The 72,089-nt window shown below is 37.7% G+C and overlaps 1 long non-coding RNA gene across 2 annotated transcripts; it reads right to left on the reverse strand.

Annotated features, from left to right (window-relative positions):
• Positions 1-20,731: 20,731 nt before the first annotated feature.
• LOC124965599 (uncharacterized) lies at positions 20,732-44,011 on the reverse strand. 2 transcript variants are annotated; one of them, XR_007105206.1, is made up of 3 exons: positions 43,886-44,011; positions 35,168-35,234; positions 20,732-21,804 (listed from the first exon to the last, which is right to left on the reverse strand). It is a non-coding gene; the product is annotated as an uncharacterized LOC124965599 (long non-coding RNA). The 2 variants fall into 2 exon arrangements; XR_007105205.1 differs by having other exon boundaries at positions 20,732-21,826.
• Between the last annotated feature and the right edge of the window lie 28,078 nt (positions 44,012-72,089).

The following is a 72,089-nucleotide window of genomic DNA, read 5'->3' on the forward strand; positions in this document are numbered from 1 at the left end:
TTGAGCAAGATTTGCCTTTGGGAGCCTGGAACAGAACAGAGAGAAGAGTGAGCACTCTAAGGTGGGGGTGCTCACAAAAAGGACCAAGAGAAAATAAGGAAGGGATTGTTAGTGAATGCAGAAAAATGAAAGACAGAAGACTGAGCACTGTTAGGTGAGAGGCGTTCACTCATAGGAACAGAAGAGACTAAGGAGAGGTTAGGCACATTTAGTTGCTTAAAAAATGAAGACTGAACCAAGTTAGAGAAAAGCCTATCACCAACAGCATCCAGTGGAATCAGAGCACTAGTAAATGAGGGGCTCTCACAGGACTCAGAGTACCTTGTGAATATATGGATGAAGGGAAATTTGGGGCAGGACCCAGAGAAGATTGAGCACTACTGTGAGAGGGGCGCTCACCCAGAGGACTCAGAGGACCTTAACAATGGTGCAGGGGTGAAATTAAGACAGGACCAGAGAAGACTGAACACTGGTGGGATAGGAGTGCTCACCCACAGGACTTAGAGTACCCTGAGAAATGTTTGAGTATGTGTGGTGAAGACAGTACCCAGAAAAGGCTGAGCAATGTTAGGCTATCTAGGGTCACAACCATGATCCACAGGAGGTTGAGATAAGATTGCTTACAGAAATTTAGCACATGACAAAGACTGAGCACTGCTGGGTGAGGGGTGCTAAAACACATGTTCCAGAGGATACTGAGCAGTGCTGGATGAGGGGCACTCCCCAGAGGACAGAGAAGACAGAATACTGGAAGGTAAGAGGTACTCCAACAAATAATTCAGGGAAATCTGAGCACCTGTGTTCAAGCGGCCCTCACCAGAGTATTCAGATAAACCTGAAATATGGTGTATGATGGGATAATAAGGACAGGACCCTGAGAAAACTGATCACTGTCAGGTCAGTGGCACTCACCCAGAGGATCCAGAGGAGTCTGAGAAGAATTACCTTGGAGAACCTGGAACAAGAAAGAAGACTGAGCACTGTAAGTTGAAGGGCACTCATCAATAGGATCCAGAAAGGATTGAGCATGGAATGGTTAGGGAACTCAGACAAAGGAAATAGAGAATACTGAGATATGTTATGTGACGGGAGCTCACCCCCAGGACCCAAATAAGACTTAGTAAAACAAATTTGGCAAATGAATCAGCTTAAACAAAGAAGGCAGAGTCATGTTAGGAGGGGCTAGCACCAAGAGTTCCCAGTGGAATCAAAGCACTAAAGGGTGAGGGGTGCTCACCCACAGAACTGAGAGTATCTTGAGCAATGAAGGAAGAAAGAAAATTAGTGCAAGACCAAAGGGAAGCCTGAGCACTGGTAGGAGATGGATGGTCACCCAGAAGATTCAGAAGATGCTAAGCAATGATGATTGAGAGGACGGTTAGGGCAGAACCCAGAGGAGACAGAGCAAAGATAGAATGATGATTGGTGCTTGACTACAGTATCCAGAGGAGATGAAGTTTTTTTGGGAGAGGAGTTCTCACCTACTCAGAGATTTGGAACCTTTTCAAGATTGTCCATCATGCCATTGTATCCGTGGTCTCAGGTATGGTGGTAATGGTCCTATTTCAAAGGTCTTAAAAACTCCTCCATGATGATGGAAAGTTGTTCTTGGTCACATTTTACACTGTCCCTTGAATGTGTGCATTTTTCTTGAGTTGGCATTTCTAGGAGGTTTCCTGTCCTGTCAAACAAGAGTAGCAAGTGACCTATCAGAGAAGATCCCCAAAATAATGAAATATGTGCTTTACATTCACTGCTCAGAGAAATTTTAGAAATCCTGAACATGTTACATCACTCATAAGAGCTTAGCCCCTTGAGTAAAGGTGTGGAGTTGGTGGAATGAGATCCTCAGTACTACTACAATTATTGTCCATAAAAGTTGTCTTGGGTTTTCAAGCTTTCACAAGAATCCTCTCTACATGGAGGCATCAAAGTACTATTGAGGGTCTTGGAAAAAGGATGCACCCTCATCTCTCAAAGTTTCCACAGTCATGTTTTCCTAGATATGCAGGTAATGTCAGAGATGGTGTACTGACATTAGAAGAAAATGGGCTCACCCAGAGAGTTTACTAATGGAACCAGGTTGTGTAGGACTCATTGGAGAGGGAGCACTCCTAGTTGAAATTCGTATACTCATAATACCCAGAGGAAACTGAGAACTGGTGAAAATTGCATGCTCACACACACAACACAGATGACACTGAGCAATGCTGTGTGAAGGGAGATATAAGGACAGGACCCAGAGAATACTGTACACTGTCAAGAGAGTGTCACTCACTCACAGGACCCAGAGTAGAATGAGCAAGGACTGGTTAGAGAATGCAGAAAAAAGAAACAGAAGACTGAACAATAATAGGTGACTTGCACTCACTCAGAAGGTTGAGAATAAACTGAGTAATCACAGGTTAGGTGAACTTAGAGGGTAAAACAAGAGACTGAGCAATGTTAGGAGAGGGGTTATCACCAAGAGGGCCCAGTGGAGTCTGAGCACTCATAGGTAAGGGGCACTCACCCCCAGTACTCAGAGTACCATGAGCAATGATGGGTGAGAGGAGATTTAGGAAAGGACCCAGAGAAGACAGAGCAATGGTGGAAGAGGTGTGCTCAACTCTAAGACAGATAAAACTGAGCAATGGAGGTAGAGGGAAGATTTAGTGCAAGACACACAGAAGCCTGAATACAGTTAGATGAGGTGCGCTTGACCAGAAGTGCCACAGGAGACTGACCTCTGCTGGAAGAGGGTTACTCATCAAGATGACTCACAGCCCTTGAACCCTTTTCAAGAGGAATATTCTCAGTTACTTCAGGGGTTGGGGCGATTCTTCAAAGTTCTGAAGATCTCCTCCCTGATGTTTTGAAAGTTTTTCTTGGCCACATTTCACACTGAAACTTGAAGGTATGCATTGTGCCTGATCCAGATGTCCTAGGATATTTCATCTTTTGTCAAAAGAGAGCATCCAGTGACATATCAGAGGAAATACTTAAATATATGTTTTCCATCCACTGTTCAGAAAGTTGTCATAAATCCTGGACATACGTCACCCATGAGAACTCAGTCACTTGAGCAAAGGTGAGGAAATGATATACAATGAGTGGTGGAACTAGGTCTTTAGTGCTCTAGTAATTGACATCCATTGAAATTATCTTTGATATTTAGGCATTTCTGAGGAGTCTCTCTGCATGGCATCTCTAAAAGCCTTTTGAGATTGTTGGAAATAGGAAGCATCCTCATCTCTGTGTTTCTATAGTCATGTTGACCTGGAAACATAGATAAGACCTGAGATGGTATACTGATATTAGCAGGAAAGGGGTTCAACCAGAGTTCACTAAGGGAAACAGGACTCAGAGGACCCTGTGCAATGGTGGGCAAGGGGAAATTTAGAACAGGACACAGAAAAGGCACAACACTGGTGGGAGAGGGGATCTCTCCCAGAGAACTCTGAAGACCCTGAACAATGGTGGTTGAGAAGAGTTTTATGGTAGACCCAGAGAAGTTTGAGCCAAGTTACATGATGGGTCCTTGAACACAGAATCAAGAGGAGAAAGAGCTCTTTAGGGAGAGAGTTTAACTCCTACAGATGTCAGAATTTTGGAATCCTTTTTGAGAATGGCCCTCTGGGCAGTGTCTCAGTATTATGAGAAATGGTGGAAATGGTGCTATTTAAAATGTCTAAAGAAGTCCTCCATGATGAATGGAAATTGTCTTTGGTGACATTTCACACTTTCCCTTGAGGGTGTGCATTGGGGTTGACACAGAAATCTTAGAAAGGTTTTTCTCTTGTCAAAAGAGAGTAGTCATTGTCATATAAGACAAGATCCTGAAAATACTGAAATATGTTTTGCATTCACTGCCCAGAGTGGTGGCAGAAATACTGGCATGCGTCTTCATTCAAAAGAGATAAGATAGTTTTAAAGAGGTATGGAAATGGTACACTATCTTGTATTTTCAGGCACTGATGAGGAACCTATCTTTATGGCAGCACCAAAGTGGTATTGAGATATTTGGAAAGAGGGAGTAAACACATCTTTCCATATTTCAAATTTATGTTGGCCTGGATTCACAGAAAAGGCCAAAGATGGTGTACTGACATTTGCAGGAAAGGGGTTCACACAGAGAGTTCACTAAAGGAATTAAGTTGACTAGGGTTCATTGGAGAATGAGTACTGGTAGGTAAAGTGTGACCACACACAATACCCAGAGGGGACTGAGCAGCAGTGGAAGAGTGGCACTGACCCACAAGACTCAGAAGACCCTGAGTAATGCTGAGGAAGGGAGATTAAGGACAGGAAACAGAAAAGATTGAACACTGTTGGTACAGGGGCCCTCTCCCAGGGACACAGGAGTTGCTGAACAATAGTGTTTGAGAGGAGCTTAAACACTCCTCCTTAGAATACTGTGAACTTCTAGGTGAAGAGTGCTTAAACAGGGCACAGGAAACTGAGTACTGCTAGCCTGAAGACCTGGCTCACAGAACATTTCATATCCTTAATACTCACATGAATGTAGCAATCACTCTTCTCCTGTTGTTCCTTCTTCTCATGTGAACTTGGTGCTGATCTGTGGCATTGTGAGATCTTCTGTGCCTTTTCTGCTCCCAGTGTTTTTTCTCTATGCTGATCTGGGAACAGTGTCCAGCAGTGTGTATTGCCCTGCCCAGCATTTCTCTTTAACTCCCATATAGTTTGTGATGTCATAATAACATAGGAGGGGCAGGCACACCTGTTTTTGCTACTAAGGCCTTAAGGAGTGTGTGGGGCCCTCAGGACTTCCTGTGTCCACAGTGTAACCTTTCCTTGGACCTAATGACCTCTGCCTCCCTCTCCCTCTCCCTTTTCCTCTCCCTCTTACTCTTCCTCTTCCTCTCCCTCAAGGGCAGACACTCTGTCTTCTGCTTCATAAAATCTCTCATGTGAGTCCCTGCATCCAGAGTGGTTTTCTGGGTGCTTCAGAAACTACTGTTTTCTACAGTACTTAATTTTCTTATATATATATATATATATTTTTATATATATATATATATAACATAATATATGTAATATAATATAATATAATATATATATAAATTTATATATATATATATTTATATATATATATGTAATGAAGTTTGACACAGAAACAACCAAACATCCACAATTTAGAGAATTATTTTTCTCTAAATAATCAAAGCAATTAAGTGTAATTTATCACATTGCTGTCAATTACATTAATATAACTACTAGTTTATGATTGTGTTCTGTTTCTTGTGAATGACTAAAGAATAATATAGTGCACAGAATGATTGACCTCAGAATACATGCTGATAATTAAGCAGGGTATATAAATTAAGGCATAAGGCTATTTCCAAAAATTCTGTACCAACAAGTAGAACTATGATGACAGATTTTAAAACCATGTCTAAAGAAAATGACCTGTGATTTTAAAAACTTAATTCACTGTAGCTCATTTGTAATTTCTATCCCATGCAAATGCAACATACAAATACTTATTTGGAAGAATTAAGTAATGATCCTGATTGAAGAGTTAAACTGTTTTGAACATCAAGAAAGTATCAAAGTCAAATGAACAAATAAGTTGCTTCAAATATCAAAGTGCTATGTTTCTTTACCTTACCAAAAAATAAAAATAAAAAACATTTCATTTGCACAGAATTATTTCTGAATCTTTATCCTATAGTAAGGAATTCTATTGTCATCAGGTGATAGGGGGTAGCAAGCTATTCCCATAGTAGATATTACTGATGATTTTCTCACTACAATTGACTTTTCCTTAACCCATTCTAATGTTCTTCAACTTTAATGTGAGGTCTTTATGGTTCAGAAAAATTTATCATAGTCTGAAACTTGTGCAGTCACTTCAATTCCATTGAAAGATTCAGTGTTGAGCATGATGTCTAATTGAAAAGATCGAATCTCAGAATCTTTATAGTGAATGCATAAAGAAAAGCAAAGAAAACACTATACATTTCTGAACACTAAGGTGTGCATTAACCAAAATCAAACTTGTCCACATATTGGACCTTCTGTTCTAACTCAGTAACTTTATGTTTTAGTAGAAGTAAGTTATTATCTTTCTTATAGGCAAGGGTATTTGGATGCATCCAGGACCAGCCTGGCTGTTTGGTGGTTCCTCTGACCTAAAGGTGCAAGTGACAGAGAACAGAGAGTCCAAGAGATGTGGACACATTAGAAACACAGAGAAAGTGGTTAGAGCCAACAACCAATTGCAACTGCCTATAATTCAAGCCATTGAAGAGGCAGAGGCAGGGGGATCACAAGTTCAAAGTCAGCCTCCATAATTTAGTGAAGCTGTAAGTAAACTAGCACTCTAATTATCTTGGCTCAAAATAGAATATAAAAAGCACTGGGGATGTGGTTCAGTGGATAAGAACCACTGGTTAAATCCCCAGCACTAGTAATAAATAGATAGATGATAGATAGACACATACATACATATATAAAGTGATTTGAATCAAGAGGGAGGGAGGAAACTAGTACAATAAAAGTTTTCAACATAGGCAGAAGGATGTTTATTTCAAAAAATGGGAAGCTGTTTTCTTAGCTAATCCTCAGAAAGGGGGAAAATAAGAAAGTATTAATTTTTCCTTTGAACATATATCAAAAAATTTATCTAGCATTATCACTGATATCATAGATGCTAATAATGTATAACTCAGTGAAATAAAGACTATTTATGGATGGCTTAAGTGATAAGTTGTTCACACACAAATATATATAGACAAGAACCTTCCATTATGTTATTTTTAGAACAAAATTAATGGTTTTGTTCCAAATTTGACTTTAGCAATAGTTTGCATTATATATGTACTTTATGTAAATTCATGAGACTCTCATTTGAGAATATTCCCTACTTCATAATATCTTAAATAATAACTGAAAATTTCTATACATGAGACACATATAGCCTGCATCTGAATATTTCATTGGCAAATTTGTATATGTAAAATTAGACAAAGTTATTTTCAGTTATTTATATAAAGCCAGCTAAAGTATCCACCAGTATTAGAAATAATTATTTCATAAATTAGTTTCAATACAAAAATTCTTATCTCTTATTTTTATTTGTCTTTAATTATCAATAATTTAGAAACTTGTATGATTTATGTTTGTATAGGATCATAATTCCCAATATTACATTAATTAATTGTAAGTCAAAATCAAAGCAACAAATTTTTTCTTTCTTTAGTGCTGAAGATCAAACCCAAGGTCTCATGTGTACTAGGCAAGCACTCTACCACTGAGCTACATTTCCAGACCCAAAGCAAGTTATTGGGAGTTCACATAATATTTTTCATAATGTAGAAGTACCTGGACACTCATTTCAAGTTAGACAAAACTTTAAAGAAGATTATTTAAATTCAGTGGGGGCGGTTAACCAGGAATTGAACTCAAACACAGTTAACTAATGAGGTACATCCCAGCCCTTTCTATTTTTTATTTAGAGACAGGTCTTGCTAAGTGCTTGGGGCTTTGCTAAGTTGCTAATGATGGTCTTGAACTTGCCATCCTCCTGCCTCACCCTCCCAAGACTGGGATAATAGGCAGGCACTAGTACTGCTCCCAGCTTATTTAAATTTTTTAGACTCATTTATTTTTATTTTTTCTTAGATATACATGACAGTAGAGTATATTTTGACATATTATACATATATGTAATATAACTAATTCAAATCCAGTGATTGCACATGATGTGGATTTTTATTGGTGGCACGTTCATGTATAAACATAAGAAAGTCATGTATGATTTATTCTGCTGTCTTGCTTATTCCAGCTTCTTTAATTTTAACCACATGAAATATTTGTGTCAATGTGATAGGCTAATGGATCTAGTTATACCTTTTCACCTATGATTTTTCTATTCTGTACTTTCTAATACTGTAGAAATGAGGTTATTTAAATTTAATTAAAATTGAAATAAAAGATGCAATTCCTCAGTTGCACTATGCCACAACTTAAGTGCTGAGTAGCTAAATTTGATCTGTGAATGCTGTAATCACACATATAGAGAAAGTTTCTTCCATCAATAAACTATAGTGGAGGGTCCTTGTTGAATTATTTGTGCTTGAAATAATACAAGTAGCATTATTTCAAATTATCATCCATTGTTTTCTTTTATTCCAAAACAAAAATGATGTTTAAGGTCCAAATACTTGCTTGATCCTGGAATTAACAAACAAGCACCTTCCATCATGTAGCTTATGTTTACTAGATGAGAAAGAAGTTAGTGAACACACACAAAATATTTTACATTAAGAAGTGCACTGAAAAACTAGATTAGATAAGGTGATAGAAGGGACTTAGAATGGTGTATTAGGCCAGGCTGAAAAATATTAAAAATATCTTGGATAGAGGCCTGAATGAAAGCAAGGAGTACTGTCAATACCAATACCAATACTCGCAATGCTTTGAGAGGATTTTATATAGACAGAGTAATACAAATGTGCTGATAAAAAACAGTCCTTATCTGTGTGTGGTGGCATATGCCTGCAATACCAGCAGCTTGGGAGCTGAGTCAGGAGCATCATAGGTTCAAGACCCTAAGCAAATTAGAAAGAACTTGTCTCAAAATTTTAAAAAGGTGGGATGATTGGAATGTGCCTAAGTGTTTATGGATATGCTTCCTTGGATTTAATCCCTGTTATCAGAGAAATAAATATATAAATAAAAACCAAACACCCTCCTTAGTGTGGAAAAGGGGAGAATCTCAGGGTAACTAGAAGCAAAGAGCAGTAACAGCAGTCAGAATATGTCTATGTCAGTGGATACAAAATGGTGGACTGGAGGGTGACTGAATCACCCATCACTCCAGAACCCAGGATTCAAGAAGGGGAGGCATTGAGAGACTCGGACTAACATAGAGCCATGGGGTGAGTCTCTCCCACCAGGTGAATCTTGGCCCATGTGGCAGATCCAGACAGGGGCAGCTTCTTGGAGCAGGGAAGGGCAGCTACATTCTTCCCCAAGCAGCCCTGCTTTCTCCAGTGGCAGGCTCGATCCAACTTCTTGGAGGAGGCTGCCCAGTGAGAGATTTTCTGCACAGAGCCAACCCCAAGCCCTGGACCCCACAGCAGGCCCAGCCTGCAGGTGGCTTCTGGGACCAGGGCAGGGCAGCCAGAGACTTCCCCAAGAAGCTCTCCTCCCTCCAGTTGCAGGTGGGGTCCACAGCCAGCACTTTGGAGCAGGCCCATCCAGTGAGAGCTTTTCTGCACAGAGCCAACCCAGAGCCCTCAGCGCAGTGGTGGGCTACAGCCCACAGGTGGCTTCTGGAACCTAGGAAGAACAGGGAGAGGCTTTCCCCTAGCAGGCTGGCTCCCTCAGGCAGGGGAAGGTTCTGTCTATAGCCGGCTTCTAGGAACAGGACCGACCAGTGAGAGGATGTCCATGCAGAACCAGCCCCCAGTTCTGGACCCAGTAGCAGACTAGGGGCAACTTTCTTCGGAAGCACTGCATTATCAAGTTCCTCCAAGACCTCAGGCTACTGAAGGCTGGGAGGTGATATACTGGAAATCTACAGGGACACTATAAGCCAAAGAGGAAATATGCAATATATCAGAGTCCCATGGATATCTGACCAATATGAGAAAACAAGGAAAGAAAATGTCCCAAACAAACCTAGATACTATATCAATAAAACCCAATGACAGCACAGCAGAAGAAATGTCAGAAAGGGAGTTCAGAATGTACATAATTAAAACAATCAGGAAAGCAAACAAGGAGATGAAAGAGCAAATGCAGGCATTGAAGGAAGAAATGAAAGAGCAAATGCAGGCATTAAATGATCATACCAATCAACAGTTAAAACAGCAAATACAAGAAGCAAAAGATCATTTTAATAAAGAGTTAGAGATACTAAAAAGAAAACAAACAGAAATCCTTGAAATGAAGGAAACAATAAACCAAGTTGAAAACTCCATAGAAAGCATAACTAATAGGATAGAACACCTGGAAGACAGAACCTCAGACATTGAAGACAAATATTTAATCTTGAAAACAAAGCTGACCAAACAGAGAATATGGTAAGAAATCATGAACAGAATCTACAAGAATTATGGGATATCATGAAAAGGCCAAATTTAAGAATTACTGGGATAGAGGAAGGCACAAAGAAACAAACCAAAGGAATGAACAATCTATTCAATGACATAATAAAAGAAAATGTCCCAAATCTGAAGAATGAAATGGAAAACCAGGTACAAGAGGCTTATAGGACTCCAAATATATAAAATTACAACAGACCCACACTAAGGCACATTATTATGAAAATAACTAACATACAAAATAAAGACAGAAATTTAAAGGCCATGAGAGAAAAGAATCAAATTACATTCAGAGGGAAACCAATAAGAATATAAGCAGATTCTTCAATCCAGACCCTAAAAGCTAGAAGAGCCTGGAACAACATTTACCAAGACCTGAAAGAAAACAGATGCCAACCAAGAATCCTATACCCAGCAAAGCTTACTTTCTGATTTGATGACAAAATAAAATACTTCCATGATAAACAAAAGCTAAAAGAATTTACAAAAAGAAAGCCAGCATTACAGAACATTATCAGCAAAATATTCCATGAGGAACAGATAAAAAACAACGATGTAAATCATCAACAGGAGGAACTAGCCTAAAGGAATAGCCAAATAAAGGAGAAACCAAATCATGTCAAAAAACAAAAATGAATCAAATGACTGGGAATACAAATCATATCACAATAATAACCCTGAATGTTAATGGCCTGAACTCATCAATCAAAAGACATAGACTGGCATATTGGATTAAAAAGAAAAATACAACAATATGCTGCCTGCAAGAGACTCATCTCATAGAAAGAGAGTACCCATAGACTAAAGGTGAAAGGATGGAGAAAAGCATACCATGCACACGGACACAGCAAAAAAGCTGGAGTATCAATTCTTTTTTCAGATAATGTGGACTTCAAGCCAAAACTAGTAAGAAGGGATAAAGAAGGACATTACATACTGCTTAAGGAAAGTATAAATCAGCAAGGCATAACAATCATAAATATCTATTCCTCGAACATTGGCCAATCCATGTATGTCAAACAAATCCTTCTCAATTCCAGAAATCAAATAGACCACAACACAATAATACTAGGCGATTTTAATACACCTCTCTCACTACTGGATAGACCTTCCAATCAAAAATTGAATAAAGAAAACATAGATCTCAATAAAACAATCAACAATTTAGACTTAATGGACATATATAGAATATACCATCCAACAAAGAACGAAAACACTTTCTTCTCAGCAACACATGGATCCTTCTCTAAAATAGACCATATTTTATGCCACAAAACTACTGTTAGCAAATAAAAGAAGATAGAGATATTACCTTGTATTCTATCAGATCATAATGGAGTAAAATTAGGAATAAATGACAGAATAAAAAACAGAAACTTCTCCAGTACCTGGAGATTAAATAATGCACTATTCTATCATGAAGGGATAACAGAAGACATCAGGAGGGAAATAAAAAAAATTCTTAGAAGTAAACGAGAACAAAGACATATCACATCAAAATCTTCTAGGACACTATGAAAGCAGTACTTAGAGGAAGATTTATTTCATGGAGCACATTCAAAAAAAGAAGTAAAAGTCAACAAACAAATGACTTAACACTACAGTTCAAAGGCCTAGAAAAAGAAGAGCAGACCAACACCAAAAGTAGTAGTAGACAGGAAATAGTTAAAATCAGAGCCAAAATCAACAAAATTGAAACAAAAGAACAATCAGAAAAATTAACTAAATAGCTGGTTCTTTGAAAAAATAAACAAAATTGATAAATCCTTAGCCACACTAACAAAGAGAAAGAGAGAGAAAATTCAAATTACTAAAATTCAGAATGAACAAGGAAATATCACAACAGACATGACTGGAATACAAAATATAATTAGAAGCTATTTAGAAAATCTATATTCCAACAAAACAGAAAACCTTGAAGACATCAACAAGATTCTAGAGACACATGAATTACCTAAACTGAACAAGGAGGACATACACAACTTAAATAAATAAATTTGAAGCAATAAAATAGAAGAGGTCATCAAAAGCCTACCAACAAAGAAAAGTCCAGGACCAGATGGGTTCTCTACAAAACCTTTAAAGAAGAGCTCATTCCAATACTACTCAAAGGATTCCATGAAATAGAAGAGGAGGAAACTCTCCCAAACTCATTCTATGAAGCCAATATCACCCTGATACCTAAACCAGACACAGACACATCGAGAAAAGAAAATTTCAGACCAATATCCTTAATGAACATCGACACAAAAATTCTCAACAAAATTTTAGCAAATCACATACAAAAATATATTTAAAAAGATAGTGCACCACGATCAAGTGGGTTTTATCCCAGGGATGCAAGGTTGGTTCAATATCCAGAAATCAAAAAATGTCATTCGCCATATCAACAGACTTAAAGTTAAGAATCACATGATTATTTCCATAGATACAGAAAAAGCATTTGATAAAATACTGCATCCCTTCATGCTCAAAACACTAGAAAAAATAGGGATAGTGGGAAAATTCCTTAACATTGAAAAGGTCATCTACGCTAAGCCCATGGCCAATATCATTCTAAATGGTGAAAAACTGAAAGCATTCCCCCTAAAAACTGGAACAAGGCAGGGATACCCTCTCTAACAACTTCTATTCAACATCATCCTTGAAACTGTAGCCAGAGCAATTAGACAGACCAAGGAAATTAAAGGGAGACAAATAGGGAAAGAAGAACTCAAACTATCCCTGTTCACTGATGACATGATTATATATTTAGAGGAACCCAGAAACTCCACCGGAAAACTTTTAGAACTCATAAGTGAATTCAGCTAAGTAGCAGATTACATGATCAATGCTCATAAATCCAATGCATTTTTATATATAAGTGATGAATCTTCGGAAAGAGAAGTTAGGAAAACTACCCCATTCAAAATAGCATTGAAAAAATTAAAATACTAGGGAATTGATCTAACAAAAGAGGGGAAAGACCTCTACAGTGAGAACTACAGAACACTAAGGAAAGAAATTAAAGAAAGTCTCAGAAGATGGAAAGATCTTCCATGTTCTTGGATAGGCAGAATTAATATTGTCAAAATGGCAAAACTACCAAAAGTACTATACAGATTACATACAATTCCAATTAAAATTCCAATGACCTACCTTACAGAAATAGGGCAAGCAATCATGAAATTCATCTGGAAGAATAAGAAACCCAGGATAGCTAAAGTAATCCGTAGCAGTATGAGCAAAGCAGGGGGTATCACAATACCAGATCTTCAACTCTACTACACAGCAATAGTAACAAAAAGGCATGGTATTGGTACCAAAATAGACAGGTAGATCAATGGTACAGAATAGAGGACATGGACATGAACCCAAATAAATACAATTTTCTCATAATAGACAATGGTGCCAAAAATATGCAATGGAGAAAAGATAGCCTCTTCAACAAATGATGCTGGGAAAACTGGAAATCCATATTCAACAGAATGAAACTAAACCCCTATCTCTCACACTGCACACACACACACACACACACACACACACACACACACACACACACAGATATTCAAAATGGATCAACGACCTTCGAATCAGACCAGGGACCCTTCATTTTATACAAGAAAAAGTAGGTACAAATCTTCAATATGTCGGCTTATGATCAGACTTCCTTAACAGGATTCCCATAGCACAAGAAATAAAAGCAAGAATCAACAACTGGGATAGATTCAAATAAAAAGCTTTCTCTCAGCAAAGGAAACCATCAGCAATGCGAAGGGAGAACATACAGATTGGGAGAAAATCTTTGCCACTCATACTTCAGATAGAGCACTAATTTCCAGAATATATAACGAACTCAAAAAAGTTGACATCAAGACTACAAGTAACCCAATCAACAAATGGGCTAAGAAAGTGAACAGTCACTTCTCAAAAGAAGATATGCAAGCAATCAACAGTTATATGAAAAAATGTTGAACATCTTGAATAATAAGGGAAATGCAAATCAAAACTATCCTAAGATTCCATCTCACCCCATTTAGATTGGCAATTATCAAGAACACAAGCAACGATAGGTGTTGGAGACGATGTGGGAATAAATGTACATTCATACATTGCTGGTGGGGCTGCAAATTAGTGCAGCCACTCCGGAAAGCAGCGTGGAGTTTCCTTAGAAAACTTAGAATGGAATCACCATTTGACCCAGCTATCCCACTCCTTGGCCTGTACCAAAGGACTTAAAATCAGCATACTACAGAGATACAGTCATGAAAATGTTCATAGATGCTCAATTCACAATAGCCAGATTGTGGAACCAACCTAGATGCCCTTCAATTGATGAATGGTTAAAGAAACTGTGGTAGTTATATACAATGGATTATTATTCAGTCATAAAAAATAATAAAATTATGGGATTTGTAGGCAAATGGATGAAATTGGAGAATATCATGCTAAGTGAGATAAGTCAATCTCAAAAAACCAAAGGATGAATGATCTCACTGATAAGCAGATGATGACATATAATGGGGGTTGAGAGGGGGGTAAAAACGGAGGAAGGAGGGACTGTATAGAGAGAAAAGAGAGGTGGGAGTGGTGGGGGGAAGGAAAAATATCAAAATGAAACAAAAACTATTTCCCTAGGTAAATGTATGTTTACACAAATGGTATTCCTCTACTTCATGTACAAACAGAGAAAAAAGATGTATCCCATTTGTTTACAATGAAAATAAATTTAAAGAAGAATGTATACCTGTCATGACAAATTGGAAATCTAATCTATGAACCTTTTTCTGAAGGTAATATTTCAGGTGGATTGATTTACAGAAGATCTTAATTCATAGTTTAAAAAATGTAGTTGATGGTCCTGACCAAAATAATTGTTGAATAGGTCTGCTTTTGTTTATGTGAGGATTACTTATTTCTTTTTTTCTCACTTCTATTTTGAGGGATAAAACCCAGAGAAGCATGGACTGCCTTTTACCTCCAGCTTTTAAGTTTTAAAGACCTATTAAAACCTAAAATTTGTTCATATTTCTGGTAAATTTGAAATTTCTTGTTTGTTCATATTCATTTAAATATTATTGACAAAAGAATTCATCAGTCTCAGCTGAACTCTCACCTCACTGACAAATGCAAATACATGTTGATCACTTTGACTCCCCCATGAAGTTCAAAGAAAATATTCTAGATTGAAATATTCATTAATCATAATATAATATGTTATTCCCAGGGGAAAAATGAGCCTGGTACTTCCTGAATAAATACCATTTCTTTTCTTGTAAAATATATTTTTTACTATTTGTAATGACATATCTATATGGAAAATACAAATGAAATTCAGAAATTCTTTTTACAATAATTTAATCTATCTAGGTGGAAAATAAATTAGTTGAGAAAGAAAAAAATACAAATGTCTATTAATTGGAGTTTGAGTAAGAAGTCATAGTATGTCCATATGGTACACTATTCTTCAGCAATATGAAGGAGTGAATTATTGATTGATTCAAAAGCATGGATGAATTTCAAAAACCCAAAGTATAGTAAAATAATTCAGCATAAACCTCTACTTCCTGGTGCACCTTTCTTTAGAATACAGGCTTTTCTCACACATGTACCCTTCTTGCCATCTTCTGCCTCACTGTGGCAAGTTGCCACTTCCAGAAGCCATATCTGCCATCTGTAAAACACCCTTGTTCCTCTTTCATTTAGGGGCTGGCTCAAGTTTCCATCAAAACTTCTCTTCTAAGGTCTGTGAGGACAACATTATCACAAAATAGAGAGGTCATGTGTTTAGTCCTTAACTTTTTGGCATTTTGCTGTAGAAGACAACTTGAAGTTCTTTCTTTGCTTTGTTCTTCTCTATAATCAACATCCACATATCCAATGATCCTTTCTGTGTTTGGATGTCCTACAGACATCCAAAAAAGTTTAATAGATTCAAAATTGAAGTAGGGTTTTCTGCATGACATCCTTTTATTTCCACTTGTGATCTTTCTGTACAGAAATGAAATGCCTTCTTCTAAGCTGGAAAACAGGATGCACCCTCAACAGCATTCTTTTTTAGTTATGGGTACTATGCTATCCAGATATCCATTGCTTTGGCAAATTACCTGAAGAATCATCTAAAAAGAGGGAAGATTTATTTTGGCTTATGATTTGGTCCATTGCTCTTGGTTTCTAAGAGGCGGAACATCATGGTGTGGAGTATGTAGTGATGCAAATCTGAACACTTCATAGTTGAAAGTAAGGTGAGGGAGAGGGGAGAGATAAATATGGGGAGGGGGGTCAGGTTAAAGCTATAGTACTCAAGGACAGACCTCCAAGGACCTACTGCCTTCTGGCCCCATATCTTTCAGTTTCCAGTTCTCCCAAAATTTTATTCTGCTATGCATCCATCAATGGATTAATCCATTGTTGAGATTACAGCCCTCATAATCCAACCACTTCCTGAAAACCCTACCTCTGAACATTGCTGTACCAGGAAGCTTTGGGAGGTTTTGCAGGACACTGCTGATCCAAATCACACATGTTCTGTCTCCTAAACAGCTCCTTAAGCTTCTGCTTCATTGCTATCCAAGCTGCCAGTATAGTTTCTCCATTGAACTACAGCAGTCACCTCCTAGTAGCTCTTCTGGTTTCTATTCATGCCTAGCCACAACCCAGTACATTGCCTGAATGATGCTTCTAAAGATGTTTTGTATTGGGCAATCCCCTGTTTAAAATCCTTCATGGTACTCTGTTGTTAATGTTCAAATTTAAACTCTGCTTTGCCTATGGCATTTCCTTCACCAGAAACACCCTTTGTTCTGACTGTTGATTCCCTCTTAATTATTCTACAGGCCTCACTTTAGATATTACTTTCCAGGAACATTTTTTCTGGTTCCTCAAGGCTCAACATTTCTCCTCATATGTTCCAGGAGGTATTATTGCTTGTCATAAAATTGCTGTAATTGTTTCTCTCTTGCCTAGCACCAGAGATGGAAAAAAGTGTCTGATAAATACTTCCTGAAAATTTAGAATGAAAGCAATTTCTTTCCACCAATGGTGATCAAATTTGAGTTGCTGAGCAGTCACCTGGAGGACCTATTGAACCATAGCCTGCTGGCTGTACAGGTAGAGTTTCTGTTCAGCAGTTTGGGGTTGTGCTGATGGTAAGGCTGGAATTAGATATTGGCAGGGCTCTGAAAGGAAAACACTGAAGCATCAGGAGGGTAGAGTTCTCATCAGGAGAGGCTCACAGGTCCAGGTGTAAGTACCACCCCTCAGGATGGGGAATGGGGACATTTGTTTGCACATGAAAGATGCACAATATTCCCTTGTGGACACATTCATATTTTAACTTGCCTTTCAATGGTATTAGGAATTATTTTTCTCAGGGAACCTACTGAGAATCTATTAGGGATATTTCTTAATGAGTTAGGAAACACTTGGAGATCTTGTTAAAGTACAGACTTGATTCAGTAGGTCCAGGTCAAGCCTGAGAATGTGCATTCAGTTCTGCTTCCAGGTGAGTTGGATGGTTCATAGACTAAAAAAGGAATACCTGGCCTCTACGTTGTAACTTGTGGGATAATATTAGTGAGTTCAGTGATTATTGTAATTCCATGTTATCATTTATTTGCAATTCTTCTCTCCAAGTTTATTATACTCAACTTATTATTCTGGAAAATAGGAGACTACCACAGCTCATTTTTAAAAGAAGAATGCACCAGTGTTCATGGAGTAACAGCCCTCTATGTCATGGTCTTTTAGAATATATGCCTCCTATTTTTTTGATACTGAGGATTGAGCTGAGGGGTAATCAACCCCTGAGCTACATCTTCAGTCCCTTTTATTATAATTTTGAGATAGTATCAAAGTTTGTTTCATAGGAACTCACTTAGTTGCTGAGGTTGGTCTTGAACTTGCTGTCCTCCAGTCTGAGTCCTTCAAGTCTCTGGGACTACAGGCAGGCAACACTCTGCCTGAAATATGGCCCAGAATTTTTAAAGGTAAATGTACAAATTCAGAATGTTCAATTTTTTGTTTTGTTTTTATTTTTACTTTTACAGACTGCATTTTGATTTGTTGTACACAAGTGGGGTACAACTTTTCATTTCTATTGTACTACACAATGTAGATTCACACCATTTGTGTAATCATATATGTACACAGGGTAAGATGTCTGTCTCAGTTCACTTTCTCTCTTTCACCCACACACTACCATACCATTTTCCTCTACACAATCTAAAGTTTCTCCATTATTCTCTTGCCCCCCAAAACCCCCTTATGTATGATCATCCACTTCTCAGAGAAAATATTCAGTCTTTTTGGGGGGGATAGATTTATTTTTCTTAGCATAATATTCTCCAATTCCATCCTGAAAGTGCCATAATTTTATTCTCCCCTGTAACTAAGTAATATTCTACTGTATATATATATACCACAGTTTGTTTATTCATTAATCTATTGAAGGGCATCTAGGTTGGTTCCACAATCTAGCTATTGTGAATAAAGCAGCTACAAACATTGCTCTGACTGTGCCACTGTAGTTGTTGATCTTAAGTCTTTTGGGCATAAAATGTGGAGTGGGATAGCTGGGTCAAAATATGAGCCCATTCCAAGCTTTCTGGGGAATCTCCATACTACTTTCCAGAGTGAGTGCACCAATTTGCAACTTCACCAGCAGTGTATGAGTGTGCCTTTTTCCCCATGTCCACACCAACACATACTGCTTGTGTTCTTGACAATAGCCATTCTACTTGGAGTGAGATGAAATCATTGCATTTCTCTAATTACTAGAGATGATGAACACTTTTTCATATGTTTGTTAATCACCTGTATATCTTCTTCTGTGAAGTTTCTGTCCTGTTCCTTAACCCAATTATTGATTGAGTTCTTTGTGTTTTCATTGTAAAATATTTTAAGTTCTTCATAAATTTTGGAGATTAGTGCTCTATCTGCAGTGCCTGGGGAAAATATTTTCTTTCATTCCATAGAGTCTCTTTTCCCATTCTTGTTTTTGCTGAGAAAGAGCTTTAGAGTTTAAATCCTTCCCATATATTGATTCTTGCTTTTATTTCTTGCTCTCTGGGAGTCTTGTAGGAATTCTGGTCCGAAGGCAACATGATAGAGATTTGGGTCTACTTTTTCTTCTATTTGGTGCAGGGCCCTAAGGGCTGATCACTGTTAGGTCAGAATTCCTGAAAGCCAGACTAGTCACTTTTTAAAAAAAAAGAATTGAATATATAGAATGAGTAAAATCACAATATGTACAAATTTTTTAAATCTAGCGAATGACTTACATATCACCAAAATCAATATAATGCAGTTTGCATAAGTGCCAGAAAGACCCATAATACTTTTTCTTATAATCTTGAACTATATATATATATATATATATGTATATATATGTGTGTGTGTATATATATATATATATTTTTTTTTACATAAAATGTTCACTTTTTAAAGCAATATACAGCAGGATAAAATTAAGATAAAAGATTTGTCTTTTGGGTAGAAAAAGTTCAGCCCTGGATAACTCCTCTTCCCAGTATTATAAAGCGGTTTCTCTAATATTTTCTTTTCTTTTTTTCTTTCTTTGATAGCAGCTGTAGTCTAAACACTCTGCAAGATAGTAATCTTATGGGTATTGTAAAAGGCAACATAGGAAGGTGGGAGAAATGTCTTAGAAGAGAACACTGGAGATCTGGATTCTTGTTCTGGTTTCAACACAGTTGGTTTGCATATTTTAAAATTTCCTGACCTTGTTTCTTTGAATGAAGAATGGAGACAATAATAGTGCTTTATTTCCCAGGATAATAATGGAATAAAATTTTCCCAGAGGGGCTCCAGACATTCTCTCTAGTGACAGTGACGTCATTGATCTCTTATAACTTGTCATACACTGATGTAGTTTTCCAAATTCCAAACCAGTTGCCTCACAACTTTCTGCTAGCTGTCAGTAACCTGCACTAATTTTGCAATTTGAAAGAACAGAGCCAATTCCTCCAATACCCAATCTGCTCCCCTGGTACTGCTCTTCACACCCCATCTCTGAAAAAAGCAGAAATGCTTAGTGGTACAGAGTACAGGATTTGAGCTCCTGACCTTGGGAAAGACACTTGGGTAGAAGAATTATGGCTCTGGCAAGCTTGTATCTGTAACCCTTAGTGTTTCCATCTGTATCAATGACACTCATCTGTCATCACGGGTAAGGTGGTGTTACTGTGAAAGACTGGGCCACAATGAGTGCTCATTTCTTAGTAGGTATTGCTTATTCCCCCACCCCTAGATTTTTATATAATCTTGCTAGATTGAATAAACCCACACAGCTGGCTACAGAAAATCAAAATAGTCTCTACCCATGTCCAGTCACATTCATATATCCACAGGACACCTGAGTCTTGGAACAGTCACTACTGGACTGTTAGCCAGTGCCCCTTAGGGGCCCGCGATATTTTCTCAAAGAACAGAGCTCCTTTGTGCTGCATTTAACCCTTGTCTCCTTTCTATCAAAGTGAGAGAAGTGGGCAAAGGTGAGAATAGGGTCAGATGTAGTTCCTAATCCATCTACTCAACTTGGCTGCTGTGGTCAAGCCTGTTTCCCCACTTATTCTTTCCTGCTTAGACTTGTGCAGGATGGTATGTAAATGTTAATTGGGGTTCATCTATATGTGTTAAGGGGAGAGCTAATAAAGAGGCAAATACAAAGTGTGGTGAAGAGCAAGAAGTGGCTCTCATGGGAAAGTCAGTCCAGTTTATTATCTATTCCAGGGTCATATCAGGTTACACTAGGATACATAGTACAGTTAACTTTATTTATGTCCAGATTACATAACTTGCTTATCAGAGTCCACTAGGACCAAAGGTTATTATAATAATATAATGTCCCCAGGCTTCATGGACCAAAGGGTTGCAGAGCATTTCTAAGTCATTCAAACAGAGCACCTATTGTGTCCTGAGGCATTTGCTCAACTGAAATGACTTTTGATCCTCTGAACATTGACTGATTTGAAATTCCTACAACTCCCCTATTTTGATTTGTATTGCCTTTAGAATAGACATGACTTGTCTTATGTTCAAGGAAGATGGAGGGAGAAAGCAAGGCAAACATTGGCAAAAACAAGCAGAGTATAATAAGGCAAATATCAATAAACATTCTCCAATGAAAAGCTCCTTGATCTATATAAAATTTGGTAGTCATGAGGTTAACCAATCTAAAAATTCCCATCTTCCATCATCTTCCTGCACCTTCTTTACAAAGTCCTTAAGATGATCCAATTCCCTTTAAATTGGGTTATATTACTAGTTAAATGGAAACAACACACATTATTAAATTCTGGCATTCCTTATGATATAACACCAGCAAATAATCAATAGCCACTGTATTATCAAGAAGAGATTGATGATACCAATTTGAAAAGAATTAACAATTTTTGCTAAGTACTGGGGCACCACCAATAAGGGTACAATAACATAGAAATAACACAATAACAGTCAGCATAGTTGTGGAATTCTGGGTAATTTTCACAAACAGAACTGTAACCAAATTTTCCAAGGTACATTCTAAATCCATCTGGGCTAGCAATTGTTGAGCAGATGTTGTTAAAATCTTTATATCCCCCCAAAGTCACTAGATGGTTAGAAGACTGAGGGTTTCTTGGGTCTCTTGTTCTTACTGGATGTTCCTTCTTTGAATTAGGTTCCTCTTCATCCAGGGTCAAATAGAATTTAGGAATCAATTTGAGAAGTTCTTAATGCCAACGCATGATGATTGATGGATCTCACACATCTGGCAGGAATTCAGACAGGTCCTGTAAGAATAATAACAGCAGCATTTCCCCTTCCCCATATAATTAAAGTTGCAGGGTCCTGCCATATTAAATCTGGTAGAACTTGGTATTTTACCTAAATATGTGATAGGGGTTCCTTAGGGGAAATGTACCTGTTCAAGACAGAGGTAATGCAACGATGTGCATTATCTTCATACTGTATATTAAGAACATTTGTTGTGAACAAGGCAATATGATAGCACTATTAACATGAGCAAGGCTATGTTGTCTTTTCTGTTTTCTTTTAAAAGGCGCGTTTAAGTGTGTGATATGCACGTTCAACTAAAGTAGGATTGTGATGAATTTCACAGGTTAGAATTATATTCCATTGATTACAAAACTTAGTAACGAAACTAGAAGTATAAGTAGAGGCATTCTCATATTTTAAATGTTGAAGTTTGCCCATGGTGGCAGCGCAAATGTCACATGAGAGATACAGGCTGAAACCTTCTCTGAACAAGGTGCACTGACCCATATAAGGCCTGGGTATGTATCTGTGGTAACATGTAAAAAGAAATACTGGTGAAAAGGAGAAAAATGAGTTATATCTATTTACCAAAGGGCATTATAATGTAAACCCTGAAGGTTTACTGTTTCCCAAGTGGGGAAACAAAAGGGTTTGAAATAAGAGCAATTATTAATAATGAAATGGGCCTGTTAAGAGGAAATGGAATAGGTTTTCATTAAATAACAAACATTTTGATGAAAAAATTGTGTGATACCATGACATCTGAAAAGAGAGGATAAAGTGATTTTATAGCAGGATCAGTGTGAACATTTCCTTCAGTGAGTTGTCCAGAAATCTTAGTGTGGCTACATATATGAGAAAGAAATGTGGGAGCTGTATAATCCTGTAAAACAGATTGAAGCCCGCTAGTGAGAGCCTTTCTGAACAGAGCAGGCTCCGAGTCCCGGAGCCACTGCAGTGCAGTGTACTCCTGCAAAGAACCAGCGGAGAGCCTCGATCTGCAATCAGCCTCAGGGATAAGGGCAGGGCAGCCGGAGACCTCTTCAGGCGGCTCTGCCCACTCTGGCTGCGGGCTCTCTTCACGGGGAGATCCAAGATGGCGGCCTAGAGGGAGACTGCACCCCCGGTCGCTCCAGAACCCAGGAGCTAAGAGGGGGAGGCATAGAGAGACTCGGACTAAAATAGAGCCACGGGTGAGTCTGCCCACTGGGTAAAGCTCAGCCCGGGTGGCAGGCCCAGATAGAGGTGGCTTAGCAGAGCCGGGCAGGGCAGCTTGAGTCTTCCCAAGGTAGTCTTCCACACTCCGGCAGTGGGCTCTTCCCACACGGCCAGCTGCACGGTGCAGGCCCACACTGAGAGCATTTCCGCACAGAGCCAGTTCCAAAATGTGGAACCAGTAGGGGGCTAGGGGCAGTATTCTTCGAATGAGCTGCTTTATCAGATTCCTCCAAGACACCAGGCTACTGAAGGCTGGGAGGTGATACACTGGAAATCTACTGGGACACTATAAGCCAATAGTGGAAAACTGCAATATCTCAGGGTCCCACTGACAACTGACCATTATGAGAAAACAAGGGAAGAAAATGTCCCAAACAAACCTAGATACTACATCAATAAAACCCAATTACAGCACAGCAGAAGAAATGTCAGAAAGGGAGTTCAGAATGTACGTAATTAAAACGATCAGGGAAGCTAATGAGGAGATGAAAGAGCAAATGCAGGCATTGAAGGAGGAGATGAAAGAGCAAATGCAGGCATTAAATGATCGCACCAATCAACAGTTAAAAGACCAAATACGGGAAGCAAGAGATCATTTCAATAAAGAGTTAGAGATACTGAAAAAAAACCAAACTGAAATCCTTGAAATGAAGGAAACAATAAACCAAGTTAAAAACTCCATAGAAAGCATAACCAATAGGATAGAACACCTGGAAGACAGAACCTCAGACATTGAAGACAAAATATTTAACCTTGAAAACAAAGTTGAACAAACAGAGAAGATGGTAAGAAATCATGAACAGAATCTCCAAGAACTATGGGATATCATAAAAAGGCCAAATTTGAGAATTATTGGGATTGAGGAAGGCTTAGAGAAACAAACCAAAGGAATGAACAATCTATTCAATGAAATAATAACAGAAAATTTCCCAAATCTGAAGAATGAAATGGAAAACCAAGTACAAGAGGCTTATAGAACTCCAAACATACAAAATTACAACAGACCCACACCAAGGCACATTATTATGAAAATACCTAACATACAAAATACAGACAGAATTTTAAAGGCTGCGAGAGAAAAGAATCAAATTACATTCAGAGGGAAACCAATAAGAATATCAGCAGATTTTTCAATCCAGACCCTAAAAGCTAGAAGGGCCTGGAACAACATATACCAAGCCCTGAAAGAAAATGGATGCCAACCAAGAATCTTATACCCAGCAAAACTTACCTTCAAATTTGACGATGAAATAAGATCCTTCCATGATAAACAAAAGCTAAAGGAATTTACAAAAAGAAAGCCAGCATTACAGAACATTCTCAGCAAAATATTCCATGAGGAAGAGATGAAAAACAACGATGCAAATCAGCAACAGGAGGCGCTAGACTAAAGGAATAGCCAAATAAAGGAGAAACCAAATCATGTCAAAAACAAATATGAGTCAATTGACTGGGAATACAAATCATATCACAATAATAACCCTGAATGTTAATGGCCTGAATTCATCAATCAAAAGACACAGACTGGCAGATTGGATTAAAAAGAAAAATCCAACAATATGCTGCCTGCAAGAGACTCATCTCATAGAAAGAGACACCCATAGACTAAAGGTGAAAGGATGGGGAAAAACATACCATGCACACGGACACAGCAAAAAAGCTGGAGTATCCATCCTCATCTCAGATAATGTGGACTTCAAACCAAAACTAGTCAGAAGGGATAAAGAATGGCATTACATGCTGCTTAAGGGAAGCATAAATCAGCAAGACATAACAATCATAAATATCTATGCCCCGAACATTGGCTCATCCACGTACGTCAAACAAATCCTTCTCAATTCCAGAAATCAAATAGACCACAACACAATAATACTAGGTGATTTTAACACACCTCTCTCACCACTGGATAGATCGTCCAAACAAAAATTGAATAAAGAAACTATAGATCTCAACAACACAATCAGCAATTTAGACTTAACGGACATATATAGAATATACCATCCAACAAAGAATGAATACACTTTCTTCTCAGCAGCACATGGATCCTTCTCTAAAATAGACCATATTTTATGCCACAAAGCTACTGTTAGTAAATACAAGAAGATAGAGATACTACCTTGTACTCTATCAGATCATAATGGATTGAAATTAGAAATAAATGACAGAATAAAAAACAGAAACTTCTCCAATACCTGGAGACTAAATAATACACTATTATATGATGAATGGATAACAGAAGACATCAGGAGGGAAATAAAAAAATTCTTAGAAGTAAACGAGAACAAAGACACATCATATCAAAATCTCTGGGACACTATGAAAGTAGTACTTAGAGGAAGATTTATTTCATGGGGTGCATTCAAAAAAAGAAGTAGAAATCAACAAATAAACGAGTTAACACTACAGCTCAAAGCACTAGAAAAAGAAGAGCAGACCAATACCAAAAGTAGTAGAAGACAGGAAATAGTTAAAATCAGAGCCGAAATCAACGAAATCGAAACAAAAGAAACAATCGGAAAAATTAATAAAATAAATAGTTGGTTCTTTGAAAAAATAAATAAAATTGATAAACCCTTAGCCACACTAACAAAGAGAAAGAGGGAGAAAACTCAAATTACTAAAATTCAGAATGAACTAGGAAATATCACAACAGACACGAGTGAAATACAAAACATAATTAGAAGCTATTTCGAAAATCTATACTCCAACAAAACAGAAAACCTTGAAGACATCAACAAATTTCTAGAGACATATGAACTACCTAAACTGAACGAGGAGGACATACACAACTTAAATAAACCAATTTCAAGCAATGAAATAGAAGAGGTCATCAAAAGCCTACCAACAAAGAAAAGTCCAGGACCAGATGGGTTCACAGCCGAGTTCTACAAAACCTTTAAAGAAGAGCTCATTCCAATACTCCTCAAACTATTCCATGAAATAGAAGAGGAGGAAACCCTACCAAACTCGTTCTATGAAGCCAATATCACCCTGATACCTAAACCAGACAGAGACACATCAAGGAAAGAAAATTTCAGACCAATATCCTTAATGAACATCGATGCAAAAATTCTCAACAAAATTTTAGCAAATCGCATACAAATATATATTAAAAAGATAGTGCACCACGATCAAGTGGGTTTTATCCCAGGGATGCAAGGTTGGTTCAACATTCGGAAATCAATAAATGTCATTCACCATATCAACAGACTTAAAGTTAAGAATCACATGATTATTTCAATAGATGCAGAAAAAGCATTTGATAAAATACAGCATCCCTTCATGCTCAAAACACTAGAAAAAATTGGGGTAATGGGAACATTCCTAAACATTATAAAGGCCATCTATGCTAAGCCCATGGCTAATATCATTCTAAATGGTGAAAAACTGAAAGCGTTCCCCCTAAAAACTGGAACAAGGCAGGGATGCCCTCTTTCACCGCTTCTATTCAACATCGTCCTTGAGACTCTAGCCAGAGCAATCAGACAAACCAAAGAAATTAAAGGGATACGAATAGGAAAAGAAGAACTCAAACTATCCCTGTTCACTGATGACATGATTATATATTTAGAGGAACCTGGAAATTCCACCAGAAAACTTTTAGAACTCATAAGTGAATTCAGTAAAGTAGCAGGTTAAAAGATCAATGCTCATAAATCGAATGCATTTTTATACATAAGTGATGAATCTTCAGAAAGAGAAATTAGGAAAACTATCCCATTCACAATAGCATCGAAAAAAATAAAATACTTGGGAATCAATCTCACAAAAGAGGTGAAAGACCTCTACAATGAGAACTACAGAACACTAAAGAAAGAAATTCAAGAAAACCTTAGAAGATGGAAAGATCTCCCATGTTCCTGGATAGGCAGAATTAATATCGTCAAAATGGCTATACTACCTAAAGTTCTATACAGATTCAATGCAATTCCAATTAAAATCCCAATGATGTACCTCGCAGAAATAGAGCAAGCAATTATGAAATTCATCTGGAAGAATAAAAAACCTAGAATAGCTAAAGAAATCCTCAGTAGCAAGAGCGAAGCAGGGGGTATTGCAATACCAGATCTTCAACTCTACTACAAAGCAATAGTAACAAAAATGGCATGGTATTGGTACCAAAATAGACAGGTAGATCAATGGTACAGAATAGAGGACATGGACACAAACCCAAATAAATACAATTTTCTCATACTAGACAAAGGTTCCAACAATATGCAATGGAGAAAAGATAGCCTCTTCAACAAATGGTGCTGGGAAAACTGGAAAAATATATGCAATAGAATGAAACTAAACCCCTATCTCTCACCCTACACAAAACTCAACTCAAAATGGATCAAGGACCTCGGAATCAGACCAGAGACCCTGCATCTTATAGAAGAAAAAGTAGGTCCAAATCTTCAACTTGTTGGCTCAGGATCAGATTTCCTTAACAGGACTCCCATAGCACAAGAAATAAAAGCAAGAATAAACAACTGGGATAGATTCAAACTAAAAAGCTTTCTCTCAGCAAAGGAAACTATCAGAAATGTGAAGAGAGAGCCTACAGAGTGGGAGAATATCTTTGCCAACCATACCTCAGATAGAGCGCTAATTTTCAGAATCTATAAAGAACTCAAAAAACTCTACACGAAGAATACAAATAATCCAATCAACAAATGGGCTAAGGAAATGAACAGACACTTCACAGAAGAAGATGTACAAGTAATCAACAGATATATGAAAAAATGTTCAACATCCCTAGTAATAAGGGAAATGCAAATCAAAACTACCTTAAGATTTCATCTCACCCCAATTAGAATGGCGATTATCAAGAATACAAGCAACAACAGGTGTTGGCGAGGATGTGGTGAAAAAGGAACACTCATACATTGCTGGTGGGGTTGCAAATTAGTGCAACCACTCTGGAAAGCAGTGTGGAGATTCCTCAGAAAGCTTGGAATGGAAACACCATTTGACCCAGCTATCCCACTCCTTGGCCTATACCCAAAGGACTTAAAATCAGCATACTACAGAGATACAGCCACATCAATGTTCATTGCTGCTCAATTCACCATAGCCAGATTGTGGAATCAACCTAGATGCCCTTCAGTTGATGAATGGATAAAGAAACTGTGGCATATTTATACAATGGAATATTACTCCGCAATGAAGAATGATAAAATTATGGCATTTGTAGGCAAATGGTCGAAATTGGAGAATATCATGCTAAGTGAGATAAGCCAATCTCAAAAAACTAAAGGACGAATGATCTCGCTGATAAGCGGATGAGGACATATAATGGGGGGTGGGACGGGCTAGCAGTAGGTTTAGGGTTAGGTTTAGAGTTAGGCTAAGGAGAGCAGTAAGAATGAAGGAAAGAAGGACTGTGTAGAGGGAAAAGAGGGGTGGGAGGGGTGGGAGGGCTGGGAGGGGTGGGGGGGAGGGGAAAAATATAATAAACATCATTACCCTATGTAAACGTAAAAAAAAATAAAAAATAAAAAATAAAAAAAAAAAAACAGATCTGACTGGCAAAAATGTCCATGACCTTTCACAAAAAAAAAAAAAAAAAAAAAAACAGATTGAAGATTAATAAACAGGGATAACCAATTAGAGTTCAAATGAGGTGACCAAATTGCAGAGGAAATATGAGGTATCAGTTTGGCTATATACTGAGAATCTGTAATAATATTTAATGTTGTGGGAAACATATGAAGGGCCAAAATAATTGCAGCTAATTCTGCTCACTGAGGAGAATCCTGCGGCAATGTGTAATAATCAGTCCTTTTTTTATTAGTGAATATAAATAATAAATACTGTTGTTTACCTCCATCAGTATAGACAGTAATCCCACTGGAAAATGGAATGAAGGAGATTATAGAAAGAGCATGAGAGACTTGACACAAGAAAAGGCACACATCCTGAGGTGCATGGAAAGCAATAGGAGCTAAAAAAGTAGTTAAGACAGCTTGAGATATAAAGAAAATTGTAAATAATTTTAATGTAAAGTCTTCCTATAAGTTAGATAAAGTACATGAATATCTGTTCCTGTAAGAGATAAAATATGATGGCAACTATCTGAGATTAATTGAATACATATATAAATCAGCATAAGGGACTACATTTTTTCCCAAAAAGTGAGAATATGACCACTCCATTACATACTAGATTTGATTATAAATGCCAATAAATGCCATAAAGGCATAAGACTTTTCTGTAAAGATTATTAGAGTTAAAAGAATATTGAGTGTTGAGAGTCTGTCTGTAAGAACAGTAAATAACTTCTCATTAACATGTTGAAGAGCTGCAGTGAGTGAAGGAGTGAAATGAAAATAGTTGGTGGGATTATGTTGTTTTTTCTGCAGCTGAAAAAAAAGTGACATGTCAGTAGTTAAGGAAATATATGATGTAGCCCAATTAAAATGTCTTAATATTTGCTGTAAATGAACTAAGAAAAATTTGGAAGAAAGTGTCAGTTTTGCAACATGAAGAATGGAATAAAATCAGAGTATTTTATGTCCTAATTAATTAATAGGGAGTTGTCATTGAATTTTTTCTGTGGCTACATAGAGACCAGATTGTAATAGAATGTGTTGTAATTTACTTAAAGTATATTCTGTAAGCATTGGCCCAGCAATCAAAATATCATCCATGAAATGATAAACAAGAATATGTGGGAATAATTGTCAGATAGCCTGAAGAGCCTTATTCACAAAATGTTGATATAATGTGGGTTTATGGAGCATACCTTGAGGAAGAACTTAACCATTGATATTTATCAGCAATCTTATGATGATTGAAAACAGGAACTGTGAAGGCAAATTTTTCCTGATCATCAGGAAAGAGGAGGAGTTTAAAAAGTCTTTTAAATCTACTAAATATAAAGAAAAATCTTGAGGAATTAAATTAGGATTAGGCAATCAATCCACATTGAAGTGGACCCACATATTGTATACATTTATTAATTTCTCTTAAATCTTGTAATGATCTCTATTTCCCTGATTTCTTGTTTATGATAAAATAGGTGTATTATATGGATTGGTAGAAGGTTCAATATGTCCCAATTTTAACTGATCTAGAATGAGAGCCTGTGCAGCTGCCACCTTCTCCTTAGACAATGGCCATTGTTCTACCCAGACAGGAGTGGTGACCTTTCACTTTAATAGTAAGGTGGTCAATGTCAAAGAAACCCATATAAAAAATTTGATTCCATAGTCATTTGTAACTTGTGTAAGATGTCTTTGCCTCTTATAGGAAAGTGAATATCCATAATGTATAGCTGAGTATGAGTAATAACTTATTGTGAGTTGGAAGGGGTGAAACATTGCAACCATATAGACTTTTAGACACCTGTTTATTATTTCCTCCACTATCCCAGGGGATGATCCTCTGAAAGGGCCATGCATGAGGCCACACTGAGACATGTATAAGTGTTACATCAGCACTGGTGTCTGATAAACCTGTGATTGACTGCTCATTTAAACAAAGGGTTAATTTTTATCGATTTTCAGTAAAAGGTAAACATGTTCCTGTAATACTGGAACCAAATCCTGTATTTCCTCTTTCATTTAGGGTTTGTTGGGCAGTAATATAAGGAATGACAATCAATTGAGCTATGGAGGATCCTTTGGGGAGCATTAAAGGCATATGAAACCAAACTTGAATGTATATTACACCAATGTAATCAGAATCATTCACTTCAGGAATTATAGATTTCCTTCTTTACTACTCTGAGAGCAGGACAAAATTAAACCAAAGTTACCTTTCAGTAGAGGTCCTTGAGTTTTGGTAAGAATTTTATAAACTACCCCAGAGAGACATACTTGAGCATCCTCAGTAGTAATCAAATTTAATCCCTCTAGTAGCACAAAAGTATTTGTCGAAGGAGCTTCTGTTTGAACTGGAAACATCTGTGAAGGAGACATCTGCATCTGCAGATGAGAATGGTTCCTCCTTCTTTGGCCTTGGGTCAGGAGGTGACCCATAATTGGGTTTCCAGACATGTCATCTTTAGGTCTGCTTTGATTAGCCCAATGAAATCCTTTTATGACAGATTGGACTTTTCTGATTGTGCTGTTTTTGAAGCCCCAACTTTTTTTTATCTTACAGTCCTTCGGAAGATGACCAGGATTTTTATAATTGTAACAAAGATTATCAAAGTCATGTCCACTCCTGGGAGCTTGGGTGTGTGTAACCAAATTCTCTAGTCTGGCGAGGGGTGAAGGGGGATTGGAAAATAAAGATTCACAGAGAGACCTTGAAGATTAAGTTGGGATCAGGTGGAGCTCTGCTCTCTGATGGAGATGCAGCTCCAAAGAGTTATGACAGTTATAAATCTTTATTTATATATGTCCCATTATCAGGTTAAAGACTATGCAATTCTTTATATTCGGGAAAGTTGCAGAAATTAGGACATCCTATGTAGTTTTTCTGTTGTTGCAATTCAGTTGAAAAGTGCAATGATAAGAGTTTTATGTAGATCTCAAGAAAATCCATTGTTAAATGTTTGCATAAGACAGGCAGGAACCTGGGAAGCAGAGCTGGTGAAATATTGTGGTTGTCTAGCATAAGAATTTCTTTCTTTCCTGGAGCTGTGTACCTGAGATCAAGGTCAGAGCTAGCAGGACTCTTGCAGAGTCTGCTCATGCAAAGCATTGCCACAGGAGCTAAGCATCCTGTGTTCTTGCACAGAAACATTCCCAGGCTCTGGGCATGCCACAGCTATGAGGTTATCAGAGACACCCAATTTCAGTCACTCCTCTCCCATCCTCTGTCACTGCTCTCCACAGGTGGGGTTGGGCCCCATGATGCCTCTTGTTTCGAGGAATGAAAAAGCCAAATGCATTAATTTCTCATTAACAGTTACACCAACTTGGCATGTCACTACCAAACACAGAGACTGCAGGTTGGAGCAGGGCACTTCCCTGGGTACATACAGGGGAAAACCCACATGCCCCAGGTCCAAAAGCAGCAGTGTTCCCTCATCCTGCCATACCTGTGTGGGTCCCACCTGGCCCACAGCAGCTGGGCACCCTGTCCACGCAAGCCAGGACTGCAAGCCCTGCCCTGAGAGAGAACTGAGATGCAGATGTCTGCAATGTCCACCCCAGATCCCTAGGGTCCAAGCCTTCATGCGAAGCTGCCAGATCAGTGCAAAATTGCAGACAGGTGGGAGGGGGTGAATCAGGGTGGGAGTCACCTCTCTGGGTCATCTGCTTAGGCATAGGTGGCACGTGTGAAGGGACCCTGAATCCAGAGCAGTGGCTGCTGCCCAGGGAGAGGTGACAGCCAGTCAGCACTCTTTTTTCTCAGTACTGGTTGTGGGGGTACGGGGTAGTGGTGGCCACCAGGAGTGGCCAGGCAATGCAACCTCCTGCAGGGCAGCCACTGCATCCCTGCCCACTCTGGCACCGGGGCTCAGGGCCCTCCTAGGTTTGATGCTGCATGGTGCACCCTAAAGTAGCAGGCTGTGAAGGTTTTGGGGACCCTCCCTGCCATGACCTGGCACCAAAACCTAGCACGCTGGTGTGAGATGGTGGGCAGCAACATCTGCCTGGCTGTGGCAGATGTTGAGCGCTGCTGGAGCTTCAACTGCTATTGTTCTGGGAGTTCTTGAAAAGTCAGTGTGTGCTTGACACTTTAGCCACCAAGGGGCACAGGCATGTTTGTGGGCCAGGCAAGGTAGATGGGGGTGGGGGTCACATGCTGGGGAGCCACCTGAGTGGTGTAGGGTGGCTATAGGCCAGGTGAACTCTCCATCTGTGGTGGGTTCTGGGGCACAACATTGTGAGCTTTAGGGTCCCCGCCTTTTCCTTGGAGTCACTGGGTCAAGATTGAGCATCTCTAGGTCTGGAGGCTGTGGGTGGGTTAATGTGATGTGCCTTTAATCCATGAGGCATCCATGAGAGGGAAACTAAGATAGCGAGTGTGTTCCACATTGCTGCTTTTTTTCCTTAATCAAAGCCAAGAAAAACATTTGAAGCTGTGACCCCACCCTCTTCTCCTTCAAAGAACACTGGAGACCCTTCCCATTACTCTGATTAATGATGGGTTGACTAGTGTTTGAGTCTCAGCACTGCAGATTTGTCATGTAAAGATGACTGACATTTGGTGAACTTCAAATGTCAGCAACCCACACTTTCAGTCCTCTCTACTGTCCTGCTGTCCTCCATGTCCCCCAAGGTCAGGTTCCCAATCTCAAGTGGGTGTTGTGTAATTCATGGAGCAAAATTTTCAGTGACTGCAGATTTGCCAGTCCACTATTTCTCCCTCTGTTCACATCTATTTAGAAAACAGAGGTGAGTTGTAAAATATAGGAGAATCTGTTGATTTCAAAAGACCTTTAGAAAATGGAGATGCAATCTCTTGTGCAAGAGCTTTCCAACCTACATCTGAATTCCCCACCTAAACTTTACCAAACCTTCTAGGTAGCATCTTCTTCCACAGAACTTTTCTCTTAAGAAAATGTTAATACTTCTCTTTGGTGGAGTCTTGGAAATGCATGAGTGAAATTGTTTTGCTGCTAGCTGCTTTAGAAAAATTAACTGTAGTATATTCATTACATGTATCCAGAAATATTGCCACACTAAGAAACTAGTTACTCTGGGTTTGATGGAAGTTGCCATAATTGGCTCTCTTCTGTGTCAGGAGAAGTTGATTTAGGTGAGTCAATGATTTTCATTTGATAATATTTTAAAGATCTGAACCCAATTATGGTCGGATAGTTTGACAACATAACTTTTAAATTAATGCGTATCTTATGTTTTGGAGTCATTTTTCTCCCTCAGCTTCCATAAATGCTTCCATTCATGTTTTACTGCATGAAGACAAATTGCTCTACTTCTAGTTAACTCTTCCATTACTTATAAAAAGTTTATTTTAAGTATCTGTGATTTTTGCTTAATGATTTAGTCTGTGAGAAAATAATTGAATCAATTTTTTAAATTGAAATTGTGGATTGAATAATTCATAGTTATTCTTGCATTCACCATAATTAAAGGAAAACTTTTTGTTCATATTTTCCTGTATCATTAAAAGCTTCATTAAAATATTAAGGCTTAAATATTTTCAAGTATATATTTTTGTTTTCCTCCTGAACTTCTAAAGAAACACATGATTTCAACTTCATTAATTTATAGAAAATAAATGTGCATGTATTTTTCTTGTGAACATTGTGTACTGTGAAGTAGCATTGAAGTGTATAATTAACATGAGGAAAACAATATTTACTGAGAATAACATGGATATACAACCAGTTTTGTTCCTGGAAGACAATTTTGTGGACTATCTAGAAAGTACTTCTTGTGATTATTGCTTATGCTTTTTTTAAATTTTTATACTTGTTTTACCAGACTTCTAAGGAAAATTTGGATAATTTTAGAATGATTATCACTTGTATATTGGTTAAGTATGGTTCAACCTTTTAAAGTTTTATTTATTCAATTAGGGTAAATTTATTCTTAAGCAATTGTAGATTTATATGGAGTTGTGTTAAGAAAAAGAGAGACATCCTCTGCTCATTTTATATACAACCCCCCCAGTGTTCACACGGTGACATTAAAGATGATATAGCTCAGATATAGAACTTTTCCTTCACAAATACCCCTCATGCTGACCTTTGAGCCAAACTTATATTCTCCTGCTGCCCTCCCCACTTCTCATGGCCACCATTAAGCCTTTTCTATTTTATGAGTTTATCATTTCAAAAATGTTTTACAAACAGAAATATACTATGGAACATTTACTGATTTAGAAAATTTTCTAATTCTTTGGTGATTCATTCAGTTTGTTGTATATATCATAAGGCCTAACACATTTATAAGCATTCAACCTGAAAGCACCCAGAAACCACTGCTAATGTGGGAAGTCACCCAAAATATTTTATTAAGTGGACAGGCAGAGTGCCTGACCACAAGGGTGAGAGAGAGGGAATGGCAGGGGAGCTATTCTTAGGTAGTGGAATTCCATGAGCTAACAACAATCTGACCAATGACTGATGAGAAAGTTTGAGGGCCAACAATCTGAAGCAATGATTGACTAGAAAGTTCTCAAGCTAAAAATCTAGGTTGTAAAATGGTGTGGAGGGGCAGAATAATGGTGCCAGTGAAATTGCAGGTCTGATGCCAATATTCTTCCCTTTTTGTTTTTATAGATACCAGGGGTGGGACAATGGTCCTTCTTCTGTAGCTTCTTCCTGCTGATGAGGGGTGAAGAGCCTCATTCCTGTAAAAAGGAAATTAGGGAGGGCTTTAGTGGGAGCAGAGTTTTGGGAGACAAAGGTGTCAATGATGAATCACAGTTATTGGCTTTGGGTGTCAGGGGTTGGTAGTCTTGAAGGAGCAGCAGTTGATTGATTGGTTGGTGAACTTGTGTATCTGATCTTGTAGAAGCTTCTGTAGGTAATTTAACAGGTATGGTTCGGTTTAGAAAGATCTGTAGACCTTTAAATTACCAAAAATTTCTGACTTTAGAGGATTCTCTTGATAGTTATCAGGCACTCCTGCATGCCTAATAATCTCTTTTGTAGTCTCCAGTCTTACTTATTCTTTGGGTTAACAAAAGTGGACATCTTAAGTTATATTTGAATATTGTTTCTTCTTTTAAGTGCCCAGAAATGATTATGTTTTTGTTTTAACTCTTTTGCTAGGTGTTCAAGATCAAGCTGGTCAAACAGATCTTGTTCCTATCTGCTATTAAAAGTCAACTGAGTTCCCACAGGGGACACTCATGGAGAACTCGAGAGCAGCTTATTAACTCATTTAGTGCCATTTGCTAAGTAGGATCTCTTTGATGAGGTGGCTTCCTTTGGTCTAATAGAAACAATTAACAGTAAAGCAACAAAACCAGGAGACAAAAGAGATAGGTTCCAAGCATAAATCCTATTTCTTAAACATTTTCTTTAGTTAAAAATGTTAAAAGGGGTAAAGGTATGTATGAATCAAGTTTCAGCTTGTTTACTCTCCATCTCAAACTACTCCAATTGGATGCGCAACATGGATTTTCATTTCTCTGATGTGAAATAATTTATTTTCATTATAAATCATACACTAAATATCAGTAATATTTTGCTTGAGACACAACAAGTGTCAAATAATTTTACACTCTAATAGGTTTTAACATATGGAAACAATATTATTTATTTAATTATCAAATTAAAACTGTCACATCTAATTATGAAATTCCAAAGTGAAATCAAATGGGTGTATTTGTTTTCTGATGCATACATGTGAATCTGTGCAGTCACAGACACTTACAGGTAGATTGCATAGCTTTAACATGCTACCATGAGACACATGTGGAGGACACAGAGGGCAAAACATTTGTTGTTTCAATTTCAAGGTTAATGTGTAAGGCAAGGAAGGGAAACAAGGAGAAGGTAAGACTCTCACTCCCAGTTCATACCAAGGAACATACCAGGAATTTTCTATGAACTTGTGAGCCTTCTTCCTCAGCCTCCTGAGGCACAGGGATTATAGATGTGTGCCACTGTGCCTGGCTCAGATAATATCTTTAACAACCTGCATAAGCCACAACTCATCTCACAGAATTTCAGTACCAATTTAACAGTTCCTTTCTACATACTATAATTAAGAATTTGGACTTTTGTTCACAAAAGGATTAAGGCAATAATTTTTACACATCCAGATGGCATGAGGGTAATCAAATATACAAAATAAAAATTGCTCACTTTACGTATAGATGGTAAAACTATCATAAGGATGATTATTTTCTCCAAGTCAACTATAATAATACCTCAGTGAAATTAAAGAAGGGAACAAGCAAAAACATCCAAATTTCTACAGGAAGTTTATACATATATATTAGCCAAAAACTCTGAAATATAACAGCAAAGTACCAGCTATTATTACCTGATACTATATATATTATAAAATTTTAGTATTGTGGTAATATAAAGACCAAAAATCACAATAGAGAAAATTAGGCAGGTAAATCCATATGTATCTAAATATGTTTTTTATTGTTAAGTGCAATAAAAGGCCTATAAAATACAATCTTATCAAGAAAGTTATTTAATGTGAATAAATGATACAATCCAACCAAAAGGTAGATATTAGAACTATAGGCCAAGACCACTGGTTGGGATTGTGTGCAGAATGTATACAATACTGGAATGATATCCCAGCACCACCAACCAGAAAGCAGATATTAAGAGAAATGATGATAAAAATATAGCAAAACATTAACCTCCTCACTCTTGATCCACTCATGGATACACCAAATCAATACTTAATCCTGTTTTGAATCTTTCTTAAATTTATAAATTCATTAGAGGCATATAAAAAAAATCTACCACCAGTTGAGTAGGAAAACTTGGTTATACTAGAACATTAGAATTCCATGAGCAATGATCCTTATAACTGGAATGGGATACTTAAATTCACTGTCACCCTGAGTAGAGAAAGACAGGGTCATAAATATAGCACATTTAATTCTAAATTTCTTGTCATTTGAATTTTAATTTAACTGGTGCACACAGAGAAAGAGATTAGATATACATGAGTATAAAGATCAGAGAAAAGGTGTGGTTTTGTAGGAAAATAAAAAGGCCTGGATTTTATTTCAAGGGACCAGGGAAGAAGAGGAGTTAAAACTCAAGGATCCCAATTTCCCTAAAAGACATTTGCCAGCATAATATGCAAAAGTCTGTTGCTAACAGTTGATCTCCTATCTATGCAGCACCAAAGAGTTAACAAGGGAAATACAGTCCATGACTGGCAATCCAAGTGAAAGTGAAGTACTTGATGAGCCCTCTTCCTGAGCTCACCTCACTAATAACTCCAGGACTAAGCAATTCTTTCTGTAAGACATTTGTCTGAGATTCAAAATTTTCCATTCAATGGACTACATCCTAAACCTCCAAGCTTTGGGAACAATGACAAATACAGATGTGCATATCTCAGTATATCACAAAGAAGAGATTCCATATTCATATGCAAGCATTTCCATGGACTGAAATCCCCACCAGGAGTGAAAAAAAGTAGACAAAAGTAGAGATCCCTGTTTATTTCTAAAATAGGAACACATCACCTTCTTTCAATAAGTATAAGGCAGCCTCAATTCTAACAAATTTGCATCATGAATATAGTGCACCATTCAACTATAAGAGCTTATGTGACCTGAGTGCAGCTGTTACAATGACTACTTCAAAAAGTGGAAGAATAACAAGTACCCCAATTATATGGATATGGAAGAAAGAAACACTTTAAATTGCTAGAAATGAATTTAGTAAACCAATTTTTAAAAAGTCTTGAAAGTTGAAAGTTCTTTAAAAACTAACACAGTAATAGTAATTCTGGGTGCATTTCCAAAGTATTTGAAATCAGTATATTAAACAAATGATTGCATTCTCATTCTCAGAGTTGCAGTATTCACAGTAGCCAAGGCAGGAAACAACTGAAGTTCATTTGTGATGAAGGGTACCCCAGGAGATTTCTTCCAGCTTTAGGGCACTCAACTATTTCCCTGAAATTCTATAACACCAAAATTAAGTCTGCTGTCTAACAAGATAAGACCCAAGTACTGATATTCACTAGACTCTCAAGAGACATTAAATGTGTCAGCTGTGGGATCCTCATATCAGAGAGCTCTGAAATAAAATACCAGGAAAATATAGGAGAAGGAAGGAGAATTTTCTCACATGAATTCCATCAGGGGAACTCTCAACAAAAAGACATTTTAACAAGTTATCTGGCCTTGGAGAGACAAAAGAAGAATACAAGAACATATTTTTACAAAGGTCAAGTGATTTTTCTCTAATTTTCTATCATGTGAAATTCTCATAAATAACAAAAACAAAAGTCTTTGCTTTTATCTTTTTCTATGGTACTGGGGATTTAACACAGGGTTGTGTTAAATATGAGCTACATACCCAGTCTGTGTTTTAAAAATTGGAGACAGGTCAATTTATGATTACACAAATGGCATGCCTTTATGCCATGTACAAACAGAGAAACAATATGTATCCCAGTTGTTTACAATAAAAAAAAAATTGGAGACAGGTCTAATTTGCCTATGCTCAACCTAAATTTCTGATGTTGACTTTGGAATTGCAATCTTCATGCCTTAGCCAACTGAGTCTTTGGTATTTTATGCACTTGTCACTGCACCCAGTCAGAAAACAAATCCCCTAGAAAGTTCTACCCAGTTCTTGGTAAAAAAAAAATAAAAAATAAATAACAATTGGCTCATTTGAAATGTAATGGGGAAAATAATTGATAATATTGAGGTTAGGGGAAGTTGTCATTGAAAATATGAAAGGGGAGATGGAATTTTATGGTTTTATTGACATATATACATATAAAGGTTTAAGTTCTGAGACAGGTTTTCTTCCTACAAATGCTGGCCATCATCCATTCCATTCTAGATAGGAGAAAGCAAGCAAAGTATATTAAAATTATACACACACACCCACACATACACACACATAAACACCACATCCTTATTTCACATTTTGCTTCCCATACATTTAGAATATACAGAAAGGAGGATTCAACCAGGGTCACACACCCCTGTAATCCTAGCAACTCATGAGTCTAGGTGTAAGTTTAAGGCCAGACTCAGCATCTGTTTCAAATTAAAAATAAAAAGTACCAGGGAGGTAGTTCAGTGGTAAAGGACCTCTGGGTTCAAAGCACAATACACCATCCCACCAAAATAGAAGAATGAGTTCAGGAAGAAGGAAGAGCTGAGAAACAGACAGACTACAGATCACAACTCTCCTCCTGCAGGAAAACAATACATGGAGTTGTGATTCTGATGATCTTCCCTCTCCACAATCTACCACATAATCAGGGAATGTGCTTAAATGCTTGCATATATGTGCTCAAAAGGGACTTCAGATAGTGGCTGAAAATATTCTGCAGAAACATGAAAGCCTACTGCTGATATATGCCCCAATTGAATGGCCAGTGAGGATTCAGTATTAAAGATCAACTCCTTATTTGCAATTTGGCCTTAGACCTAATTGCTAATCTATCATACTTTTCTTCCTATGGTGAAAATCCCTAAATGAGCAAGTGGACTTGGAATCAAGATGAATTTTCTTGCCACTCATATTGACGCATGCCTATAATCCCAGCAGCTTATAAGGCTCAGGTAGGTGGATTGCAAGTTCAAAACCAGACTCAGCAACTTAGCAAAAACCTGTCACTAATAAAATTTTTAAAGTGCTGGAAATGTTGGTCAGTGGTTAAGTGCCCCTGGGTTCAATCCTCTGTACAAAAAAAAAAAAAAAAAGTGTCTAATTAAAAGCCCAAAAACCCCCACTACACCACATGACTCACACAACTTTTCTTATTATATTAGAACTTGGTTAGTGGCTCTTATTAAATAAAAGCAGGATTTCTAATGGTGTGTGTGTGTGTGATGGTGTGTGTGTGTGTGTGTGTGTGTGTGTGTGTGTGTGATTTTAATATACTTTGCTTGCTTGCTGGTACCTGGAATGGAATGGACCATGGCCAGCATTTGGAGGGAGAAAACCTACTTCTGGAAGCTTTCTGCTTAAAGCTCCCTGCTTTCATTCAGGACAGTGTCTCTCCAGTTTATTGAACATGAGAAGAAATACAGATAAGGAATTGTATTAATCACGGAAAGAAAAGCAAGTAAGAGAATTGCTTGAACTTTTGTGCATATATAGAATATACACATATATTCCATATAAATGAAACTTTTTATATACCTGATTGTTTTGGGGGTTCTTTTCTAGGACCTGGGAAAATCCTGGTTCAGTTTATAACAAGGAATGTCTCCAGCAGAAGTAATCCAAGCCCTCCGGTACAAATCAGCAAAAAATACATGTTTCTATGTCATTTTCTAAACATAGTTGATAGAGGCATGAAGCACACAACCCTTTTATTGGGGACATAAATAAAAGCAGTGCAAGGAAACACAATTAGTTGTACCCTCCTGAACCACCAGTGAATTGGCATAAAACGTTTTATGCTGGGAATGTGGATGACATTGGTGCCTACAGTGAAAAGGTTATTACAAACTCTGGAAATAAAATTCAGGTGAGTGGCAAATAATGGTTAAACAATTAGTATCCGCAGTGTTTTCCAGGTGGTTTGTTAACTATGGCCACAGCACATACATGTATTACTTGCCTCCATGAAGAGCATTTTCCATCTGTGTTCTCTAAAATTATTTCTCATTATAGAGATGAGTAAACACAGGTTTCTGGATATTAAATGGCAACTTGGTTGCACAAAGAGAGCTACTCAGAGACAGAACTATATGAAATCTCTTGAAAGGTCCTCAAAGGCTGATTTGCTCCTGATGTGGAAGATGTGTCTGAAGAAATATTTTTACTCCATTTTGAAGAGAGAACCTAGAGAAGACATCCCAAGACCAATACAAATGTTTTTTCCTACTTTCATGTTAAGTAACTCTTCAAAAACTGAGCTATCAACCTAGATTCCTTGTGAGTTAAGTGTGTGGGGATTACAGAGTGCAAAAAAGCACATCACAGGTGCAGAGTCTGAGTATGACTAAGAAGAGAATTGAATCTAAAGGCTCATAAATTTTAAAGAAAATATATGTAACTATTTCAAAAAATAAATGTCCATTTATTGCTATCTCTACAATATATCATTCAGAAAACAATAGATTATACTGAATATTTCTTGGAATGCCAAATCTTATCCTATATGATTTTGTATTAAGGTCCAAATTCCAGATAAGACAATCCATTATTCACTGTCAAAAACATTAAAATAAATCTTCAAGGAAGGAGTGGATACTTTCTTGAATATGTCATTCAACATTAATTAACAAATGATGTTGAGAAAATATATTTATTTTCCTGCAGCCATAGGGAAGTGAGATTTTTCTTATTTATATTTTCTGTTAGAATTTCAAAAGATAAGCCTTAGAATTTCATTTGAAATAATCTCCAAATACAAAACATATAAGATATCTACAATACAAACTCAGGGGAATAAAAATGTAAATTTTTTTATTAATTAAATGCAAAACCCTTTATTTCTTGAAATCCAATTCTATCTGCCATTTTAATACATTTTCTTAACTTTGAAGCCAGAAATCACAAAAGAAATTCAGGCAAATGCCTTGAACTGCCAATTAATACAGGGGATATCTATATCTAAGTCTTCAATAATCATAAAAATATCAATATCTAAAGGAATATTAAAAATATTTAGAGAAATAGAGAATTCTATCACAGACAAAATAATATTGATGATGATATAAAACAATGAATACAATAAACTCAAGGAGTTTATTATTATTTGTGGAAACTTTTGTTATTGAAGATACACGTTGCTCACTCTCACAGAGACTTCCTAAAATTGCAGCATATGTGACCATGATAACAAGTAAGAACACAACAGTACTCATCCAACCACCAACCATACAACCCCAGGAGCATGGTTCAAGTGAATGTAAATTTTGGAAGAGAAAAATAATTATCTGTGGGAAAAATGATTACTAGGAGCCAGTCAAATTTTTAGTTACAGTATATTCAGTTTAAGAAATAGTATAAAACACCATGCTTAAGTTTTATATGTGTGCAATATGCATGTGATATTTCATATGTATACATATTTAGAAAGAAAATATGTAGAACTTATGAGAAAGTAAGTATCAGCAGAAGCACAAGAAACACTTACATATCCCATGTGTAGATGATAAAACTCATCATTACAAGGAAGACAATTTTTTCCTAAATTTACCTACAATATACCCAGGAAAACTGCTATGTGCCTATATGAATATATCACAATAAATTCTACTTTTACGTATCTATAAAGCAGTAATATATAAAATGATAAGTAAATGGAAGAGAGGAGAAGGTAGGAGGAGAGGAAAAGAGAAACTACTTGGTAATAAAGTGAAACAAATTAAATTCCATGCTTATATGATTATGTAAAAAGGAACCCCAATATTATGTATAACTATAGTGCAATAAAAAAAATCAACATACTTTACTTTTAATGAAATATGATACCATAAACTTCTAAAATTCATCCACAAAATTACATATAATTTTAGTCAGGAAATTTTTCAATTATAAGACCAAAAGGAGTACTTCTCATTACCTGATATTCATGTATATTGTGAAACTATACTACTACAATAATCAAGAAAGAATCATAATATAAACTAAATCCATATATGAATCCATATGTATGTAAAAATCATATACTTAATTGCAATAAAAAATCTAGATAAATCAGACCATAACAAGACACTCTTAGCAAATAAGCTAGACCCTGTCTTGAAAAAAAAAAATTACTAGATATATCTCAGTAGTAAAATATCCCAAGGATCACTTCCAGCAACACACACACACACACACAAAGAAAAGAAAAAGAAAGAAAGAAAGAAAGAAAGAAAGAAAGAAAGAAAGAAAGAAAGAAAGAAAGAAAGAAAGAAAGAAAAGGAAAAAGAAAGGAAAAGGAAAAGTGAAAATTTGCTGGCTCAGGAGGAAACGTGGTCCCTACAGACCACAGTTGCTCTCCTGCAGGAAAATGACATGTGGACATTTGATTTCAATAATGGGCCCCCCTGTCAATCAATGACATCTGAGAAAATGCTGGGCCACAGGCACACACCTGTGAGATAGTATTTGAGGATGTCCTGCAAGGATAAGGAAGGCAGTGAGGGGTCTCTGCCACTGACATGTTCTCCATCTGGATGGCAAGTAAGATGGAGGGAGCACTGCCCCACAAGAGGGCTCAGGCCTGCAGACTCCAGAGTCCGCCAAGAGTCCCGGTCTGCCCTGTCTGCCTGGTCTGCCCGGTCTGCCCGGTCTGCCCGGTCTGGTTTCTGCCACAGCCAGTACTGCCATTCCAACAGCCTCCCTCCCCAGGCTCGTCATGACATTGCCCACTCACCATTTCCTGGTGTTCAGAAGCCAGTCCTTCTCCCTAGGGACCTTCAGCCCCTTCAGCAGAGCGACCTGGTAATCCTAGGCAGGTGAGTGAAGCCTAGAGCTGAATGCTCGATATGGCAGACCCAGGAGAAATGGAGAAGGCAGTGGAAGCCCACCCCCAATTCCCTGTCAGCACACAGGATTGGACAGTTCTTACTGCTCCTGATTGGACAGGCCTTCAGACTGTGCCTCTGGGTTATGAGACCAGGGAGCCTTCCCTGTGAATGACAGTGAATAAGAGCCAATGCACATGAATAAGAGCAGAATGAGAGGTCCTTGGTTGCAGGTTTTTTTTTTTTTTTCTTTTGAGGTCTGGGAATTTCACCCCAGAGCCTCAGGCTGATGCTATTTTAAGACAATATTTTCTTGCAGAAGTGGAAGCTAGTCCAACAAGCAGAACATTTGCATTTAACATGGTGTAGGTTTCCATTTCTATTTATGGATTACATACACCAGTATATTATTCATGAATAAAAATAATATAATGGCAATTAATATAAAATGTTATTTAACTATTCTGCTCTCTGTTCTTGTTAGGAGACAGACTAAACTTTAAATGGAACAACCCCTTAAGGCAACAATATCCAATGTAAACAACACCTAAGGTGCAAGGGTAATTTAAATATTTCTAATACTCATATTGATAGCATAAAAAGAAAGAGTTGGAATTGATATAAATAGCATAATGCAGCCTTTTGAGAATATTACCTTCATGTGATTTATAAAATACTACCAATGAAGAACATGTGCTTTTGGAACTACACCCTCAAGTTTGACTCTCTCCAGCATACTTCATTTTACCATAGCCACATGCAAGTTTTGAGGGATATGGGTCCCCTGATGTCAGGGACTTAAAGGGCCTGGTCTCTCACTTTAAATGCTAGCATTGAGGGATAGAGTTTCCTAATAATATTGCTTCTCGAGGCTCAAAATTATAAGAAACAATATCCTGAGTAGGAAGTTCCAACCAGGAAGTGTCCAAAAGTAGATCATTCTTTCTCACTTCATTCTGACCACAGGTTTTTCACATTGCAGATATCATACAGCAGAAAAATGAAGATGCCTAGGGTTTAGGGACATTTAGCCTGCAATCTTCCACAGTCCTGATTCTGTTTTTTAAATACATGAAATGCAAATTTATTTGGAAATTTGAGGTTAGACCTATTAGCCAAGATTTAATATATGTTTCCTCCTGTAAATGTATTCCCACAATTAATAAGTAGGTGCACTGGGACTCAGGATAAGCTGTATGTGATTCCAAAACCAAAATAGTTACATCAATCACAAAACTCTTGCAATATTTCTTATTCTCATCAGACTTTAGAAGTGACAATAATTCAAAAAAGCAGGGTATATGATATATGTATATAAAATCCACTCCTGTGTATTACATAGCACAACACAAAGAGAAAATTCTCATATAACTTTATCATCTTGGGGTTCCCATTCCAGAGTCCAGGGAATCCTGATTCAGTTTACCTCAAGGGCAAACACCAGCTAAAATTTAACTCAATATACCTTTACATAATAAAATATAGGTTGATGGTAAATATGTGGGAAGTTAAATCAAGGTTTATTAATTATAAAACAGGCTGGTCTAGAGGAATGTAAAGGAACACCAAGCCCTATGTTTTCAATACAAAGTGGGACATGCACTGTAGAATCATGCAGCAGATTTTTTTTTAATTGAGGGAATAGAGCAAATGAAGGCCAAGTAGGAACATACAATTATTGGAAGTGTCATAAAATATCAAAGAAATTGAATCTGGATTTCAGACAAACAAGAGTTGGCATATTGTGTCTGGGCATGTGGATTATATGAGGACCCGATGAAAAGGTTGTAAGATTTTTTTTTAAAAGTGGTGATATGTCAGAAAATGGTTAAGCACTATCTACACAGTAACTTCAAGGTGTTTTGACAGTTGTGGGAGCAACTAGTATTAATTATTCCATGAAGTCTTGATCCAATTGAGTCCTCTAAAATCATCCAATTGTATAGATTAGAAAACACAGGTTTCTAGGTATCAAATGGTTTCTCAGCATCATATGTCAGACTAACAACTGCCCAGGACATAACTGTATGAAATTCCTTCTAAGATTCTCCAAGTCTGGTTTACTCCTGATATTGGAAACTTTTATCTAGAGAAAAAATATTTCTTCTTCATTTTAAAGAGAGAGCCTAGCAAAAACATCCCAGGAGGTCCATTTGAATTGAGACACTATTTTTAGCCCTTTTTTCATGTTAAGGAAAGTCTTCAGTAATAGGTCAACCCAAGTTCTACATTAGGGCAAATGATCTGCCCCAAAAAGAAAGAAAAGCAAGCTCAGGAGGAAGGAAGAACTGAAAGCCTTATAGACCACAGTCCCTCTCATGCATGAAAACAATACATGGCATTGTGAATCTGATGATCATCTCACTTCACAATCCACCACACAATCTGGGAAGGTCCTGGAATGCTGCCACATATGTGCTCAGATAGGACTTCAAGTAGGGTCTGCAGATATTCTGCAGGGATAGGACAGGATATCCAAAGTCTACTGCTGACATATGCCCCATTTGACTGTCCAGTGGAGATTCAGGGCTGATCCTTCCCCAGAAGAGGACCCAGGCCTGCAGACACTAGAGGCTACCACAGGGATTCCAGTCTGAAATTGCCAGTTCCCACCATAATCAGTGCAGCCAGTTTTAAGCAGCCTTACGCCTCAGTTTCAAGATGCCACAGCACACTCACCTATTACTGCCTTTGAGGGGTACAGGTTTTCTTTCTATAAGATCTTCCAGCATCTCCAGAGCAAACCAGGTCCCCTGAACATAAAAGAGGGAGCCTAGAGATGGATATCAACACTAGCAGCCTCCAGAGACAAAAGCCACACCAGATTGTCAAAGCCTGCCCCTCTTTACTGTCTGTGTGCTGGATTAGACAATGCTTACTTAAGGGCTCCTTAGTGGTCAGGTCTTATGTTTTAACATAACCAGACTCAGTCTAGTGAGTTTTCTAAGAGGTGGTGACATCAAATGCATAAATGAATGAGGTCACAATGGCAGGTTCTTGCTGTAGCTTTTTTCTTTTCAGGTGCTGGGAATTGAAATGCAGAACCTCAGGCTGCAGCTAATTTAAGGCAAGATTTTCTTGGAGAAGTGGGGTCCATTCTAGCCAGGAAGACATTTGCATTTAACCTTACATATAAGGCCTTTTCAATTTGTGGATTTTTTGTGTCTATATATTATTCATGGTTGGAAATAATAAAGTGACAATCCTATAAAATTTCATTTAACTTCCCTGCTCTCTTTTGTGAGAAAACAGATTGAACATTAAACTGGGAAGGAATCCCCTAAGACAGTAATATTTAATGAAAATAATATGAGTTTCAGGGTAATTAAAAATTTTCTAGTATTTACATAAAAATAAGTAGTAGAAATTGAGTTTAATAACATAACCCAACATATCCATTACGTGAATATTACCATTATGTGATGAACAAAACAATAGTAGTTTAGTATATGTACTTTAGGAACAGCACACTCTGAAAACTATGTTAAGCCTCCAGAATATCTCAGTTCACAGAAACATTTTCAAAATTTGATAACTATGATTCCCCTGATCTCAGGTAGATGAAGGACCTGACCAATCTTTTGTAAGTTATAAGTGAAGGATTCAGTTCTTTGCAGTAGTTGTGGCTAATGTGTTCAGATACAAAGCTTGGAATCTATTATTTAAATGCATTAAAGGCAAACTTTTTTGCAATTTGGCCTTAGAACTAATGTCCAGTCTATGCCTTTTTTTTCTTCCTATGATGAATGATGAAAGCCCCTCAATAAGCAAGTGGGCTTGGAATCAAGATGAATTGTGTTGCCAGGCATTGTGGCACACACCTGTAATCTCAGTAGCTTGGGAAGCTGAGGTAGAAGGATAGCAAGTTCAAAGGAAGCCTGAGAAAATCAGCAAGACCCTGTTACTAAATAAAACATAAAAAGGGGTGAAAATGTGGCTCACTGCTTAAGGGCCCCTGGGTGTTCAATCCCCAGTACAAACACACACACAGACACACACAAACACACAGACACACACACACACACACACACACACACACACACACACACAAAATGTCTAATTTGAAATCCCAAATACAAATACCTCCAATATACCACATAACTCAAACAACTTTTCTTATTAATTTAGGACTTCATTAGTGACACTTGTTCAAAAAAGGATTGTGTGTATGTGTGTGTGTGTGCACATACTATATTATATATATACACATATATATATTTATAATATATTTATATATATGTGTGTGTGTATATATATATATATATATATATATATATATATATATATATATATATATATTTATATTGCTTGCTGTCTGCTATCTGGAATGGAATGACCATGACCAGCATTGGGTGAGAAAATGTTCACTTCTGGAAATTTTCTTGGTAAAACTCCCTGCTCTCAGGCCAGTATCTCTCCTGTTTTTTTGAACCTGAAAATAAAAGAAATATTGGTAAGGAATTGTATTCCTCACCTAAAGGAAATGTAGACAAGAGATTTGTCTGCACCTATGTCCATATATATATGTGTGTGTGTGTGTGTGTGTGTGTGTATGCCTATATATATATATATATATATATATATATATATATATATAGTATGCACATTTCATATACTATATACCTGATTGGTTATGGGACTCCCTTTCCAGGACCTAGGGAAGTCCTGGTTCAGATTATAACAAGGACAGGCACTAGCCAGAAATAATCTGAACACTCCTTTACCAGTTAGCAAATAATACAGGTTTCTAGGTCTTTTCTATACATAGCTGAACATGGGTAATAGGGTCATGGAGCAGAGAACTCTTACTGGGGACACAGAGAAAAAAAGACAAGGAGAAACAAAATTAGTTAAACCACCAGGGAATTGGAAGCTGGAATTCAGACAAGGAAGGTTCAACCTTTAATATTTGGTAATGTGGATGACAAGGGTGGCTAAATACATGTATTATTGGCTTACATAAGAGCATTATCCATCTGTGTCCTCTAAAATTATTCTCATTGTAGAGATGAGACAACTCAGGTTTCTGGACATTAAATGGCAACTCAGCAGCACCCAAAAACTACCCAGAGAGGGACTGTATGAAATCCCTTCAAAGTTCCTCAAAGGCTTGTTTGCTTCTGACATAGGGGATGTCAATCTGGAGAAATATCATTTTTTCTTTGATTTGAAGAGAAGTGCCTAGAGAAGACATCCCAGGAGTAAAACAAATATTTTTCCTTCTTTCATGTTAAGAATTCTTCAGAAACAGCTATCAACCCAGATAACTTATGAGGGTAAATGCTTGGAGATTACATGATGCAAAAAAGCACAACACAGGCCCAGGGTCTGAGTATGACTCAGTAAATAAATAAATCTATAAGGCTTATAAGAAATTGAAAAAAAATTATGTAACTATTTCTAAAAAATAAAAGTCCTTTTGTTGGTATTGTCATAATATATCATTCAGTAAACAACCATTTATGCATATTTCTAGGATTGTCCAGTTCTTATCCCATGTGATTTTGTATTAAACTCCAAAATCCAGATAATAGAATGCATAATTCACTGTCAAAAACAATCAAAAAAAAAAAAAAAACTTCAAGGAAGAAGAGTGAATGTTTCACTGAATGTGTCATCCAACAATTTACTTACAAATAACTTTAAGAAAATATATTCATTTTCCTGCAGCCATAAGGAAGAGAGATTTTTCTTATTTTTTTTTCTGTTAGAATTTCCAAAGATACACCCTAGAATTCCATTTGAAATAACCTTCAATATAAACAGAAAAGAAACCTACATTATTTGCTCAGGGGAAGAAAAAAGGCAATGTTGGGAACATGAGGTGGAAAGAGGCTTACATTGCTTATGTGAGAGGTTCTCAGGGCCTGAACTGTGATACTGTGGTTAGAATACTAAGGGCACTTGGCTCAATCACTATGGTAACCTAGCACCCATTCCATCCTCAGCCACATTTCTTTCCTCTTACTTTTTCTGCCAGTGACCTTTCAGCCCATTTTTTATAATCTCTGCACATGTTGTAAGCCCATCGGGTCCAACAACTCTCAGAGATATTCTGTCCAGTGACTGCTTGATAACATAATCCTGCCCATGTTACAATAAAGTTTCAAATTCTCTGAAACTGATCTCCGGAGGCCTTTCTTCAACTCCATTTCCACACCCTTCTCAACTATTTGGTGGGTTTCAGCTGGACCAAGAGACACCACAAGGTAAATAATTTTTAAAATAATTAATACCTTTTTCTTTTGAAATCAAACTCTATCTGCTTTTTTGGATTCATTTTCATATCTTTGATGCCAGAAACTACAAAGAAATTCAAACAAGAGCCTTGAACTGCCAATTAATACAGGGGATATCTAAGTGTTCAATAATCATAAAAAAGTTAAACATCTTTAGAAATTAGAGAAATATAAAATAAAATTCCATCAGAGACAAAATCAAATAGTATTGATGAAGATATAAAATAAGTGAATACTCATAAACTGGAGAAGAGTTTAAGTTATCTAATTGTGGAAACTGTTTTGCTATTGAAAATATATCATACTCCCCATCACAGAGACTCACTGAAATGACAGCATATGTGACTATGATAATTAAGGACTCAACGGTATTCATCCAAACACTTGTAACCAAGGGAGATGGTACAAGAGAATGTACATCTTGGAAGAGATAAATAATAACTTCAGAGAAAACTGGTCATTAAGGGCCATTCAGTTTTTGGTCACAGTATATCCAGTTTTTAAAATAGTATAAAACACCTTGTTTAATTTTATGTAGGTATAATATGCACTGGTATTTCACATGTATACATGTTCAGAAAGAATGTACATAGATTTTATAAAACAATGAAAATTATCAGATGCTCATTAAAGACTCAATTACACATCCCATGTGTAGATGATGAAACTCATTACAAAAATGAAAAATTTCCCCAAAATTAAAATACAATATATTCCCACCAAATTTGCTATGTGCATATATGAATATGTCACAGTGAATTCTACCTTTATGAGTATCTATGAAGCAGTCATTTTAAAAAAAAAACTATAAATATATGGAAGAGGGGGAAGGGATGAGGAGAAGGAAAGGCGAACTACTGTGTTCTGAAGTGAAGCAAATTAAATTCCGTGCTTGTATGATTATGTCAAAATGAACCCAAATTGTATGTATAACTATAATGCAATAATAAAAAATGAACATGGTTTTCTTTTAATGAAATAAGAAACCAAAGTATAAAGCTCTAAAATTCATCTGCAAAGTTATACATAACATTAGCCAAGAAATTTTTCAATTGTAAGAGCAAAGGAAATACTTATCATACCTGACATTCATGTATATTATGAAACTACACTATTACAATAAGGAATCACAATATAAATGAAATCCATATATAAATTCATGTGTATGTAAAAATTATATACTTCATTGCAATATAAAAGTCCAGATAAATCAAACCATAACAAGGCCAACCTCAGGAAATTAGCTAGATTCTGTATCAAAATAAAAATAAAAAGTACTAGGGATATAGCTCAGTGTTAAATCTTCCCTCAGTTCAACTTCCAGTAAGAAAAAGAAAGAAAAAAGCAAGTGAAGAAAAAGAAAGTAAAAATGAACAATAAGTTAGCTCAGGAGGAAGCAAGGTTCCTGTAGACCACAGCTCTTCTTCTGCAGGAAAATGATTTGGGGACATAATTATGATAATCGTCCCACCAGTCAATCACCAGCATCTGGGAAGACCTGGCTGCAGGCTCACACCTGCAAGATAGTATTTGAGGCAGGGCCTGAGGATGCCCTGGGAAGATAAGAATGGTGGCACAGGATCTCTTCCCCTGATCTGCTCCCCACTTGAATGGCCAGTTGGACTGAGGGGTACTGCCCCAGAGGAGGGCTCAGGTCTGCTGCCTCCAGACAATGCCCAGAGTCCCCATCTGCTAGCTCCTGTTCCCGTCACACCAGTCCCGCTTTTTCAACAGTCTCCCTCCCCCCCCCATCTCCTTCCCCAGGTTCCTGATGCCACTGCACACTCACCATTTACTGGTGTCTAGGAAATGTTCTGTTCCTAGGGATCTTCAGCACCTGCACAGTAGAGTAAACTGAGACTCCAAGGGATCAGGGTGAAGCCTGCAGCCAAATGGCAAAAATGGCAGACTCAGGAGAAAAGGACCCCTGGCCAGTTTGTGGAAGCCAGTCCCTCCTCCCTGGTTGCACGCAGCATTGAATAGCTCTCACTAACTGCTCCTGATTGGACAGGGCTTCAGACCACACCCCCTAAGTCTGAGTCCAATGAGTCTTTTTTTTTTTTTTTGAGTGACAGGGAGTATTATCCAATCCAGGCATTAATAAAGCCAGAATGACAGGCTTGTTCGTTGCAGCTTTTTTTTTCTTTTTTTCTTTTGAGGTCAGGGAATTGCACCTCAGAGCCTCAGGCTGCTTCTGTTTCAAGGCAAGATTTTCTTCCCGAAGTGGGTTCTAGCCCAGTCAGCAGAACATTTGCTTTTAACATTGCACATAGGATCATTTCATTTTATGGGTTATATGCTGTTTACCAATCATGAATAAAATTAATATAATGACAATTACTACAAAATTCCATTTGACTTTTCTGCTTTCTGTTCTTGTTTAGGAGACAGACTGAACTTTGAACTGGGAAGTAACCCCCTAAAACAACAATGTCCAATGCAAACAACACGGAAGGCACAAGGATAATTAAAATATTTCTGGTATTCACATTAATAACATAAAAAGAAAGTTAAATTAATATAAATAATAAAACCTGGCATATCCAGAATATTATCTGTGACTAATAAAATACTGCTAATAAAGTATTTGTGTTTTGAGAACTACACCCTCAACTTTGACTCTATCTTAACTCAGTTCACAGAAGCTATATTCCAGATTTGAGAGCTATGAGTCCCCTGATGTCAGGGACTTAAAAGGCCTGTTCTATCTCTTTATAAGCTAGAGTTGATGGATACAGTTTTCTACTAATATTTCTCCTCAGACTCCTTAAGTAGAAGAAACAGTGTCCTGAGTGGGAGCAGGAACCTCCAACCAGGAAGTGTCCAAAAGTAGATCATTATTTCCCACTTCATACTGGTCATAGGTTCTTTCCCATTGCAGATATCAGACAGCATAAAAATGAAGGTGGGGGAGCACAAGAGGTTAAAGTCACATAGCCTGCAATCTTCCAGTCTTGATTCTATTGTTTAAATACATTTAATGCAAACTTATTTGGCAATTTGGACTTAGACCTGCAGGCCCGGCTACAATATCTGTTTCTTCTGGTGGACAAACTTCCACAACTAATAAGCAAGTGGGCTGGGACTTATGATGAACTGTGTCTGACTCCAAAGCCAAAATACCTCCATCCTATCACAAGGCTTTTTCAATGTCATTATCATCAAAAAAGCAGGATTTTCCTGGTTATGCTCTGGGCATCTCCTTTTAGCATCTCATGCTCTTTTAGAAATATCTCTTTTATAATCCCTTTTAGCATATTGCTTTGGTCTGTAATATCTGCTGATGGCTTGAGAGATCCAATATATTTATTTATTCAACATTGGTTTAGATATTTTGGTAGATTTTAAAATGTATGAAATAGAAAATAATAATATGATCATATCCAATTTTGTTATATGTATAGTGAACCCAGTTTTGATTTTTAATAATGAAGTGTTTTAATTTAATTGCAAAATGTATAATTTTTTCTTATGACTTGTGTAAAATATATGGATAAACTTGTGACAAATAAGATATCTGTTAGGGTGATACGTTGTATACTTGTTATTGTAAAGAAATTTTAGTGTAAAATTGCCTTGGTGTTAACTACCTTTGGGTGCATATATGTACAGTACTTATAGCACAGTCTCGAATGTAATGAGTCAATAAATGTTAAAATATTAAGTGAAACAAAAAGTAGTATTTTGGGGGGCCTGGGGATAGAGCTTAGTTGGTACAGCACAAGTCCCTGGGTTCAATCCCCCACACCACACACACACAAAAAAAGCAGGATTTGTGATATATGTATATAAAATTCAGTCTTATATAGTATATAACAGCAGAACATTCTCATACATCTGTGTCATCTTGGGCCTTCCATTCCAGGATCCAGGGATTTTTGCTTCAGTTTATATCTAGGGCAAACCCCAGCTAGAATTTAACTCAACACCCCTTTACATATCAAAATATAGGTTGATATTATTAATCAGGGTTTATTAATAATAGAACTGTTTGATCTAGAGAGATGTAAAGGAACACAAAGCCCTATGAGTTCAAAACAAAGAGGGACATGGGCTATAGAGGCATGCAGCAGAATGTTTTGTTTTGTTTTTTATTGACAGTGTACAACAAAAGGGAGGTCAAGGTGGGGGAGATATATAACTATTAGCAGTACCATAAAATATTAGAGAATTGGAATCAGAATTTCAGGTCAGGAGGAGTTGACATTGTATTTGGGCATGTGGATGACATGAGTGCCCATGATGAAAAGGTTTTATTTCTGAAAGAAAATTAATATGGTGTCACGTAATGGTTAAGTAGTATCTACACAGTAACTTCAAAGTGTTGTCAGCTGTGGAAGCACAGCACCTACTTAAATCAAAAACCCCCATGAAGACATTATCCAACTGAGTCCTCTGAAAACATACAATAGTAGAAATGAGAAAACACAGGTTTCTAGGTATGAAATGGCTTCTCAGCAGCATGTGTCTCTACTGAGAACTGCACAGGGCAGAACTGTATCAAATTTATTCTAAGCATCTCAAAGTCTTGTTTGCTCCTGATACAGAGGATTTTCATCTACAGAAATATTATTTTTCTCCATTTTAAAGAGAAAGCCTAGAGAAGACATCCCAGGAGGTCCCTTTGACTTGAGAGACTAATGTTTATTATATTTTCATTTTAAGGAAACTCTTTAGAAAGAGAGCTACATCAGCCCAGGTTTCTCAATGGGGCAAATGCTTGGATACTAGAGGGTGCAAGAAAGTGTAACTCAGGGCCCAAAATCTGAGTATGACTTAGGGAAGAAAAATATCTAAATGACTGATAAATCAACTAAAAGATAACTCAAGCTTATCAGTTGGGAAACTCTAAGAAATGGAACACAGTGATTTTATTTGCCACATGGACAAGAGATTAACCATGAAAAATAATTTTTAAATGCCAACACCCAGATAATTCTGGATGCAGCAAAGTAGCTAAAACCACACATTCTGTGGCAATGTAACTTCAGCAACCCTTCTGTGATCAGCAACCCTTCTGTGATGTAATCTGACTGTAGCTATTAAAATGTTACATGTGCATATCCCTTCACTCGGTATTCCCTTTCCCAGGAGTCTGTCTTCACCAGAAGACTAGTTTGTTATTAGCAGAATTGTGCCCCTCCCCAAATCTCATCTATTGATGTTCCAAGTCCCTAGTGCCTGAGACAGTGATTCTATTTAAATATATGTTTTCTAAAGGCATGATTAATTCAATCCAGCTAATTGGTGTAAAGTCTAATCCAATTCACCTTTTCTCCTTTAAAAAGCAGCAATAAGGACACAAATAGCATAGAAAAATATCAGGCAAACATAGAGACAGAAAATGGCAATATAGATGTCAAAGAGTGGACCTCAAAGGAAATCATTCCAGCAAGCACTTTGATATACGGACTCTGAAAATAGAACAAACAAATTTCTGTTTAACCCCATTTGTGGCATTATTGTAACAGTCCAATGATACTGATGCAGTTTATTAGGACACATATACAATGTTCCTGCATCATGGCAGAATGAAGGAACAATTGAATCACATCACATTCCACAATCATTGAAAGACTGAACTGCTGCAAGAAATGACATTACTTACTAGATATTATAAAGTCATGTGAGAACACTCTCCTTACCTGATGGGACCATAGAGATTTTTCTGTGGTATAGTGGTCATGTAAAACATGTAGACTGCTTTTATCTCATTTGTTTGTGTAACTCTCACTCATGTTTAGGCCAATACTTTTCTGATAAAGGTGTTAGTGCTAAGTCTTGTAAAAGAACTAGAAGTACAGTGGAGATGACTTGTATATGGGTTACCTGAGGCAAGTAGCAGTAGAAAAGAAATATTCAATACCCAGTAATCATTAAAAACAATGTGGAAATATTTTCTTTGTTATTTCTACAAGTATGAAATCTGGAGATTTACACCTATTAGGTTGCCAGGGGAGTAATACAGTCTAGATTTCTTTAGGGATGGGAATATAGGTCATTCAAGTGGTAAATTCCTGAAAAGTGTTTATGGGAGTCCCCATACTTGAGTATTTTTCCTGGACCTATCTTGGACATCTCTAATTTTTATGCCTATGGAGACCCTTCTCCAGAAGTCTCATCTAACCTTAGACCAGAGATATAATTGTTGGTTGTGTGGTTCACTTGTTCTTTCCCCAAGGAGACAAAATTAAGAAGTAGCTCCACAATGATCTGCATGGGACTCTGAAAAGAGATTGTCTTTTATGTTGGACAATAATTAACTCTGGCCATCCTGGCTGACTCCACAGGGGACACTCCCATTGAAAATATTTATACCCAGATTAGGTATAGATAAATATATTCATAGGCTTCCATATATGGTGACACTTGGTAACAGAATAAATTCTTCGGATAAATATTAGAGCAGAAAAATCTAGTATCTAATACTTAAATATCCACCCTACCCATCATTTTTAGTGGTACAAACATGAAAGTTCTGCCACAGTTTCAACATGGAATAATCTACACCTATTATTATAGGTAGTCTAATTTTCCCACCCACACTCACACACAGACAGGGAAGGTCAAAGAACATCTCAGATATAATCTCAGATGAGAACTTGCCTTGATTGGTCATCTCTAGACTCCTCTCTTTTACCTTTGTGTGCCTCCTGATAAGTGATCATAAGGGTCTGTTGTGAGGGCTAAGTCAACATCTGAAAATACTCCCACTCTGAATCTTTTTGTGCCTAGAACCTTGGAAGGTTTGGATACATTAGGAAAACATCTTGCTCTGTTGCACATCTTCCATCCCATGAACTAAACAAGGGACTATTCCTAGAATGTGGGTGCCTGGTTACCAGAGTTCTAAGTTCTGTTGGATTATAATGCTAAGAAATTGTCACTTCTTCAACATTTAAATACCTGGAACTCTTTCCATAATAAAACCTCACCAAAGTGTCCTTTGGGGTGCTGACTTGTCATCTTCTTATCAATCCAAAATTTTACATACAGGAATGGCCTTTCAGCTCCTTGGGAATTTATCAATATATGGCTCCACTTTGGTGGAGGCTCACAGTAGACCTGGAGAAGACTTGGACTTGAATGTCTACATTAGAACCTTATTTTCCTCAAACTGAGATCAAGCTATATCTTTAGTCTGTATTCTGGCTGGAGGTAGAAAACCATGATCATTACAGAAGGGGCCTGTTAAGAGAGCTCAGAACAGTGTACAAACAAACCATGTTCCTGGGCTTGCTAAGTTGCTGGTGAGAAATATCTGCAGTGGCCACATGATAGCAGCCTTGCACAAACCAAGGTCAACCTGGGTGCTTTCCCTGGATCCCAGGCTGTGGGCACTCACCTGCCCTCCTGAATAACTGCCAAAGACCCTGTGCAAGTGTGTATCCTTAATTGCAGCATAACACTTTGTGCTTCTCAAGGGAAAAATTGTAGCATCACAAACTGCTCACCCCAGTCTGCTTGTCTTCATGCAAACAGAGTTAATCTGTTTCAAAAGGAAGCTATGTGTGCTATCTTGCTCCCTAAGCTTCAATGATACAAAGAGTCATATAATACAGAGACTTATTGTTAAGAGGGTCTCAAGGGTCTCTTTAAGAAAAAAAAAAAAATTGTCTTTCATTTTGAGTCCAGGAAAGCTGATTGCAGTTTTTCTGAATTTTGTAAATAACTGGATAGACATGGCAATAAATAAATAAATAAAAACTCTCCCTAATCTATGAAAATGCTTACTGTTTCTCTATGCCCTAGATAAATGTGGGAAGCCTTGAGATTCCCCGCTCTCTGGGATCCCTCCCTTGGATGAATGGAGATGTGAATAGAGTTCTCTCTGCTTCTCTGTTTAGCACCCTGAACATCTACCTTCCTTTCAGTCCCTGACACCTTTGGCATATCTCTATTGGGGTAGAGATTCAGATGCATTGGATTGTACCTAAACACATTTCATCACCAGGCTGTGATTATAGCAATTTGGTTCCACATTTCTTTTCAGTAATTTTGAATTTTGCTTGTCAATAACAGCATCCAAGGTATTTTGGTGATCAGTTTTGCTCCATTTACAAAATGGGAAAAATATTTCTCTTAAAGGATTAACTGAGAAACTTCAGGCACATTCCCAGAACTCCATGGATGCAAGTAACAGTTGTTTAAAATGGATGTGTGATTAAAAGGGGGAAGGTAGTCAAGGGCAGGACAGAAAATGCAACATATTGGAACTGAAAGCCCCACCTTCCCCCATGGAGTGTAGCCTAACAGGATCTAGGCATGGTCCTAAGGTTTTGGTGAGAGGGATAGGCCATTTCCCTAGCTAAGGCCATTTTTCTAAAGGCAATTTTCCTAGTGAAGTGAAGCTTAGACTGGTAACAAATATTCCCAACATCCTCACAGCCATGGCATACCACAGGCCTCTGGTAGTCACAACTTGATGTCAGTACACACTTGTATTATGCATTCATCCCTTTCAGACACATTGGGCCAGGTGCTGTGATGAAGGCTGGCACAGACTCTCAGTCAAGGAAGACATAGTCCAATCTCTCCTAGGATTTTCTGGCCAGTGCAAGTAGAAGCACCAAAAAGAATCAATGACAGTAAGGAGACCAGGGCTCTAATTTTATTCTAGTGTTAACAAACAGTACATCAACATGTGGGTCCTGCTGAGGGGGGTGGGACAGGCAGGAAGGAGAGAGACAAAAAGAGACACAGGGAACTATAGTAGTGGCTGGCAGCATGGTCTGGTGACCTTGAGTTTCATTACAATGCTAGAGGAGCCAGAAGAAAAGGTTCACTTGTGAATATTTATCCTGGATTGTAAATTTAATGGGGTCAGGGCCAGGGCCCAATGCCCAAGCAGCAGTGACACATTCAGTTCCATTTAAATGTCAATTTTAAGTCTAAATATTTACTAATAAAAACCCTCACGATGACTTGAATTCTGCAAAATTCAGTGCCATTCTTCTTGTGTGGCACCTTCCATGAGTCTCTGGAGACAGGGAATGTAATTGGATCATATTTTTCTATATTTCTACACACTGTCCCACAAGCTCACTAGTACCACCACACTTGTATATATTTCAAACATTTTGCTCAAGAAATACAGTGTCAGATAGCACAATAGTAATCTCATCATACATGCAATTACTGTTTTACATTTGAACATTACCTTAATCACTTAAACCATACATATTTTTAGGCCATTATTCATAAGGCTGCATGAAAGCTTGCAGAAGAGCCATATCCAGACATATTGTTCTTTTCAATGTTTGGGTTCCTCATAGTTTTCAGCTATCATTAAAATAATCTATAAAATATAAAGACCTTAACCAAAGGAGTAAAACCAAAGGGTGATGGTAGAGGAAGTATTTTTTATTGGGGAAGGATTTCTGTTCCCTTCCATTGTTATCCCACAAGACCAACCTTCCTTGTAATCCTATTTCCTAGTGCAAACTCTGCACTTGAATTGTTTGAACCTCTGTCACCTTAGCCTCCTTGTGTCTCTCATGCCTACTCAGCCCTCCTTCTGCTGTAGTTGTGCTGAATCTGGGCAGTTGAGAAGAAGTACCCCCTCCTGGCCACCCCCCACTAGTATTTGAAGAGGTACCAGAGGTGGTCAGACTGAAGCTCAGTTGAGGAACAGGACTGAGCAGCAGGGAGCAGAGCAGCCATCTGTGAGAGAAAAGGGCTCAGGCCACTGCCCTTCCTCCTCTAAGACACAGCGACTCCATATTGCTTTCTGAAAATGATGAAATTTAATCTATATGCAGTATCTGGTTGGAGGTTCCCTATCAACAGGATGGAAAGTCTTGAAGTCTTCTGGAGAGAGCTGGGTATAGTAGAACTGTTTAGATGATTTCTATTTCTATAGAGTCATTAGTCTATCAAGTCATGTGGTTTATCTCCCAGTTGATAGAATGTCATTGTAACTACATGGTTGTATGACAGAAACTAGATTATTCTAGATGAGAAGTTTGTCCTTGGAACTACGAACTTAATGTAATTTGAGTTGGAAACTTGTGCTAGGAGTCAGGGTATATTGATCCAGAAATTGTGCAAGATAAGGAGAAAAGGGTCCTCAGAGCTGATTTCCTTCTCTGTGCAGTGAGCATCTTCTCCCTCATGCTGTCAAAGGCCCTTCTTCCTTTTGGATTTTGTGGCTCCTCTGTCTTCCCATGGAGATTGGTCTCTGGCAGACATTTCAGCAGCACCTGGACAGAAGGAGAGTGGGTCAAGATGTGATTGTACTTAGTCTAGAACTGCCTGGCTTCCTGGGGACACTTTGAAACCTGGTTTCTTCTTCAGAGAGCACTTAAATGGTAATAATCACAGAAGAGGTAAATTAGAAGTTATGACATGACTGAATTATTAGGCGAAATGGTGCTAGAAGGCACCACAGCCCTGAATATCATATGTCTGCAAGGGTATGTGGTCAGAAACTAAGGATGCAGTGGTCAGAACTAGGAGCCTGGCAATGAGGTCGTGTTTGGGGTAGAAAATCCTGACCACCTCATTGTGAGGATCTGTGACTTCCCTCACCTTGCTCTTAGAGTGGAAGGGACACTGCAGGCATGCCTGGAAAGTTATTTGTGGCAGAGGAACATAGAGTCATATGTTTTCTGGTGTGACTTGCTAGATGTAATTCTCCAAACTGAGCCTGAAGATCCTGCCTCAGATATGGGGTGATTTTAATTGGTGAACCCTTGGTGAACTTTTTATTTAGTATTTCTATGGAATTTTGAAATGAAGTTTTATTTGAGGCAAGTAAGACTCATTTTGATTGACAATTGCCATTGATAGTTGTGATTTTAAATATATTTTTGTAAGTATAACAGGTAAGGTGAATTAAGAAAAATAACTATACAAAAATAATATAAGTGCCAAAATTGCAAAGTTGACATGGAAATAAATATGTATGGAAACCTCTACAAGACATGAGTAGGCAGGAATTTTTCCAAACTCAGCAACAAACTGATTGGTGCAGGGTCTCTGTGAGGTACTGTCAGGGACTCTTCATCCTTCCTACATTCCCTCTTCCTCCTCTAGATCTACCATAAACTTATTGCACCTGAGGGAGACTAGCAATGACCTGGGAGGCCAAGATTGATGTTAAACACACTTTGGAGACTGTATTTGGCTTCATACTCTGGCTCTACACCTTTAAAGTCAGTGGCCTTGGGAAGGAAGATTTACTTTCTCTGAGACCTGGTCTTCTCATCAGGGAAGTGGGGATGTTCTGGTCTCTGGGTTCTTGAACAGTGCCATGAGCTGATAAACACAGAGACTTCACAGTTTTATGAAGTAGACTGTTGTTCCCCTGCAAATCAGAGGGGAGTCTGGCCAGAGGGTGTTATCTTTCTACAAAATTTGTTTTTTCTCTTCTTCCAGAAGTACCTCCTGATTTTATCTGGGCTCTTCCCCTGCATTTTATCCCATGTAGGGTGAGTGGGGCAGGTGACAAAGCCTAAGAAGTCACAGCATGGTAGGCCCCTGAACAAGGAGACACTTATCCTGCCAAAGTGACTTGAGTTGGCCCAGACAGATTAAGAGGCCTACAAATGACTGGTAGGAAGTAAGCATGGAAAGTTTATTGTCATCTATTGTCTGCATGGGAGGCCATAAAATGGAATGGGAACTGAGAGAGGAAAAGATATTGGATCACTGAAACCTGCTGTGCCTGCATTCAGAACTACCCACAGGGTTTTTACTTGTAAAAGAACACAACTCCCCCTACATATACACACTACCTTTGCCTATGCTAGGGTTGGTTTTCTGTCACTTGAAACCAAGCGTATTGACAGACCTATTATTTTTCTAAATTCCCTTGTGTAGTAATTGAGTGAAAAGAGAATGATAGCAGGAGACAATGGAACATTAAATCTCCAAAACAATCAAATAACCCAAAAATAAATGTGCAAATAAACTAAATGGACAATTCTCAAAAGAAGAAATACAAATGATCAAGAAATATATGAAAAATTGTTAAACATCTTTAACAATTAGGGAAAGAAAAATCAAAACTATATTGTGATTTTACCTCACACAAGTCAGAATGGCAGTCATCAAGAATAAAAATAATAAATACTTCAGAGAATGTGGAGAAAAAGAAAAACTTTCATACAGTTGGGAGGAAAATAAGTTAATGCAACCACTATGGAAATAATATGGATGTTCCTCAAAAGACTCGGTGTGAAACCACCATATGCCCCAGCAGTACTGCTCTTCACTATTTAACCTGAAGAATTGAAGTCATCATGCTACAGTGGAAAGAACACACATAGCCATGTTTACAGCAACACAGTTCACAATAGCCAAAATATAAAACCAGTCTATTGTCCATCAATAAATGAATGGATACAGAAAATATGATATATATATATATAAATATATACATATATATAAATATATATACACAATGTAGTTTTATACATCCATAAAGAAAATTGAACTTGTCTTTGCAAGAAAATAGATGGAACTAGAGACCATCATGTTAATGGATATAAGTCAAACCCAGAAGGTTAAGGGTTATATGTTACATATGTAAGCTAGAGAGAAAAAAAGAAAACAAAGCAGGTGGTAAATCTTCTAAAAATCAAAGGAAGATTAGTAGAGAAAAGTGACAAAGAGGTGGGATGTAGGGAGAGAGGAGGAAAGTGCTGGGAATTGATATTAGCCAAATAATATTGTTATATTTTGTGCATGTACAATTATGTAGCATCAAATTCTAGCATTATGTACAATTGAAACCAGTCTTAAAAATCAGGATTGGGTTCTTTTTCCTCCTCCATTGAAGATTAAACACCCAAGAAGTGCCAAGGCAAGAAAAAAGTTTCATTTAATGAATAGAATAAAGAGAGAAAGAGAGAGAGAGAGAGAGAGAGAGAGAGAGAGAGAGAGAGAGAGAGAGAGAGAGAGAGAGAGAGCTCTCTGGAAAGAAGGAGTCTAGTGCTGATGCCAAATGAGTGGGGGTGAAATTTTCCTTTATAAATTCTAGGTCTCCTTTTTCTCATGTCCCCTCCTCCTCTTATCTTGCCTCTGTGGTCAAAGATGACCAAAAGGGCAGGAAGAGAGCCAACAAGGTGGTGATTGCTTTTATTGGAAGATGTGATCCTTCCTCTCTCCCAGGGGCTATCAGCAATCAATTGATGGTGAGTGATATCTACCCATCTCCCTTTCTTTGGTAATCAGCTATTTGCTCTTTGCTGTGGTCTCACTACTATAATGCACCAATAAAAAAAATGTGACAAGAAATGTTTAAGTCCATACAAGATTTGAGAATTATCTAATACTGGCCACATGTTGATGCATGACTTTAGACAGTCCCAGAGACATGTGTCTACCTTCATGGATCACTCCCTATTCAAAGAAGGTTAAAAGTTACACTTTGCTACTGGACTGCTATGTAGATGAATATAATCCAGGACAGAATGTATTTCATATTTCTCTTAGGATTTCAAAATAAAACATTTCCATGCAATGTAGGCACTCTGCCTAGTGTCAACTGTGAAGGTGCTTGTTTTTTTCTGTATTATAAATAACATTTTTGTAGGTGAGCATACATTTGAAATCAAAAATTTCTTTCTATTTTAAGGAAATCATTTTTTACTAGATCTACAGTAAATATTAAGAACCACATCAACCGAGGCATATTTCTTGAGTAAATAGAACAGTTATAGCCCTCTGAATTCCTGTTTGTGGGGTGTCAGAGCAACAATCACTTCTGATTGATCAAATGTAGTTGCAGTTTGATTGGGCCAAACAGGAAGGAAGGGAGGAGATCAGAGCACTGCTCACCTTTAATTGGCTAAATGCAGATTTCTTATTGGACCCAGCATTGGTCAGAACCCATATGCTGGAGACTGCAGGCAGGAAATGATCATCGTATGAAATCATGCTTGTTGTACAGTGCAGAGGCTTCCCCTTTGTACTGGTAAATCTCTAGCTTGAAAAGCATCACATGTAAATCTTTGCAAAAAAGTAATGAAAAATTATGTATACCTTGTAGAGTCACCTAAAACCTGGCCTCAGGGAATATGAATGATGAGAATCCTGGCATCATTGACCATTTGCATGTTGCAGTGGGAAACAAGGGCACTTGATGCTCAGCAATGGGTCCAAATTTATCTCCTGGTAAACCTATCTGCTAGAGTGTGCGAAGGGCAAAGACATTCCTAGTGTTTACCTCTATTCTTACACTTTCTACCTTTGACTCTTCCTGGAATAGCTCTAGACTGAGGTCCCTGAATTCTTGACAGTGTATCTGGAGCAAGATCAATGCAGATCATGAGAATTTTCAAATGTTTAATGTTACAAAACTGGTGACTTCTGGGAAATTGAGACAGTGAAAGGCTCCACTTCAAACCCCAATTCTTGTGATCAAGTCAGAAAGACTTCAGAAATGTCACTTAGAGTAATAGAAATGGGTTTATTGAAGGGGTAGGACAAGGGAAGAGGATACTCTGGAGGAAGAGAGTGAGTCCTCTCAGAAATGAGAGATACTGTGTGCCTCTGCTGCACTCTAGTTTAGAGAGTCCTAGAGAAGCTTCCCGATAGTCTCAACAATGTCCACATCTTGATTTTTGACTGACAGCTTAATGATTTCAGATTGTCAAGTCCACACTGCCACGACAACCCTTGGTGAATTTCACCCATGCTGACAGTTTCTCATTGAATTCTTAACCAAAAATCCTTACAGATTATATGATTTGAAGGAATGGTCTTTATCATTATGAGTTTTGGCATCTGGCCTATGGAAAGGGTCACTAAAATCTCCCTTCCTTATCAACATTATATCAGGACTGTATTTCTCCTGCAGAAAACTGCTAGTTTCCTGAGGAAGATGACATATCCTGTCCACTTAGGCCTGGTAAGGTTGCAGGTAAATTGCTTCTTGAAAAAGAAAACAAGTGGGACTCAGCACAGTGGCCCCACTGTATAAAATTATTCTCTTAAATTCATGTGCTCACATCTGTCTCTCCCCTATCATTTAAGAAGAAATAGTTCTGCCTAAGTTATACTATGGTTGAATGGGTTTCTAAGAGTGTGTCCCAGACCAACTGAGTTTCACCAGAGAACTTGATAGCAATGCAGATTCTCAAACCACACCCCAGACCTACAGTATCAGATGCAGGGATCCTAAGTTTCATGATCTCTCCAGGTACACAGTTGCAGTTGACCATCTGTTTTGGTCTTTCCTCCAAGAACACAATCTTTTTCACCACTTCAAAAAATTCCTTTTTATGATGATCTCACTGACTGACTCTGCAGGCAGACAGGCTTCCAGTGTTAGTCAGTTTCAGCCCAGGTAGACAGACCCTGAGATACAAAAGGCTGCACTGCAGAGACTCACCCGGCGGCTTTGAGTTGGTCCCAAGTCTCTCAATATCTCCTCTTTTGAATCCTGCCACCCTCTAGTCTGCCATCTTGAAACCCCCCAATCATGATTATGGTGCAGTGTACCCTCTAGCATCAGCTCTTCACCAAACACAGGTTTGGCCTGCCAGCACAGTCACTGCGTGGATCACAGGATCTTCCATACAAGGGCATTCTTCTCTTACCCCCCACCCATATTCCACACAGGCTTGGACCCTAGCACCCAGGACTACAGAGAATCCTATTGCAGTGTCCACTTTAAAATACAGGCCTGGCTTGCATGGACAGGGTGCTCTTGTGCTGTGGGCCAGGTGGGACCCATGCAGGTAAGGTAGGGTGAAGGAATACTGTGGGTCTTGGACCCAGAGTATGTGGATTTGCCCCTACATGTACACAAGGAAGTGCCCTGCACCCTCCCACAGTCTCTCTGCTTGGTAGTGACACACAAAGTTGTTGTAACTGTTCATGAGAAATTAATGCAAATGTTTTTTTCATTCCTAGCAGCAAGAGGCTCCATGGGGCCCAACACCTCCTGTGAAGAGCTGTCACAGAGGATGGGAGAACAGTGATGGAGATTGTCTCTGATAACCTCATAGCTGTGGCACCAAGAGCCTGGGAATGGTTCTGTGCAAGGGCACAGGATGCTTAGCTACTGTGGCAATGCCTTGCAAGAGCAGGCTCTGTTCAAGAGTCCTATTAGCTCTGACCTTCATCTCAGGTGCACAGTTCCAGGAAAGGAAGGAATTCTTATGCTAGACAACCACACTATTTTACCAGCTCTGATTTCCAGGTTCCTGCCTGCCTTATAGTACCTTTTAACAATGGACTTTCTTGAGAGCTATGCAAAGCACTATCATTGAACTTTCCAACTATGGATTGCAACTACAGAAAAACTACATAGGATGTCCTAATTTCTGAAACTTTCCTGAATATAAAGAATTGCATAGTCTTTAATCTGATAACAAGATGTATATAAAGATTGCTGGCATAACTCTTTAGAGCTGCATCTCCATCAGAGAGCAGAGCTCCACCTAATCCCAGCTTAATCTTCAAGGTCTGTGTTTGTGAATCTTTATTTTCCAATCCCCCTTCACCCCTCGCCAGACCAGAGAGTTTGGTTGCACCCACCCAAGTTCCCAGGAGTGGACATGGCTTTGATAAAATTTGCTAGAATTTAAAAACCTGGTCATCTATAAAAGGACTGTAAGATAAAAAAAAAAAAAGGGAGGGGGGTACTGCAAAAACAACCCAATCAGAAATATCCAATCTGTCATAAGGGATTCATTGGACTAATCAATGCAGATCTAAAACAGATATGTCAGGAAAACTAATTATGGGTCACCTCCCGATTCAAGACCAAAGGAAGAGAAACCCTTCTCATCTGCAGATGCAGATGTCTCCTTCACAGATGTTTATAGTTCAAACAGAACCTCCTTCTACAAATCCTTTCATGCTACTAGAGGGAGCACAGGGTTAGATTTGCTTACTACTGAGGATGCTCAAATATGTCTACCTGGGGAAGTTTATAAAATTCTTACCCAAACTCAAGGGCCGCTACCCAAAAGTAGCTTTGGCTTAATTTTGCCCTACTCTCACAGTGCTAAAGAAGGAAAATCTATAATTCTAGAAGTGATCAATTCTGATTACACTGGTGTAGTATAAATTCAAGTTTGTCTCATATGCCTTTAATTCTCCCCAAAGGATCCTCCATAGTTCAATTGTCATTCCTTATATTACTGCCCAACAATCCCTAAACTAAAGAGGAAATACAGAATTTGGTTATAATATTATAGAAGCATGTTTACCTATTACTGAAAATAGATGAAAATTAACCTTTTTTTTATATGAGTAGTCAATCACAGGGTTATTGGACACCAGTGCTGAGGTAATAGTTATACCTGTCTCTATGTGGCCTCAAGCATGGCTCTTTCAGAGGGCCATCCCAGTGTGGGGCATCAGAGGAAATAATAAACCCATGTCTAAAAGGTCTCTATGTTTGCAGTGCTTTACCCCTTCCAACTCACAAGTTATTACTCACATTCAACCGTGCATTATGGCTGTTCACTTTTCTATAAGCATCAAAGACACCTTATAAAAGTTACAGATGCCTATGGAGTTTCCTTATTTATAGAGGTGTCTGTGGAAATGATCACCTTACCATTAAAATGAAAGGTCACCACTCCTGTCTGGGTAGAACAGTGGCCATTGTCTAAGGAGAAGGTGACAGCTGCAGAGGCTCTCATTCAATATCAGTTAAAATTGGGACATATTGAACCTTCTACCAGACCATTGAATACACCCATTTTTATCATAAACAAGAAATCAGGGAAATGGAGATTATTACAAGATTTAAGAGAAATTAATAAATGTATGCAACATGTGGGTCCACTTCAATGTGGATTGATTGCCTAATCCTAATTTAATTCCTCAAGATTTTTCTTTATATGTAATAGACTTAAAAGACTTATTTTTACTCTTCTTCTCTTTCCTGATGATTGAGAAAAATTTGCCTTCACAGTTCCTGTTTTCAATCATCATAAGCCTGCTGATAAATATCAGTGGTAAGTTCTTCCTCAAGGTATGTTCAGTAGACCCACATATATCAACATTTTCTGAATAATGCTCTTCAGTGTTTCTGACAATTATTACCGCATTTTCTTGTTTATCATTACATGGATGATATTTTGATTTCTGGGTCAATACTTACAGAACACACTTTAACTAAATTACAACACATTCTATAACAACCTGGCCTCGATGTGGCCACAGAAAAAAATTCAATGACAACTCCCTATTAACTAATTAAAACATAAAATACTCCAATTTTATTCCATTCTTCATGTTCCAAAACTAACTCTTTCTCCCAATTTCTTCTTAGTTCATATACAACAACTATTAAGACATTTTAATTGGGCTCCACCATATATTTCTTTAACTACTGATATGTTGTCACCTTTTTTTTAGTTGTTGAGAAAACAACATAATCCCACCAGTTTTTTTTTCAGTTAACTTCTTCACTCACTGCCACTTTTCAGCATGTTAATGAGAAGTTATTTACAGTTCTTATAGACTCCCAACACTCAATGTTCTTTTATCTCTAATAATCTTAACAGGAAAGCCTTATGTCTTTACTTCAGTTGTTGCCATTAATCATCAAATCTTTTATATAATACAGTGGTCATATTCTCCTCAATTTTTAGGAAGAAATGTTTTCTCTTATGCTGATTTGTATGTTCAAATGATCTCAGAATGTTGTCATCAAATTTTATCTCTTACAAGAACAGATATATTCATGTTCTTTATCCTACTTTTAGAAAGACTTAACATTTACAGTATTTAAAATTTTCTTCATATTCTCAAACTTTCTTAACTAAGTTTTTAGCTTCTATTGCTTTTCATGCACCTCAGGATGAATGCCTTTCCTTGTGTCAAGTCTCTCATGCTCCTTCTATAATCTCCTCCATTCCATTTTACAGTGGGATTACTGTCTATACTGACAGAGGAAAACAACAAGATTATTATGTATATTCACTGATAAAAAATGAACTGATTATTACACATTGCCTCAAGCTTCTACTCAGTGAGCAAAATTAGCTGCAATTATTTTGACTCTTCATTTGTTTCTCACAACATTAAATATCATTACAGATTCTCAGTATATAGCCAAACTTATACCTCATATTTTCTCTGAAATTTGGTCACCTCCTTTGGACTCTAATTTGTTATCCCTGCTTATTACTCTTCAATCTCTTTTACAGGATTCTACAGCTCCAGTATTTCTTCCTCATATATGTAGCCACATTAAGATTTCTGGACAACTCACTGAAGAAAATGCTCATACTGATGCTGCTATAAAATCACTTTATCCTCCCTTTTCAGATGCTATAGTATCACACACTTTTTTCATTGAAATGTTTTTTTTTAATGAAATCCTTTTCTATTTCCCCTCAACAGGCCCATATCATTGTTAATAATTACTCTCATTTTAAACCCTTTTTTTTCCCCACTTGGGAAACGGTAAACCCTCGGGGTTTATATTATAATTCCCTTTGGCAGATAAATATAACTCAGTTTCCTCCTTTTCACCCCTATTTCTTTTTACATGTTACCACAGATACATCCCCAGGTCCTATATGGGCCAGTGCACATTGTTCAGAGAAGGTTTCAGCCTTTATCTCTCATGTGCTCCTTTGCACTGCCACCATGGGCAAACCTCATCATTTCAAAACTGAGAATGCCCCTACTTATACTTCTAGTTACTTTGCTAAATTTTGTAATCAATGGAATATAATTCTAACCTGTGGAATTCCTCAAAATCCTACTGGGCAGGCTTAGCTGAGAGTACACATTGTGCACTTCAAAGGTTCCTTTTAAAATAAAACAAAAAAGGGAACATAGACTTGCTCATTTTAATAATGCTCTCAATATTGCCTTGTTCACAAGAAATGCTTTTAATGCACAGTATGAAGATAATACACATTGCTGTTCCTCTGTCTTGGACTGGTACTTTTCCCCTAAGGAACCCCTATCAAAGATTTAGGTAAAATACCAAGTTCCACCATATACAATATGGAAGGACCCTGTACCTTTTATTACATGGGAAAGGGAATATGCTGCTGTTATTAATCCTACAGGTCCTGTCTGGATTCCTGCAGGATGTTTGAGATCCATCCATCATCATGAGTTGGCATGAAGGACTTCCCAAACTGATTCCCAAATTCTATTTGACCCTGGATAAGGAGGACCCTAATTCAAAGAAGGAACTCCAATAAGAACAAAAGCCCCCCAAAACCCTCAGTCTTCTAATCATCTAGTGAATTGGGGGGATATAAATATTTTAACATCTACTCAATATTTGCTAGCCTAGATGGATTTAGAAGGTACCCTGGGAAATTTGGTTACAGTTCTGTTTGCCAAACTTACCCAGAATTCCACAACTAAGCTATTATTTTGTTATTTCTGTGTTATTGTATCCTTGTTGGTGGTGACCCAGTACTTAGAAAAATTGTTAATGCTTTTGAAATTTGTATCATCAATCTATTCTTGATAATACAGCAGCTATTGATTATTTTCTGATGTTACATCATAAGGGATGCCAGAATTTAATAATATGTGTTGCTTCCATTTAACTAACAATGGTAAATCCATTTAAAGGGAAATGAATCATCTTAAGGACATTGTAAAGAAGGTGCAACAATATGCTGGCAGATGGGATTTATTAGATTGGTTAACCTCATGGCTACCAAATTTTACATAGAACAAAGAACTGGAGAATGTTTATTGATATTTGTCTTATTGTATACTGTGCGTGTTTTTGCCAATATTTGCCTTGCTTTCTTTCTCCACCTTCCTTGAACAGAAGACTAGTCATGTCTATTCTAAAAACTATACAAAAAAAAAGGGGGGGAGCTCTAGGGGTTTCAGATCAGTCAGAGTACAGGGGAGCAAAAGTCTTTCAGTTGAGCAAATGCCTCAGGACACAACAGGTGCTCTATTTGAATGACTTAGAAATACTCTGCAACTCCTTGGTCCTTGAGGCCTGGAGACACTACCTTATTATAATAACCTTTGGTCCTAGTGGACTCTGAGAAGCAAGTAAGTTATGTGATCTGGACATGAACAAAGATAACTATAGTATATAGCGTAGTGTAACTTGATATGACCCTGGAATCGATAATAAACTGGACTGACTTTCCCTCAGGAGCCACTTCTTGCTCTTCACCATCCTGTATGCTTGACTATTTATTAGCTCTCTCCTTAACTCATATAGCTGGACCCCAATTAACCTTTACACACCACCCTGCACATGTCTCAGCAGAAAAGGAAAAGTGGGAAAACTGAGGCCTGATGACAGTAGCCAAGTGGAGCAGATGGATTAGGAACTACATCTGACCCTAGTCTCACCTTTGCCCCCTTCTCTCACTTTAATAGAAATGAGACAAGGGTTAAATGCAGCACAAAGGAGCCCTGTTCTTTGAGAACATATTGAGGGCCCCTAAGGGGAACTGGCTCACATAGATAGCCCAGTAGTGCCCTTTCCAAGACCCTGGTATCCTGAAGATCTATGAATATGATTGGACATTGGGAGAGGCAATTTTTATTTTCTGTTGCCAGCCACATGGGTTTCTTCAATCTAGCCAGTAATATGAAAACCTAGAGGGGAAAATAAGCAATACCTACTAAGAATTGAGTACTCACTGTGCCCAGTCTTTCACAGTAGCACCACCTTACCCATGACAGATGAATGTCATTGATACAGATGGGAACACTGAGACTTACAGAGCCAAAGTATCTTTCCCAAACTCAGGGTGTCAAATACTGTACTCTTCACCACTAACCATCTCTGCTTTTCTCAGAGATGGAGTGTTGAAAGATGTATAAGGGGAGCATGTTGGGACTTGGAGGAATTAGCTCTGTTCTTTAAAATTGAAAAAAATTGTGCAAATTACTGGCAGTTAGGAGAATGTTTTGTGGCAACCGACTTGGAAATTGGAAAACCACATCAATATAT

The sequence above is a fragment of the Sciurus carolinensis genome, chromosome 15 (genome assembly GCF_902686445.1).
Source record: "Sciurus carolinensis chromosome 15, mSciCar1.2, whole genome shotgun sequence".
Classification (NCBI taxonomy): Eukaryota; Metazoa; Chordata; class Mammalia; order Rodentia; family Sciuridae; genus Sciurus; species Sciurus carolinensis.